The 68,969-nt window shown below is 52.9% G+C and overlaps 3 protein-coding genes across 3 annotated transcripts; 1 reads left to right on the top strand and 2 right to left on the bottom strand.

Moving 5' to 3' along the window:
- The first annotated feature begins 8,690 nt into the window (after nucleotides 1–8,690).
- On the top strand, nucleotides 8,691–39,661 carry SLC4A8 (solute carrier family 4 member 8). Its single transcript, XM_058042032.1, has 25 exons — nucleotides 8,691–8,824; nucleotides 16,656–16,737; nucleotides 18,320–18,454; nucleotides 18,980–19,115; nucleotides 19,803–19,963; nucleotides 21,267–21,452; nucleotides 21,977–22,065; nucleotides 22,176–22,333; nucleotides 22,665–22,752; nucleotides 24,203–24,349; nucleotides 24,510–24,601; nucleotides 25,156–25,330; nucleotides 25,593–25,726; nucleotides 27,588–27,833; nucleotides 27,925–28,030; nucleotides 29,345–29,506; nucleotides 30,114–30,227; nucleotides 30,673–30,834; nucleotides 31,373–31,624; nucleotides 33,193–33,261; nucleotides 35,462–35,635; nucleotides 36,464–36,601; nucleotides 37,607–37,704; nucleotides 38,126–38,229; nucleotides 39,363–39,661. Exons 1-24 carry the CDS (start codon nucleotides 8,780–8,782, stop codon nucleotides 38,211–38,213), a joined length of 3,237 nt encoding a protein of 1,078 aa, XP_057898015.1. The 5' UTR covers nucleotides 8,691–8,779; the 3' UTR covers nucleotides 38,214–38,229; nucleotides 39,363–39,661.
- A 4,224-nt stretch (nucleotides 39,662–43,885) lies between these two features.
- Nucleotides 43,886–46,174, bottom strand: LOC131094403 (pro-glucagon-like). The gene is made up of 3 exons (XM_058041996.1): nucleotides 46,080–46,174; nucleotides 44,483–44,652; nucleotides 43,886–43,908 (listed from the first exon to the last, which is right to left on the bottom strand). The coding sequence occupies exons 1-3, from the start codon at nucleotides 46,172–46,174 to the stop codon at nucleotides 43,886–43,888; spliced, it is 288 nt and encodes a 95-aa protein (XP_057897979.1).
- Nucleotides 46,175–62,109: 15,935 nt separating this feature from the next.
- On the bottom strand, nucleotides 62,110–65,854 carry AQP5 (aquaporin 5). The gene is made up of 4 exons (XM_058042068.1): nucleotides 65,492–65,854; nucleotides 64,082–64,243; nucleotides 63,275–63,358; nucleotides 62,110–62,295 (listed from the first exon to the last, which is right to left on the bottom strand). Exons 1-4 carry the CDS (start codon nucleotides 65,852–65,854, stop codon nucleotides 62,110–62,112), a joined length of 795 nt encoding a protein of 264 aa, XP_057898051.1.
- Between the last annotated feature and the right edge of the window lie 3,115 nt (nucleotides 65,855–68,969).

Raw genomic sequence — 68,969 nt, forward strand, 5'->3', positions numbered from 1 at the left:
AGCTGCTCCTGCCCTGGGATAACCCCAGGGATCAGAGGATGGTGATTAATCTGATCATTATTGCTGCTCCAGGTGCTCGTGGCCTCTCCTCCCGCTGCCCGGGTGCGATGGAGATGCAGGAGGTGTTCCTGCAGCTCTGGGGGGAGCTGGCCAGGCTGCAGGAGCTGTGCTCGGAGCAGGGGCGGCTCCTCCGGAGGCTGAGGGCCAGGAAGGGACCGGTCCTGGGTGAGTGGGACCTGCGGGGTGCCCGGACTGCACATTGGGGTCATTCCAATCTTTATCCTGGCAGGGTTATGGCTCCTGGCCGGGTCATTCTCACATTTATCCTGGCTGGGTCAGGGTCATTCCCACGTTTATCCTGTAGGGTCATTCCCATTTTTATCCTGGCAGGATTATTGGTCCTGGCGGGATCATTCCCAGCTTTATCCAGGTAGGGTCATTGGTCCTGGCAGGGTAATTCCTACTCTTATCCCCACCTTTATCCCAGCAGGGTCATTCCCACCTTTATCCTGGCAGGGTCATTCCCAGCTTTATCCTGGCAGGGTCATTCCCTGGCAGGGTTATTGGTCCTGGCAGGATCATTCCCAGCTTTATCCAGGTAGGGTCATTGGTCCTGGCAGGGTAATTCCTACTCTCATCCCCACCTTTATCCCAGCAGGGTCATCCCCACCTTTATCCCGGCAGGGTCATTCCCAGCTTTATCCAGGCAGGGTTATTGGTCCTGGCAGGGTCATTCCCACCTTGGTCCTGGCAGGGTAATTCCTACTCTCATCCCCACCTTTATCCCAGCAGGGTCATTCCCACCTTGGTCCTGGCAGGGTCCTTCCCAGCTTTATCTCGGTGCCCTCAGAAGTTCCTCTGGTGGGGTGAAGGCTCTCGGAGCAGGAACGTGCCCTGAGCCCCTCGTGGCTTTGGGTGCGGCTGCTCAGGGACGCTCCCGGTCCTGGAAGCATCACCTGGAGAGGATGGGGCAGGGTTGGGGAGGATCTACAGCCCAGAAAACACCCAGGAACCCTCTGGTTTTCCAAGATTTCCCCTGTCTGTACTCTCCTATCCCCCCCAAACACTCGCAGCACCCCCACGGGGTCTGGCACCATTTTCCCAACCCTAAAAGGGGCATTTTGTGGTTGGGAGGGATTGGTTTGGACAAAGCTGTGCTGGGAAACTGCAACCTCCTCACCCTGGGGCTCCCTCCTCTCCACCCATGTCCTGCCAGGATTTAAACCAAAGCATTTCTGGGATCAGCCTGGAGTTTGGGAGCATGGGGATGTTCTGGTTTCCTGAGGAAGATGATGGTCCCCCATCCCTCAGCCTTCCCTGGCTGTCCTCAGCGTCCTTTCTCAGGTGGCCCAGGCTCCAGACAGGATAGACAACCTCTGCCAGCCCAGGGGTTCCCTGAGCCCAATGGGAAAATGGAATAGAAAGAGAAAAAACCCCTCTGAATCCCCAGCAATGACCCCTCTGCCTCCCTCTCTCCCAAAGACATCCCGGTGTCGCTGCCCGTCCAGTGCACGGAGGATGTGGGCACAGGGGACGGCCAGAGATCACCTGAGAGCCACCAAAACCACCCAGGAGCTCCGACCTCCTCCACACCCCACCTGGAGGGCTCTGCCTGTCCCATGGGACAGCCCTGGGCCACCAAGAGGCTCCCCCTGAGCCCTGGGCACGGCGCAGGAGCTGCAGGTCCTGGCAGCACCGAGGGGGACGAGGGGGAAGCGCCCGCCCAGAGGAGAACCTGGATCCTCCCGGTGCCCTGGGAAGGAGGGAGAGCTCCCTGCAGCCCTCAGGAGCTGGAGACACCGAACCCAGGCCCTGGGGGCTCCTTCCCGAATCTCCTGGATCTCTACGAAGCCCCAGAAGCGCTTGAGAGGGAAGAGGCTGCCAGGGATGTGGCTCTGGTGGAGATCCGAGGGCCTGTGAAGGTAACAGGGGAGGCTGGGGGGAGTTTGAGCACCAGGGACCCTTCATCCTCCTCTCCATCAGCCCTGGGCACATGGGAAGTGTGGCCGAGTGGGGTTAGTTCCTGAAAAACTCTCTGGGCACCCCATTTTCTGGTTCCCAGGGGATTTGGGCATGGAAAAGCCCCCGAGGTCCGGCTGTCCAGCCAGGACATCCCACCTGTGACCCTCAGGGAGGCTTTGGGGATCCCTTGGAGGAGTCAGTTGGGGGAAAGTTCTCTCAACCTCCTTTGAATCTTCCAATTAAACAGCTCTAAAGTATTTCCTTCATTCTCTCTAATCTCCACACCTCAAAACACATTTCTAAGTAATTCCAAACAATTCCTGTCATTCTGAAAGGATTTCTCCAGACCTCCCTGAGCTCTGGCCCCTCCTGGTGAACCTCCACCCCAGTCCTGGCCTTCCCGCCCAGGGTCCCTGGATGCCAAATCCATTTGCTTTCATTCCTTTTCCCAAATGAAGCCCTAAAATATCCCTTAATGGCTGCAGGGGCTGGGTATTCCCGGGGATAACTCTGATTTTGGGCTGGATTTGGGAGGGGGTTTTGAAGGAGAAGGGGGAAGTGAGGCTGTGTCTGCTGGGGCCCCATCAGTGTCAGATGACAATGGCACAGGGACAGGCGACAGATGTCCTCTAGTTTGCTGCTCAAAGCCCATTTTCCTGCTGTTTTGGCCCATGGGAAGCGCTGGGGGAGGTTCAGGAGCCACACGGACCCGGGATTGTCCAGTGGGATTTATGAAATGGGGCGAGCTCGAGCTCCCCAAGCTCCAGCCCAGCCCTTTTTGGGTGGGATCAGGCTCTGGGGGCTGGCCCAGGGTGCTCCTGGGGGTTTCTCTGTCCCCAAATCTCCCATTTCCTCACAGACCTGCTGGACTCCGGGCTGGGTGCTGGAGGAGGGGATGCTGAGCCCCAGCGCTGGGGCTGCCCCGGGCTGTGAGCTGTGCCAGGAGATTCTGCCCTCGGAGGCAGCGGGACACACGGAATATCTGAGCCACCTTCTGCTCCACCTCGAGTAGGACTCATCCTCCCAGTGGGAAATCCGTGGATCTGCACCCTGAGCCACGGGACAGACTCTGGACATGTCCCATTTGCATGGGGGACGGACTCTGGACATCTCCACGGGACGGACTCTGGACATCTCCATGGGACAGACTCTGGACATTTCCATGGGACAGACCCTGGACATCTCCACGGGACAGACTCTGGACATCTTCACGGGACAGACTCTGGACATCTCCACGGGACAGACTCTGGACATTTCCATGGGACAGACCCTGGACATCTCCACGGGACAGACTCTGGACATCTCCACGGGACGGACTCTGGACATTTCCATGGGACAGACTCTGGACATCTTCACGGGACAGACTCTGGACATTTCCATAGGACAGACTCTGGACATCTCCACGGGACGGACTCTGGACATTTCCATAGGACAGACTTTGGACGTTTCCACAGGACAGACTCTGGACATTTCCATGGGACAGACTCTGGACATCTCCACGGGACAGACTCTGGACATCTCCACGGGACGGACTCTGGACATTTCTACAGGACAGACTCTGGACATTTCTACAGGACAGACTCTGGACATCTCCACGGGACAGACTCTGGACATCTCCATGGGACAGACTCTGGACATCTCCACGGGACAGACTCTGGACATTTCCATAGGACAGACTTTGGACGTTTCCCATTTCCACAGGACAAACTCTGGATGTTTCCATGGGACAGACTTTGGACATTTCTACAGGACAGAATCTGGCCATTTCCCATCTCCATGGGACAGACTCTGGACATTTCCCATTTCCACAGGACAGACTCTGAACATTTCCCATCTCCATGGGACAGACTCTGGACGTTTCCCATTTCCACGGGACAGACTCTGAACATTTCCATGGAAAGACTCTGGACATTTCCACAGGACAGACCCTGGACATTCTAGACATTTCCCATCTCCATGGAACAGACTCTGTATATTTCCCATTTCCATGGGACAGACTCTGGACATTTCCTATTTCCATGGGACAGACTCTGGACATTTCCTATTTCCATGGGACAGACTTTGGATGTTTCCCATTTCCACGGGACAGACTCTGGATGTTTCCCATGTCCATGGGACAGACTCTGGATGTTTCCCATTTCCATGGGACAGACTCTGGATGTTTCCCATTTCCATGGGACGCACTCTGGATGTTTCCCATTTCCATGGGACAGACTCTGGATGTTTCCCATTTCCATGGGACAGACTCTAGACATTTCCCATTTCCATGGGACAGACTCTGGACATTTCCAAGTTGGACTCAATGGCCTCGGGGGCTTCTCCTCCTCCAGCCCTTGGGCTGATGAGGGTTCTGGGGTGCTGCTGCTGGTTTGGCCTGGGAGCAGTTTCCACATTCCCTGTCCTTCTCCATTCTCCTGGGAATGTGGTCCCAGCTTTGGATCACCCCGGGTGTGTTCTGTTATTGATCCCTGAGGATGTTGAAGCTGATCCCATCCTGGGTCTGAAGGTGTGAGGAGAAGCTGCAACTGCTGGGAAAAGGGAATTCCTCAAAATTTACCTTTGACTGAGTGGAAATGAATCTTCCATAAACACCTAGGGATGCTTGGGAAGGCATGTCGGCCTTTTTCTGGGAGTTTGGAAGGTTGGGTGGGAGAATCTCAAGGTTTTTGGGATCACTAAGAATTATTTCAATTCATTAGGAGGAATTTGAGTGTTTTATAGCATTGCCATCAGTGGCATCCAATTCCCAAAGGAATTCACTGCAACACTGATGAAATTGAAGCACAAAGCATCAGCTCCCAATCCCTCTTTTCCTTTGGAAAAAACTCATCTCAGGCTTTTCTATTCTTTGCAAGTTTCTCCCAAAGTGGATTTGGCATCTCCTCTTTGAGGAAACTTGTGTTGAAATGAAGAGCCAGGTTTTCCTCTAAGTCCAGGGACTGGGAAGATTTGGAATCTCCAGCTCAAACATCTCCTCTTTGGCAGCCAGAAAAGCCAGGAGTGAAGTTTCTTCCCCAAAACAGAGCCACATTAATGGATTTGTTAATGACAAACTCCTGTGTGTCCCCAGGGTCCCTGGAACCATTTCCCAAGAGAAATCCCACAACTTTCCTTTGCATCAGCATCTTTGACCTTGGATTCTCCATCCATGCGGGTGTTGGAGCTGCTTCCAGCCCTGGGTAGAACCAGGGCCTTTATTTCACTGAAAATGGGTTTTCTCAGGATTTTCTCAATGTTTTCTTGGGATTTTCTCAAGGTTTTCTCAAGGTTTTCTCCACACCACAATGAACTTTCCGACTGCCATCTCCTGCTCCTGTTTCCTCCTGTGGCTTCTCAAATTAATTTGGATTATTTAAAGATTATTTCAGTGTTTAATGCTCTTTTTAGGGGACAAACCCTCATTTCCCAGGCGAATCCCTGGAAGCTGCAGCCCCAAAGCTGGAGCAAGGACCCCACCAATTCATTCCCATGGATTGGAGCTGGCCAGGAGAAGGGATCCATCCTCACCCAGGAAATGGAATTCCCAAAGCAGGAGCACAGATGGTTTTTATCAAAACCTTAAAGCTCCTGGTGTGGGCCTGCTGCAGCTCCAAAATGCCCAAAATGTGGTGGAAAATGCCCTGGGAGCCTTTGGGCTGAGAAATGAGGGAATTTTTGAGTTTTTCCGTCTCTGGGAGGGACAGCAGTGGAAGCTCCACCAGCCCAGCCTCCCTCAAGGACATTTTTAGTGTGGGGGTAACTAATGCCCCCCTCCAGATGTTCCCCGGGGATCTGGAGCTTCCCTTTTGGATCTGCAGGGCAGGAAGGTGCTGTGGCTCCAAAACAACTTTAATTGCAGGGTGCTGCGGGGCCGTGGGTGGGCTGTGGCTCCAGCCTGGCCTCCAGGTGGGTGGGAGCTGTTTTGGAGCTGGGTCAGGGCTGGAAAATCAGGAATGGGTGAAATTGTGCCAGGAGAACGCAGGGAAGGGAGCCCCACTCTTGTTCTCAGGGATGGAGATGGTGCTGGTGCTCCTGGGGAAAGCACAGCAGCGAAAACGCAGCTGGAAATGGGATTTTGGGTGGAAAATGTTCATTTTTGGGCGTTTCTAATTCAGGGTTTGGGCTGTGGGAGGGGGAAGGGGCTGCCCAGGTGCTGACACCGGGCCCTGGGTACAAATCTGTGCCCAAACAGCTCCAAATTCCCACATCCAACTCCTTTGGGGCCACATTTTCAGAGGAGAAAACAGAAATGAGGGTGGGGTTTCATCCCTCTGGTGGGAGAGTGAGGAAAAAGGGAAATTTGCTGCCCAGGAATAGAATTTCTCTAAGGAAAAACTCTCTGGCTGCCGTGGCTGCCCCAAATCTTCTGGGAGCTGCTGGAAATGAGGGATGGGAGGGAGGAATCATCTGCAGCAGGAGCCCATCTGTGCCACCAGCGAGGACGGGGAGTCATTAACGCCTCTGTTAATTAATAACCGCCCCTCGATTTCATCCCTCGTTAGGGGAAGGGAAATGTTCCGTGATCCTGCTGTGTTTGGACACGAACTCAGGAGGCAGAGGCTGGAAATGGGATAAAGAAAATGAATTTCCAAGGAAGTCAGAGACTTCCAGGTGGTGTTTGGGGAAGAGCTGGAGGTGACAGCTCAACCCTCCCCAGTTTCTGAACCTTCCCGGCTGGGACAAGGGGATTTTTGGGGAGCAAAAAAGGGCCAAGGGGATTTTGGGGGAGAAAAAAGGGCCAAGGGGATTTTGGGGAGGAAAAAAGGGACAGGGGGATTTTGAGGGAGAAAAAAGGGCCAAGGGGATTTTTGGGGAGGAAAAAAAGGGGCAAGGGGTAAAAAAAGGGCCAAGGGGATTTTGGGGGAGAAAAAAGGGTCAAGGAGACTTTTGGGGAGGAAAAAAGGGACAGGGGGATTTTTAGGGAGCAAAAAAGAGACAAGGGGATTTTGGGGAACAAAAAAGGGCCAAGGGGATTTTTGGGGTAAAAAAAGGGCCAATGGAATTTTTGGGGTAAAAAAAGGGACAAGGAGTAAAAAAAGTGCCAAGGGGTTTTTTGGGGAGCAAAAAGGGGACAGGGGGACTTTTGGGGAGTAAAGGGCGGGGTTCGGCCTCAGCTGGGGGAAAAGGGGGGTGGAAGGTGGTGAAGGGGGCCAGGAGGGGATGAGGGGGGCTGAGGAGGAGGTTGTTGGGGTTTGGGAGATTCCTGAGGGGATGAGCTGGGAGTGTCAGGATGGTGTTGGGAGGAACAGGATGGGTCTGGGGGGTCAGGATGGATCTGGAGAGTCAGAATGACCTTGGGTGGGGGTCAGGATGGTGCTGGGGGTCAGGATGGTGTTTGGGGGGTACCAGGATGATTTTGGGGAAGGTCGGGACAGTGCTGGGGGTGGGGTCAGGATGGTTCTGGGGGTGCCAGGATGGTGCTGGGAAAGTCAGGATGGTTTTAAGGGGGTCAGGATGGTGCTAGGGATACCAAGATGGTTCTGGGGGGTCAGGATGGCGTTTGGGGGGTCAGAATGATGCTGGGGGGAAGGTCAGGATGACCCTGAGGGGATCAGGATGGTGTTGAAGGTGATGCTGGGGAGGGATGGTGGAGGGGAGCTGGGGGTGAAGCTGGAGAGGGCTGGGGGGTCTGAGGGGATTTGGGGGTGACATTGGAGAAGATCTGAGGGGGGAGGCTCGAGGGATCAAGAGATGGTGAGAAGCAGAGTCGGGGTGATGCTGAGGGGGGGTCAGGAGTCAGGATGGTCCTGGAGGGGTCAGGATGACCCTGGGGGGAAGGTCAGGATGACCCTGGGGAGGGTCAGGATGCTGTTGAAGGTGGTGCTGGGGAGGGGTGGTGGAGGGGAGTTGGGGGTGAAGCTGGAGGGGGCTGGGGGGTCTGAGGGGATTTGGGGAGAGGGGATCAAGGGATGGGGCTGAAGCACAGTTGGGGTGATGCTGGGGCGGTGGTCAGGATGGTGTTGGAGGGTACCACGATGGTGTCGGGGGGGGACAGGATGGTGTTGGAGGGTACCACGATGGTGTTGGGGGGGGACAGGATGGTTTTGGGGGGTGGCAGGATGGCGCTGGAGGGGTCAGGATGACCCTGGGGGATCAGGATGGTGTTGAAGGTGATGCTGGGGAGGGATGCTGGAGGGGATTCGGGGGTGAAGCTGGAGAGGATCTGAGGGGGGAGGCTCGAGGGGATCGAGGGATGGTGAGAAGCAGAGTCGGGGTGGTGCTGAGGGGGGTCAGGGGTCAGGATGGTGCTGGGCAGGTACCAGGATGGTGCTGGGCGGGTCAGGATGGTGCTGGGCAGGTACCAGGATGGTGCTGGGGGGCACCGAGGGTGGGCGATGGCTCTGGGAGGGGGCCCTGAACTGCCGGAGGGGCCGGGGGTGATGCTGGGGGGACCGGGATGAGAGGGGAATCGGGGTGAGGATCCCGGGGGCGATCAGGGCGATCCGGGGGCGCTGCTGCAGGCGCGGGAGGGAGGGGGCAATGCCGGGGTTGGGTGGGGGCGCTGAGTGCCGAGGGGAGTTGGGGTGAACTGGGGGGCGGGCTGGGGGTCAGCCGAGGGCAGGTGCTGCAGGGGGGATGGGGGCGATGCCGGGGGGCACCGGGAGGGTCCTGGGCACCGTTCAGAGGGGTCGGGGAGGGAATCGGGGCGGGGGGCGCAGGGAAATCGCCCCTCCCGGCCCTGCCTCCTCCCCCTCCTCCTCCTCCTCCTCCTCCTCCTCCTCCTGCCGCTGCCGCCGGCCTGGGCGGGGTTTGGCCCCGGCCCCGGCGATGCTGGAGCCGCTGTGAGCGGCACCGGCCCCCCCTGGCCCCCGCCCCGGGGGGGTGCCCGGGCCCAGCCATGCCCGCCGGCAGCACCGAGCCCGATGGCATCCTCAGCTACCAGGTGGGGCCGCGGGCGGGGGGCGCGCGGTGCCCCCGGGCCGGCCGGAGGATGCTCCGCGCCCGCTCCACTGCGGCATTTCCGAGCGGGGCGGGCGAGGGGAGGGTTCCGCAGGGGGGGCGAGGGGAGCGCGGAGCGGTGAAGGGCATCGGGGTGGGGGGTGTCCGTGAATTGGGTGTCGGGGATGGGGGGTCCGGCTGTGCAAAGGGGGGGGCGAGGGGCGCTCGAGGTGGGCGCGGGAAGGGGGGGAAGGGCACCTGAGTGGGGCTGCTGGGGGGGCCTCAGCGAGCCCCCCCCGGCTCCTCCTGTGCATCTGCATCTGCCTGCGCCTCCCCTCCCCCGGGCGGCTTTGGGAGAGGAGACAAAGGCCACTGTCCCCGCAGAGCCCCGCGTCACCCCGGCACTGTCCCCCCGTTATGGTCCCCCCGTCACTGCCACCTTGCACTGTCCCCTGTCACTGTCCCCCTGTCCCCCCCTCATTGTACCCCCGTCATTGTCCTCCCGTCATTGTGCCCCCGTCATTGTCCCCCCCTCACTGCCACCCTGCACTGTCCCCTGTCACTGTCCCCCTGTCCCCCCCTCATTGTCCCCCTGTCATTGTACTCCCGTCACTGTCCCCCAGTCACTGTCCCCCTATCATTGCCACCTTGCGCTGTCCCCCCGTCACTGTGCCCCCCATCCCCCGTCATTGTCCCCCCGTCACTGCCACCCTGCACTGTCCCCCTCACCACTGTCTGCCCCGGTCACTGTCCCCCCCATCACTGTTCCACCGTCATTGCCACCCCATCACTGTCCCCTCTCACTGGCCCCGTGTCCCCCTTGTCACTGTCCCTCCATCAGTGTCCCTCCATTACTGTCCCCCGGTCACTGCCACCCTGCACTGTCCCCCCATCACTGCTCCCCCTGTCACTGTCCCCTCTGTCACTGCCATCCCATCACTGCCACCCCACACTATCCCCCCTGTCACTGTCCCCTGTCACAGCCCCACATTCTGGGGGTCTCAGGGGTTGTGCCCGGGCAGGAGGGGGCAGGGGACCCCTGGGTTGTCCCCCCTTGGGCTGTCCCTCCCCCTTTCAGTGTCTCCTTGTCCCTGTCCCCCCCGCCCCACACCCCAGGACTGTTGGGAGCTGCTCTGGGTGGGAATTAATTAATGAGAGGTTGGGAATTAACGATTCTGCCTGGAAATGACAGCGTGAATGGAGTTGATATCCTCCCTGCCCTGTGACCATGGTGTCCTGGGGATGTCCTGGCTGTGACCATCGTGTCCTGGTCATGTCCTGGCTGTGACCAGAGGGTCCCAGGGATGTCCTGGCTGTGACCATCGTGTCCCGGGGATATCCTGGCTGTGACCAGAGGGTCCCTCCCCAGCCCCATTTTGGGGGTACAGAGACCCCTCCTCTCCCCCAGCCCCAGCCAGGGGGTCCCTGGGGGTGACACTGCCCAGGGGACCCCATGGCTTTGTCCCAGGGGGATGGATTTGGGTCTGGGGGGGTCTCTCTGCCACCTCAGCAGCCCCCAGGTCCCCCCTGTTACCCTCATCCCATCAGAACAGTGGGTCAGTTATTAATGAATTATTAATTACACCTCGGGCTGGGTGAGTGACATCAATCCTGCCAGCGCTGCTGGTGGCCACTCCTGGTGTGTCTTGGGCTGGGGCCAGGGCTGAGCCTCTGTTTGGGGCTTTTCCTCGTCCTCAATTACCCCAAAACATCCCCAGAGCAGGAGATTTCCATTCCTAACCTGAGGAGTTGCAGGGAGCCAGGGAAACTGAGGCAGAACTGGATCCCTCTGGGGTACACAAAATCCCAACAAAATATGGATTTAGACAGGGGGACAGGACACACATGAGGAGGCAGAGACTGGAAATTGGGATAAAATAATGAATTTCCAAGGAAGTCAGAGACTTCCAAGTGGTGTTTTGGGAAGAGCTGGAGGTGACAGCTCAACCTTCCCCAATTTCTGGGACAAGGGGATTTTTAGGGAGCAAAAAAGGGCCAAGGGGATTTTTGGGGAGCAAAGGGCCGGGTTTGGCCTCAGCTGGGGGAAAAGGGGGTGGGAGGTGGTGGAGGGGGCCAGGAGGGGACTTGGGGTGGGAGGTTGTGGGGTTTGGGAGTTTCTTGAGGGGATGTGACATGGAGTGGCACCAAAATGGGTTTTCCTGCCTTGCTCCAGCCATTCCTGATTTCATTCCTAGTAGCAACAATTCCTTTCAGTCTCCCCAGAAAACAACTCCCAGGCAGCCAAATTGATATTTTTTTTCCTTAGAAAACAGCAAATTGAAACAACTCTGGCTGCTCTGAGACTCCAGGGTGAGCGATGCCAAGCTCAGCATCTCCCTTGCAGCCCAGTTTGGATGATCTGGTGCTTGCCAGGCTGTTGGCAGTGGAGGAGGATGGAGAGGCAAGGCTGGTGCCCATCCAGGCATCCTGGGATAACCCCTGCTTTGGGGCCATCCCCTTTTCTGCTCAATCCCACCCCAAACGCACGGCTCCATGGCCATAAATCCTCAAATCCTTCCAAATGTCCTCAGGGAAACAGCCTCTCCATCACACCCCAAACCCACGGCTCCATGGCCATAAATCCTCAAATCCTTCCAAATGTCCTTGGGGGAACAGCCTCTCCATCACACCCCAAACCCATGGCTCCATGGCCATAAATCCTCAAATCCCCCCAAATGTCCTAGGGGGAACAGCCCCTCCATCCCACCCCAAACCCATGGTTCCATGGCCATAAATCCTCAACTCCCCCCAAATGTCCTTGGGGGAACAGCCCCTCCCAGTCTGTCGCTCCAGGACACAAAATAAAACTGGAAGCTCCAAGGTAAAAGAGAGAGAAGTTTAATTTCTGACTCCCAACATTTATAGATTTCCAAAAGTGACCGCGGATTGGAGGGTGGCAGTGCCACCTCTCCAATGACACTGGACAAAACCAACAGCCCATCAAATTTCTCCTCCTCCATAAAAGAATGCAAATTCAATATTTACATAAAGTCCACAAGAAAGTTCATTACAAAAATATAAACATCAGAAGGCTTAAAAGAACTTAAAAAACCAGAACAACGCTGAGTGGCCTGACTGGGACCGGGGCAGTTTGAGGGGCAGCATTTCACAGAATCATAGAAATTCAAGGCTGGAAGAGACCTATAAGATCATCAAGTCCAACCCATGTTCTAACTATTCAACTAGATCATGGCAGCAAGTGCCACATCCAGTCTTTTTTTGAACTCCTCGAGGGATGATGACTCCACCACCTCACTGGGTAGATGATTCCAGTATCTGACCAGTATATTTCCCTTGCTGTGATTTCGGGGATATGTCCAGGGAAGGGCCATGGGATGTCAGAGCATCCCACCGGTGCCACCTGCCCCTCCTAAAGCTCCTGGAGCCTCAATCCTGGTTAATCACCCTCAGTGGGGCTCCGGGCTTGGTCCCGGCGGGATTTTCCCTGCCCAGCCCTCGGTGTCACCTTCCCGGCCGGGTCATTCGACACCCGGGTCACCTTTCCGGGCAGGTGAGCTCTGCAGGGAGCTCATGAAGCAAACGAGTCTGGAGGATGGAGATGCCAGATTCGCTCAGCTCGGGTGGGCAGCAGAGCTGGAGAGGGAGGGGAGGAGGAATGGGGCTTGTCCGGTGTGAACAACGCCAATCACTTGTTTTTTAAAGTTTTTAGAAGTTTAATAGTAATAAAATAGTTAAAAAGAATAGTGACACAATTAGAGTAATAACAATTTGGACAAATTGAATTAGGGAAATAAGAGACAATAAAAAACAAAGAGTTATGGACGACCGGGTACCTTTTTCTGGGCATCACGAGCCTGAAAAAGGACCCCCGTTAACAGAGGATTAACCCTTAAGAACAATAGCTTGTTGCATATTCATACACTTCATACGTGATGCATAAATTCCATTCAAACACAGGATTATGTTTGCTCATTCCTAACAGCGCCTCCAAGGCGGGAAGAAGTTCCTTTCTTCTGATAAGAAGGCAATAAATTCCCTTTCTCTGAAAGATTTAGGTGTCCTGTGGCTGCTATCTCGCTGCGAGCCCTTTCTGTTAAACAAAGCATCTTACATAGCATAGTTTCTGTTTTAACAATTTTTATAACCTAAAACTATATTTAACACAGTACTTAAGAAAATTAATACAGCATTATTTTCGAACACAACACATATAGTATTAATTTTAATATTTGCGAAAAGCCAATCATAAAATACATGCATTTTTCACATCCGGAGCCCCTGTCCCGTGGCAGGACGGGCTCTGGATGATGAGGATCCCCCAAGGGATGGGGCTGGTGCCCAAGTGAGATCTTCCAGGAATTCCCTGATTTTCTGCAGGAAATTTGGATGGAAACAGCCCTGCCCATGATGTTTCTTTTCCTGACAGTTTGTGCCTCACTTTTTTGATCCTAACATTTTTTTTTGGTCAAATTATTAAACCCTATATGCCTACATTATCCAAATCACTTATCATCAATACTTTCAATTAACCTTTCTCTACATCACCATCATCACTCCACAACCACCCCCAAAGACATAGAATTAACCCCAGAACTAACCCCCTCCCCCAAAAAACCCAAACAAAAATACAAACCATGATGATAAATCATCAACCAATCACCCACCAAATTTTACGTCCTTGTAACTTATAGAAAGCTTGTGCCAAAGCGAGACCTTCCAGGAATTCCCTGATTTTCTGCAGGAAGTTTGGATGGAACCCAGCCCTGCCCATGATGTTTATTTTCCTGACAGTTTGTGCCTCACTTTTATCTTGACATTTTTTTTCTTTCATCAAATAATTAAACCATATATCCCTACATTATCCAAATCACTTATCATCAATACTTTCAATTAACCTTCCTCTACATTTCCTATTATTAGAAAAAACAACCACCATCATCACTCCACAACCACCACCAAAGACACAGAATTAACCCCAGAACTAACCCCCTCCCCCAAAAAACCCAAACAAAAATACAAACCATGATGATAAATCATCAACCAATCACCCACCAAATTTTACATCCTTGTAGTTCATAGAAAGCTTGTGCCAAAGTGAGACCTTCCAGGAATTCCTGATTTTCTGCAGGAAACTGGGATGGAAACCAGCCCTGCCCATGATGTTTCTTTTCCTGACAGTTTGGACCTCACTTGCTCTTTGGGAATTTGGGTTTAAAATCCACCTCAATGCTGATTGTTCTTCCCCTAGCAGGATGTGGTGTTTTCACCTCATTCTGGAGAATTTTCCATAAACCAGAGCTGGGTTCTTCCCCTCCTCAGTGTTTTCTGAGTGTGGAGAATTTTGGGGAGTGTAAATAATCCTGGGTTTGGAACTCTGGACTCTGATCCTATCCATTTTTGCCTCTGGAGTTGAGGGGCACACGGTGCCACCTTGTCCTGAGGGATTCTGACCCCTGATCCAACCGGAGTTCCCCAAAACCGGGGATGGACACGAGGATGAAGGAATGGCCTGGATGGAAAGGGACCCACGAGGTCACAGCAGTGGCAATGTGACCCTTTCTGGGAGAGTCCCAGGGGCTCTGCTGGGGCTGTTCATCCCCTGAGGGAGGGAAAACTCCCCCAAATCCTGCTGGAGCTTCCCTGGAGTGCAGGAGGGGAGGTTTGACAAAATGTCCTCTTGGGGAGAAAGAGCCTTGAATATTGGGAGGATTGAATCTGCCCCTCTCAAATCCCTGTTTACTCCCACTGCCACAGCTGTGCTCAAATTTGCCATTTTATTAAAATTCCCATTTAAAATTGCGATCTATCAAACCCTTTCACCCTGTGCCTTTTCCAGGGTTGGGTTTAGTCCCTTTTGGTGTCTCTGGAGGGAGCTGGGAAGGGCAGGAGGGTGGTGATGGATGTCACTGGAGTGAGGACGGAAGAGCCACTGGCGCAGGAAAATCCGGCTGCTGGGCAACGTGGGGAGGGCAGGTCCAGAGCAGGCAGAGGAAGCGACACTGGAACTCTGGAATTGGTGCTCAGGCACCAGCAATCATTCCCAGCAGGAATATTTGCTCCTCTTCCTTATCAAACTCACCCATGCCTGGAGGGACCTGAAGGTTTTCATCCTTTGGTTAAAGCAGGAATTTGGGGGGAACAGATTCCCTGATATCCACCTGAAATCATAGTCCATTATTTATTCTCCATTTTCCAATCACCTCATGGCATCATTGTCAATACAAGGGCAGTGTCTGCCTGGTGGGGTTGGAAACTTTCCTTACAGATTCCAGCTGTGGTTGATCTGAGCTGGTTCCCCAAGCATGGGGGAGCTCTTGTTCCTGGAATTTCATCCAGCAGCTCCTCCAGTTCCCCCAGTTGCCTCAGGATTTTGCTCCTTTTCCACCTTCAGTTTCAGGAATTGAAATCTTGGTGTGATTTTTGTTGTTTGAATCATTTTTGGTCGCTGTGATGGCATCAAGGTGAGGTTGGACCTCATGCACCCAATCATCCCAAACCTTCCCTTTGAGCCTTTAGATGAGGAATTATTGGGGTGCTAATGGAAAATATGGGTTGTTGGGCATTGCAGGGTGTTTGTTTGCATAGATTTTTATGGGATTTTGGTTTTCTTGGGTTGTCTGGGGGCACAATGAAGGGGCAGGTGAGCAGTGGTGATTCTTTCCTTCAGTATTTGAAGCATAAAAGAATCATGGAATGGTTTGGGTTGGAAAACCATCGGACCATCCTACTCCAACCCTCTGTCATGGACAGGGATACCTGCCATGAGCCCAGGTTGCTCAGAAATCTCAGTTAAAAAATGGGAAATGCTGTTTTTCATGGGGAGATCCTTCTAAGGGGAGCCTGAGCCTCTGCAGGACCTTGAAAGATTTGGAGGTCATTGGTGACCACGACTTGTGGCCAAGAGCCACCCAGGGAGTCCTGCAGGAGCCACAATGAGACCAAAAGTGGCTCTTTTCCCCCACTTCCCCCAGGATTTTGCTCCTTTTCCACCTTCAGTTTCAGGAATTGAAATCTGGGTGTGGTTTTTTTGTCGTTTGAATCATTTTCGGTTGCCACAACGGCATCAAGGCGAGGTTGGACCTCATCCACCCAATCGTCCCAAACCTTCCCTCTGAGCCTCTAAATGAGGAATAATTGGGAAATTGACAGAAAATATGGGTTGTTGGGCATTGTAGGGTGTTTGTTTGCACAGATGATGGGATTTTGGTTTTCTTGGGTTATCTGGGGGCACAAGGAAGGGGCAGGTGAGCAGTGGTGATTCCTTCCTTTAGTATTTGCAGCATGAAAGAATCATGGAATGTTTTGGGTTGGAAAACCATCCGACCATCCTGCTCAACCCCTCTGCCATGGACAGGGGTATTTCCCATGAGCCCAGGTTGCTCAGAAATCTCAATTAAAAGATGGGAAATGCTGTTTTCTATGGGGAACTCGCACCAAGGGGAGCCTGAGCCTCTGCAGAACCTTGAAAGATTTGGAGGTCATTGGTGACCACGTCCTGTGGCCAAGAGCCACCCAGGGAGTTCAGCAGGAGCCACAATGAGACCAAAAGTGGCTCTTTGCCCCCAGCTTGGAAATCCCTGTGTATTTTTTCCTTTTTTAAGAAATCAACTACAAAAACAAAGAAAAGAGTTGAGTACTTTTAGGTCTGAAATGCCCAAATTTGGGTCTGAGGTCCCTCTCCCCCCACAGTAACCATTCCAGACTCCCATCATGTACAACACGGATGGGTTTATTTGGGATTGGGAAAAGAACCTTCCACAAATTCTTGTGTGTTGGGCTGTGCCTGGAGGAGAAGCCGTGATCCTCATGGAATCGTGGATGGACAGGGAGCTCCACAGACCCATCACCAAATTTTCCCTTCTTGTCCTCTTTAGAGACACGATGAGGAGGCCGTGATTGACCAGGGCAGGACGAGCAATGTGGTCAACATCCACTATGAGAAGGAGGAGCTGGAAGGTGAGATCTTGCTGAGAGCTTGCTGGGATTCTGCTGAGATCCTGCTGAGAACTTGTTGAGATCCTCCTGGGATTCTGCTGAGATCCTGTTGGGATCCTGCTGAGATCCTGATGAGAACTTACTGGAATCCTGCTGAGGTCCCACTGGGATCCCACTGAAATCCTGCTGAGATCCTGCTGAAATCCTGCTGGGATCCTGCTGAGATCCTGCTGGAGGAGCCACCAAGCCCTGGGAAAAAGTCCCTGAAATGTCCCTTGCCTGGTGTCGCATCAAGAGCAGCAAAATCTGTTGAGGTTCTTGGTTAAACAACAAATTATTGATTTATTTTTTATTGCAACGGCTTTTAAAGCCCTGATGGAGGCCCAGTGTGAAATGTGTCCATGGGGTTGGATAATTCCCATCTGCTTTTCCCACAGCAGCTGCTCCTGGCTTGGAGAGGGCAGGAGAATAATTTGATGTGGTGCAGATTCCCTGTTTCCCCCCTAGAGTTCATTGTCATGGAGCTCCTTTGATATTTCCTTCTCGCCTTCTGCCGTAAAAAGATTTCAAAACTCTAATTATTGTGTTATCTCCTGCTTAATGAGCAAATCTGAGGCGTGGTGGTGGTGGTGTCGTCCAGTCCAGGCTGGAATTTGAGAAGGGTTTTGGTGCTTTCAGGGCACATTTAGGTGACCCCAAACTATCCCTTGGTGTGAAGCTTAAGTAAAATGGGCTTGGAAAAAAGGACAAGTCTGTCAAAGTCAGGGATCCACTGAAATTTGCATTGAGGGAAGTTGCTGTGGGAGTTTTGGGTGTCTTGGTTTGGAAAGACAGGAGTCTGCTCAGGAAGGCAGGAGCCTCCCCTGAAATGGAGATGTAAACCCTCCCCACCCCTTCGAATTGCTATAAATTTTAAATTAAGGAGCTCTCAAAAATATGGGAGCAGGAAATAACAGTTCTTTAACAGGGAAAAGAAAAAAATTAAAATGATAAAATAAACAATGCAGTACACTAGAACCCAACCTGACACCCTGTGGGTTGGGGTGTTGGTGGCAATCCAATTGGAATTGTGGCTGCAGCCCTCCTGCAGTGTCAGGTGTGGTTCTGTTGGAGCAAGGGGGTTCTGAAGAGAAGGATGTATTCTCCCTCTGAAGATCCAGTGGAAGAAGAGAAAGCTGCTGTTCCTCTGGGGAATCCAGTGGAGAAAACTGTGCTGGTGTCTCAAAACCCTCTGGATTATATCTGGGTAGCAATGCTTGGCTCCTCCCTCTGGGCTCATATCTCACAATGGGATGTTATAGTTCTTATCAGTCATGCAGTGACATTCAATAGTCTGTTATCAGCAGATGTCCCCTCCCAAGGGAGGAGTGATTGTGGTCACTCACAGAGAGAGATAAGGCAAACTGCCCACTTGACAAAGGTCATCTGCCATACAGATGGCAATGGAAAACATCTTGCACTGCAATCTTCGGCATTGGGGTGTCCTGTGTGGGTCCTGGCTGAACCTTGCGGGTCCCCGAGGAGCTGCCCTGACTCTGTGACCTCCTCCTGTGGTGGCTGTGCTGGCTGAGCCACCAACATTGCCACCATCCTGTTTTCCCAGGCCACCGGACCTTGTATGTGGGCGTGCGGATGCCGCTGGTGCGCCAGAGCCACCGGCACCACCGCGCCCACAGCCAGAAGCACCGGAAACGGGAGCGCGAGAAGGACGCGGTGCCCGCCGAGCAGGGATACCACTGTAAGTCATGCTGGGGTGCCCACCACGCCACTGCCAAGCCAGGTCCCTGGGGACACTTTGTGGGGCTGTTTTACCAAGGAAAAGTGGCTTTGTTTTTTTAGCAAGGCTCTCCTTTTTCCAATTTTCTTTCTGATTTTGCAATAAAATAAAATAAAATAAAAAAAATAAAATAAATAAAATAAAATAAAATAAAATAAAATAAAATAAAATAAAATAAAATAAAATAAAATAAAATAAAATAAAATAAAATAAAATAAAATAAAATAAAATAAAATAAAATAAAATAAAATATCTATAATGGATTTAGGGATTCTGGTGTAAAACTGGAGGTGTGGGGAAGGAAAGCAGTCCATCCTTATGGGATGGAGGCTCCACCTTCCCCTGTGAGAGCCCAGAGGGAGCCGTGGGAGAGAGGCCAGGCCAGCGTTTATGGCTGGACTGATCCCAGTGATGCCACTGGAATGTGAGTGTGCTGGGATGGATCCAGGCTCAGAAATGGGATGGGGAATCTCCTCCTGTCCCCAGACACCCCATCCCAGCGGGTCCAGTTCATTCTGGGCACTGAGGAGGATGAGCAGCACGTTCCTCATGACTTGTTCACGGAGCTGGATGAGATCTGCGTGAAGGAGGGGGAGGATGCCGAGTGGAAGGAGACGGCCAGGTAAATAAATCCCTGAGATTTGGGAATGACAGGAAGCTGTGCCAGGAGGGGTTTAGGTTGGACATTGGGAAAAGGTTCTTCCCCTGCTGGAACAGCTCCCTAGGGAATGGTCACAGCCTCAAGGCTGACAGAGATCCAGGAGTGTTTGGACAAAGCTCTCTGGGACACGGACTCAAATCTCTGGGTGGGATTTTGGGGTGTCTGGGCAGGGCCAGGGATAGGACTTGATGATCTTTGCGTGTCTCTTCCCACTTAGGAGATTCCATGGTTCTAGAGGTCAGAGAATGCTTGGTTTGGGGATCAGTGGGATTTTCGGGGTTATCCTGAGCCAGAAGTTGGACTTGATAGTCCTCATAAGTCCCTTCCAATTCCAGAGTTTCCATGATCCTGTGATCCTCATAGGTCCCTTCCACCTCTGGAATTGATTCCATGTTTCCAGAGGCCAGGGACAGCTCTAAGTGGGATTGTTGGGGTGTCCTGCACAGGGGTTGCACTCTGTGATCCTCATGGGCCCTTTCCAGCTGAGGATATTCCAGGATTCTGTGATCCCTGCTGCCAGCTGTGGTGGCAGAGGAGTTCTCTGGGACATGGAACTTTCCCAGCTGCAGGAACTTCCTCCAGCCACTCCACGCTTTTATCCGAGGGGCTGCAGGGCTGGAGCCCTTTTCTCTCTGGTCAAATCCACAGGTGGCTGAAGTTCGAGGAGGACGTGGAGGATGGGGGCGAGCGCTGGAGCAAACCCTACGTGGCCACGCTGTCCCTGCACAGCCTCTTCGAGCTGCGCAGCTGCATCATCAACGGCACCGTGCTGCTGGACGTGCGCGCCACCAGCGTCGAGGACATCGCCGGTACCGGGGGGAAATCCTGACCGGGGCTTGGGGCTCCCAGCTGGCCTGGTGGGGCTCTCTCTTGGTTTGGAAAGACAGGAGTCTGATAAGGAAGGCAGGAGCCTCTCTGAAATGGAAAATATAAACCCCCTCCCTCTGAATTGCTATAAAATTTGAAATTAAGGGGCTCTCAGGCAACAAATAAGGGAGCAGGAAATAACAGTTTTTAATAGCAAAGAAGATAAAAGGATAAAATAATGCAGTAAACCAAAACAACACTGACAGAGTCAGAACCCAACCTGACACCCTGTGGGTCAGGGTGTTGGCAGCAGCCCCATTGGAATTGTGGCTCAGCCCTCCTGCAGTGTCAGGTGTGGTTCTGCTGGAGCAGGGATCCTGTAGGAAAGGATGGAGTCTTCCTCTGGGGAATCCAGTGGAGAACCTGTGCTGGTGTTCCAGAACCTCCAGATTATATCTGGGTGGGAATGTTTGGCTCCTCCCTCTGGGCTCACATCTCCCAATGGGATGCTGTAGTTCTTATCAGCCAGGCAGTGACATTCAATAGCTGTTATCAGCAGGTGTCCCCTCCTGAGAGAGGAGTGGATGTGGAAGAGATGAGGAAAAACTGCCCACTGACAAAAGACAACTGCCATACAGATGGTGATAGAACACATCTTGCCTTGCAATCTGGGACGAGTTCCTAGAATGGGAGTGGGCTCCAGGTGTGCACCTCTTGCTGGCAGTGTGGGGTCCTTTGGAAAGTGATTTTTGGGTTAGAGAGAGGCTGGATCAAAGTTCTACAGCAAAAAAAGAGAATATTTTGCAGTAAAAGGGAGAATATTCTGTAGTAAAAAAAAGAGATTATTCTGCAGGAAAAGGAGAATATTCTCCCTTTTACTGCAGTACTTTACTTTACTTTACTTTACTTTACTTTTTCCTCTACTTTTCTCAGTAAAAAGGAGAAGTGTTCTGCAGCAAAAAGGAGACTATTCTGCAGTAAAAGGAGAATATTCTGGAGCAAAAAAGAGAATATTCTGCAGTAAATGAGAGTATTCTGCAGCAAAAAGGAGAATATTCTGCAGTAAAAGGGAGAATGTTCTGCAGCAAAAAAGGAGGACATCCTGCACATTTTGAGTATTTCAGAACCTGGCTGTTTGGCTCTCCCTAGGAGCTGACCCTTGTTCAATAATTACTCACTCCAAGCCATTTCCTCGCATTACTCTGACTCCATTTTCCCTCCACACACCAGGGTTCAGGGCTTTAGGGGCAGAGTGGCTCAGGCCGGGCAGGTCCATGCTCTGACCTGGTGTCCCTGTCCCCCCAGACCTGATCCTGGCCCAGCAGGAGCCGTCGCCGGAGTTCGACGAGCGCACGCGGGCCAAGGTCCGGGAGGTGCTGCTGAAGAAGCACCACCACCAGAACGAGAGGAAGAGGAACAACCTCCTGCCCATTGTGCGCTCCTTCGCCGATGTCAGCAAGAAACAGGACTTGCACCTGCTGGAGAAGCCAGGTGAGGTTCTGCGGGGTTTGGGGCTGGCTGAGGTTCTGCATGGTTTGAACCAGGTGAGGTTCTGCATGGTTTAGAGCCAGGTGAGGTTCTGTGTGGTTTGGGGCCAGGTGAGGTTCTGTGGGGTTTGGAGACAGGTGAGGTCCTGCAGGTATGGAACCAAGTGAGGTTCTGTGGGGCTTGGAACTAGGTCAGGTTCTGCATGGTTTGGAGGAAGCTGATGTTCTGTGAGGCTTGGAGCCAGGTGAGGTTCTGTGGGGTTTGGAACCACCAGGTGAAGTCCTCCAGGACTTGAGGTCAGATGAGGTTTTTGCCAGGTTTTAGCACCAGCTGGAGGTTTCTGCCAAGCTTTACCACAAGGTGAAGGTTTCTCCAGGGATTTGACACCAGGTGAGGTGTTCTCCAGGCTTTGGCACCACATGGGGGTTTCTGGGTGACTTTGCCCCCATTAGACTTGTTCTGGCAAATAACAAACACCCCAACTCCTCCTTTTCCTCCCTTTCTGAGTGTTTTCTCTTCCCTCACAGCCCAAACCCTCACCCCTCACCCTTCTCCCACCACTGCAGAAGCTAAAAATGGGGTGACCCCTGAGACCAGTGCCATGGACCTGAGCAAGGTGAGACCCCTGCACCTCTCCCACTCCTCCAGGGGGGTGAGAGGGACCTTGGGGGACCCCTGAGGGTTTCGTTTTTGGGGGATTCCCTGAGAACGGCTGGTCCTGCCCAGGCGGAGCTGCACTTCATGAAGAAGATCCCCAGCGGAGCAGAGGCGTCCAACGTGCTGGTGGGAGAGCTGGATTTCCTCCACCAGCCCCTCGTGGCCTTTGTCCGCCTGACCCCGGCCGTGCTCCTGTCGGGAATGACAGAAGTTCCCATCCCAACAAGGTCAGAAGGAGAAGCACAAATTTTTATTTAAAAAAAACCCCAAACCCACCTGAAATCACCCCACGATTTGGGGCCCAAGGGAACAAGTGGGAGCTGCATGTTTCTCCCATGCCGCTCCTCACCTTCCCTCCATGCTGGATTTTTTGAAACCTATGAACTAATTTCAATGAAATTTGCCCCAAAATGAGATTTGTGATTGGTTTTGGTGAGCAATTCAATCCATCGAGGAGGTGGGGAACCAATGTGTTTCCTCTGAGGGCCCAGGGGTTTCCCTGGGTGCTCTTGGAGTGAAGCCACATGCCCTTCTCTCAGTTTGGTTTACCTTGTCCAGGTTCCTGTTTGTTCTGCTGGGGCCAGGAGGAAAAGCCCATCAGTACCATGAGATCGGCAGGTCCATGGCCACCACCATGACGGATGAGGTGGGATCAGATAAGGGGGATCTCGGGGTCACTTCTGGGGTTCTTCACTATTGTCTGTCCCTGGAGCAGTGAGGAAGAGGATTTGCTGTCCCAGCCCTTCCTTCACACCCCAAACCAGAGAGATTTACATCACCCCGAATCCCGGGGGCTGAAATCCCCTCTGGGTGCATCCCACATCCCATCCTTCCCTAGGGGGTGCCCAGGACATTGTCCCCAGTGGTGGCATTGCCCAGGCCAGAACTTCACAGAATCACAGAATCAATCACACAATCACAGAATAATGAGGTTGGAAGAGACCTCTAAGATCATCAAGTCCAACCTATGCCCAAACACCTCAACTAGACCAGAGCACCAAGTGCCATGTCCAGTCTTTCTTTAAACACGTGTCAGCACAGAAAGTCTAAAATCCTCAGCACCCAGAGCTCCAACATCTGCTCTTTGTGCCAACCCAATCTCAGCCCCCACTTCTCCCTCTAGCTCCATCCCAAGCCCCATCCCTGCCTTTCTGCCTGCTGGATTTTGGCAGGAAGGTGATTTTACACACTCTAATCAACCGCCCACCCGTAATCTCAGGGCCACCAACCGATTTTGGAAGCCTTCTCCACGGCCTCAGGTCAAAATGCAGCACTCTCCTGGCACTCAGGGTGTCACAGAATCACAGAATCAATCACGGATTCACAGAATCACAGAATTATGAGGTTGGAAGAGACCTCTAAGACCATCAAGTCCAACCTATGCCCTGACACCTCAACCAGACCATAGCACCAAGTGCCATGTCCAGTCTTTTTTTAAACACATCCAGAGATGGTGATTCTACCACCTCCCTGGGAATAGCATTCGAGTGCTTTATTATTCTTTTGGAGAAAAAAAATTTCCTAATATCCAACCTGTACCTTTCCTGATGTAGCTTGAGACTGTGTCCTCTGGTTCTGTCAGTGCTGCCTGGTGGAAGAGACCGACCCTACCTGGCTCCAACCTCCCTTCAGGAAGGTGTAGAGAGCAATAAGTTCACCTCTAAGAGAGCCATAAGGTCACCTCTAAGAGAGCAATAAGGTCACTGCTAAGAGGGCAATAAGGTCACCTCTAAGTCACCCCTAACTTCTCCCCTCTGAGCCAACACCTGAAGTGTGGCCATGAGGAGCTGGGCTGAAATCCCACCCAGGATTCATCCTGCACCTCATCCTCCCCACACCCAGGGCTGGCACCATCCCAGGGGCGGCACTGCCAGGGTGGGAGAACTTCTCCTCAAAGCCATGAGGGACGGTGACCTCATGGAGGAGATGATTACAAGCACCACAATGCTCAGATTCTTCCTGCTGGGGGAACATTTCCAGCTGCCATTTCCAGCTGGAGATTTGGGGAAGATGATCCTGCCATAGCCAAAGGGGAGCTGCCCAGGTGAGGACACCTGGGGTGGGTTGTGCTCTCACTGGGGGTCTCCTCTGGGCAGGTTTTCCACGATGTTGCCTACAAAGCCAAGGACCGGGCTGACCTCGTGGCTGGCATTGATGAGTTCCTGGATCAGGTCACGGTGTTGCCTCCGGGAGAGTGGGACCCATCCATTCGGATCGAGCCCCCCAAAAACGTCCCCTCCCAGGTGGGTGCTGCAAGGGGGACAGGCAGCGCAACACCCCAAATTCTGCTAAACTTGGGATTCCCAGTTTGGCACAGCCACACCCAGGCCAGGAGCACAACAAGCTGGTGGTTAATGAAATACCTGAAAAATGCCAGTTTAGAGCTGAATTCCGTGCTCACAGGAAAAGAGGAAGATGCCGGGAGCTCTGGATGAGAGTTCTTCCCACAGCAAACCAGAGAAACACAGCGGTCCTGAACTGGAGCGGACTGGGAGGTGGGAGCTCTCCTGGTTTGGGCCCTTCTTCTGTTTTTCCCCCAAAATCTGAGCAGGCACCTCCCCTTCCAGCAGCTTCTGGGGTCACCTGGTTCAGTGAAAGGGCCCCACGTTGTCACCTTGGGCTGGGCAGGGGGGACATCTGGGAAGGTGGGAGATCTGGGCAGGGGGCACACCTGGACAGGTGGGAGGAGGTCTGGGAAGATGGGAGATCTGGGCAGGGGGGAGATTTGAACAGTGAGGAGGTCTGGGCAGGTGGGAGATCTGGGTAGGGGGGGACACCTGGGCAGGGAGGAGGAGGTTTGGGAAGGTGGGAGAGCTGGACAGGGAGGAGAGCTGGCAGGAGGGAGATCTGGGAAGGTGGGACATCTGGGCAGGGAGGAGACCTGGGCAGGGGGGACACCTAGGCAGGTGGCCCAGCCCCAGCATCAGCACACCAGGGTTTCCTGGCTTTGGGGCAGGGGCAAACACCTCCAGGTGAGGGCATTTTCTGCCCAAAGGAAACGAAAGGTGCTCTCCAAGAGAACAGCCTGGTGTTCCCTCCCTCCCTGCAGGCTCTTTGGGGGTCTGGTCCTGGACGTGAAGCGCAAGGCGCCGTGGTTCTGGAGCGACTTCAGGGACGGTCTGAGCCTGCAGTGCCTGGCGTCCTTCCTGTTCCTTTACTGTGCCTGCATGTCCCCCGTCATCACCTTCGGGGGCCTGCTGGGGGAGGCCACCCACGGCCACATTGTGAGCTCCTCTCTCTGTAGGGAGCGTGGGGAGGGGGAGACGCCCCAAAAGGACCCCCCTGGACTGGTGGGGAGTGTCCCTGCTCGCGGGGAGCGTTTGGAGCCCAAACCAGCCCCTGCCAACCCAACCCGCTGGTCCCTTCCAACCCAACCCGCTTCATAACCTTGGAAATCTCTTCGCTGCTGTGAATTTCCTTTGGATTTTTGGGGTTTTTTTATCCCTAATGATTGATTTGCTCCCTGCTCCCTCTCTTCCCTGCCAGAGTGCCATGGAGTCACTGCTGGGAGCATCCATGACGGGCGTGGTTTATTCTCTCTTTGCTGGCCAACCCCTCACCATCCTCGGCAGCACTGGACCCGTCCTGGTCTTTGAGAAGATTCTCTACAAATTCTGCAAGTGAGATGTTTGTCTTCAGTTCTGGGGGAAAGATTTTTTTTTTGGGGGGGCAGGGAGGAGATGTTTTTCTAATTTTCTCAGTGGGAATTGTCAGATTTAAGTTGTCTGCTGGGTCACAGAGGTCTCCTGCTGCTGCTGTTGCACAGGAAGGGTGAAAATCCTTGAGCTTGGGGGCCATTTGGGGTTTTTGGCTTGGGGTAATTTGGGATTTTAGGGTTGTAAAGAAGCAGTTGGAGGAGGAGGAACCAGAGGCTCTGGATGGATGCCCAAGGAAGGTGAAACAGATCACTCTGGTTTGGGAATAATGGAGGGTTTGTTTTCCACTGAGTACAAAATTCTAAACCTGGTTTTTGCTGGAAGAAGAAATAGATTTTGTGCAAATCTCCATGTAGTTTAGTTCAAACTGAATACTTTGAGTTTTGCTGATTTTATTGAGCAAGTGGGAGCTTTTCCTAGGAAATAGCTCTTTTCTATGATGGTCCTTTCATCTTGGTGACTTTGGTGTGGGATGAACCCCCCTCACCAGAATTAAACTTCTCGTTCACCCTCAAGCTGACTGTGGGTGACCAGGGCAAACCCAACTGGTTTTGGTGTCGTGGCTCTGGGGAAAATGGGAGAACCTTCCACAACCTCAATCAGCCTTCAAGACATTAAGAACACATCAATTCATGCTAATTAAACACTTGGCTTCTCCACCCACTGTGACGGTGTTCACAGGGGTTTTCGGATGAGGGAAGAGACGAGAATGTTCACTCCATGTTTCAGAAGGCTAGATTTATTATTTTATGATATATATTACATTAAAACTATACTAAAGGGATAGAAGAAAAAGTTTCATCAGAAGGCTTAGCTAAGAATAGAATCAGAAAGAATGATAACAAAGGTTTGTGGCTCAGGCCCTGTGTCTGAGCCAGCTGGGCTGTGATTGGCCATTAATTACAAACAACCACATGAGACCAATCACAGATCCACCCGTTGCATTCCACATCAGCAGATAACAATTGTTTACATTTTGTTCCTGAGGCCTCTCAGCTTCTCAGGAGGAAAAAATCCTAAGGAAAGGGTTTTCCATAAAAGATGTCTGCGACAACCCACACCCTGCAACCTCAAGGACATGGAAACCTCACTTACCACCTGCAACCTCCACACCCTCTCCTGTGGGATCTCAGCACCTCAGGACTGATGTGCAGAGTGACCGAGATCACCCTTGGGGGGCTCGGGAGTCCTGGAATGTTGCCAGAAGTGTCTGGTGGCTGGACTTTGATCCTACACAGGAGACGACACCTGTATGAGAATAGGAGGATTTCACTGAGTAAATGGTGAAGGGATAAGTTAATTAGAGTGAAACACAGGGTTTAAGATTTCTGTACAGGGGGGGTCTAAAGAAGTAAGATGGAGGAATTGGGGCGTGTCCTGTCCTTCTTCTTCTTCTTCTTGGCCTCCATCTTCTGTGGTGATGTTGGCACTTTGGGATTGGTTATTACTAAAAGTGCACTGGTTAATAAGGGTAAAAGGTACTGGGGAAAAATGATAAATATTGTATAAGTAATTTCAAGTATAAAGATAAGTGACCGCCCTGGGGGCTCTCAGTGTGCCCATGGCTGGCTGCTGAGCAGACCTCTGTCGGGCCAAAAGAAAATCTTTTAGATAAACAATTAATAAACACCGAGACCGAGAAAAGATCTGAAGCCTCTTCTCGTCCTTTGAAGCGCGGGCTGTCCAAGGCCACCCCGGGCCTTTCCAGGTCACCTAAACAGCCGGGAAACTGACACTCTCCCATTGCTCCTAACTTTCTCTGGAGGAAGGCTCAGCTCTGAGACCCGTGCTGGCCTTTCCCCCAGGAGGTTTTGTGCTTTTCCAGGGACTACACGCTCTCCTACCTGTCCCTGCGGACGTGCATCGGGCTCTGGACCGCGTTCTTCTGCGTGGTGCTGGTGGCCACGGACGCCAGCTCCCTGGTGTGCTACATCACCCGCTTCACCGAGGAGGCCTTCGCCTCCCTCATCTGCATCATCTTCATCTACGAGGCCCTGGAGAAGCTGAGCCACCTGCGGGAGACCTTCCCCGTGCACATGCACAGCAAGCTGGACCTCCTCACCATCTATTAGTGGGTGTTCTCCTCCTCACCCTCCCTCAGGTGCCTCTGGGTCTGTCCCAGTGCCGTTCCCTCAGCCCTGTCCTGGTTTTCCCCCCTCCAGCTGTAAGTGTGAGCCTCCAGCTCATCCCAGCAACGAGACCCTGCGGATCTGGCGTAGCAACGGGGTCAACGTGTCGGGAATCACCTGGGGAAACCTCACAGTGACCGTAAGTGCCCTGGGCCACCACTCTCTCAGGGAGGCCAGGTGCCAGAGTCACCTTCTTCAGGGCTGCGCTCTGAGAAGTCCCTGCTTAAATATCATGGGTACTTTTAGCCTGCTTGGTCCTGGGAAGGAGAGTCCAGGGGTGCCGAGCCTACCTGGTCCAACTCACCTGGTCCAGCCCCTCTGGTCCAGCCCACCTGATCCAGCCCCCCTGATCCACTCCACCTGATCCAGCCCACCTGGTCCAGCTCACTTTGTCCCCAACAAGAACTGTCCCCCTCAGCTTTGTGGGATCTGGATCAAGGTTAAGGGGGTGCTTTGATTTCTGGAACATTTGAAGGACTGAAGTTCCTGCCTGGAGGCAGTGATTGGCTCCCTTAATTGGTTCCTAATGACTCCAGGCCCTGCTATCTGTAGGGTCTCGCATAAATTTGCATGTCTGAGCAGCCCTACAGGGATTGTTCCTGCAAGCAGAGCCCAGGTGTGGGATGGGGGCTCTCTGAGACATCTGCAGCCCCTTTTGGCCTTGTTCTGATAGCCCCGACTGCAAAGGGACAATTTGTCTCTTTTTCCATCCCATGGTTGTCCCAGCCCTCCTTCCCTGGTCCCTCTTTATCCACAAATTTCCATCTTTTCCTCCTCCCCCAGTGTTTTCCTCAGCCATGGTGGAGCAGAGGATGTGCCATGGGTCTATGGTGTCCCACCACATCCTGCCTCTGCTCCCCTCTGTGTAATTCCAGCTCCACGTGTCACTTGTTCAGCTGCTGCTGCCCATATTTGCATTATATAAATATAGAAATATTTAAATATTTAAATACATAAACATCTACATGTTTATATAACACGTTATGTTTAATACTATTTATATATTTTATATATCTCTAGTTATTTCTCTTTGAAATATTTATATTTATAAATACATATATATATGTAGTATAATATATGTAGTATAATATATGTAGTATAATATATAATACATAATGTATAATATATAATATAATATAGTATATAGTATATAGTATATAGTATATAGTATATAGTATATAGTATATAATATTTATAAATATTTATATTTATATGTAAATAGTAACACATTTATATTATTATATTCTAATATAAAAATATTTTTATAGTATATTGCTATTTATTTATATATAAATATGTACATATTTACATCATGCTGATATATTTATAATATATTCATATATTCATATTTATAACTCCTATGGCAGCTGCAGGATCACAGATCTTGCACCAAGACCCTCCACCCCCCTGTTATCCCGGTTTTCCTCTGTGTCCTGATGCTCTGTTTCTCCAGGAATGTCGCTCCTTGCATGGGGAGTTCCACGGACCTGCCTGCGGACACAACGGCCCCTACGCGCCCAACGTCCTCTTCTGGTGCTGCATCCTCTTCTTCTCCACCTTTGTCCTGTCAAGTTTGTTGAAGAAGTTTAAAACCAGCCGTTACTTCCCAACCAGAGTAGGTAGAAGGTGGTGGCTGGGGGCAGATTCCATGCTCCTTTCCCAAAATGCCATTCCTGGAGCACTGAAGGATTGGCCACCGCTCAGCCAGGCAGGGAAACGCTGACCTTGGGTGTCCCTGCCTTGTTTCCATGAGTGCGGAGAGGTTGTGGCATTCCCCACCTGCCTCACAACCTGTTCCAGAGTGATGGTCTTTGGCTCAGGCAGTGGGAAATCTGCTCTTCCAAAGTTATTTATTTCTCTTCCCCTTCTGAGCATCATTTTCTGGAGTGGCATTCGAATGAGGAGTTGCCATGGAAAAACAGGAATGAATGATGCCTCAGTGCCTTATCCCCATTTTACCCACAAGCGTGGCACCTTCCTCATTTTTGGTATTTTTGTTAACGTCTGAATTAAAATTTGAATTTTCCCCCTAATTTAACTCTTTCTACTGTCCCACACCAGATCCCCAGATCTCCAATGTGGCAGCACCATCCACCCAGGGGAGCTGGCTGCATGTCCTTGGAATGGAGGGATTTTAGGGATTAACAATCCCAGCTCTGTGGGTGTCCCCAGGTTTCCCACCTCGTGTCCTGGCCCCTCTCAGCCCCGGTTTCTCGCCCCAGGTCCGAGCCACAGTGAGTGACTTTGCTGTGTTCCTCACCATTGTCATCATGGTGCTCATCGACCTCGGGATCGGGATCCCGTCCCCCAAGCTCCACGTCCCCCACGTGTTCAAGGTAACGGGGTTGGGGATTGGTGGAGAAGGCTTTCGGCACCTCAGGTGCCACCAGGTGATGTCAGGGCAGGGCTGGAGGAGATGCTAGTGGTGGAACCATCTCCTCTTCGACATCCAAGAGCATCGATCTCCCTGGAAATCAGGATACAGCCCCAAAACCAGACACTGGACAGGAGAACCAGTAGAGCAGGACTGGGCTGGAGGAGCTGCTGGTGGTCTAAGCATCTCCTCTGCCACATCCAAGTCATCAATTCCTTCCTGTCTTTTGGGAAGCCAGCCCCAAATCCAGGGGAGAGGGGACTCTGGGACAGATGACACTGGCACTGAGAAGCCCCCTGGGAGAGGGTGACATGAAGGGAAATGGGAAATGCTTGGACACAGGGATGGAGGGGAACAGAGGCCAGGGAAGGGTTTTGGCTGGGAGCTGATCTCACCCTCTGTTGCAGCCCACCAGGGATGACCGTGGGTGGCTCATCAACCCCATTGGGCCCAACCCGTGGTGGACGGTGTTGGCCGCGCTCATCCCGGCCCTGCTCTGCACCATCCTCATCTTCATGGACCAGCAGATCACGGCCGTCATCGTCAACAGGAAGGAGCACAGGCTCAAGGTGAGGGGCTGCAGGGGGTCACCCCCTGCCCACCCTGCTCAGGCTGTGGGGCTGGGACAAGCTCCTGTCCCAGACGCTTTGGGAAGGTTTGGGATAACACCAGGCTGTGTGCCAGGAGCTCTCCTGGACACAGGGAGGGGATGGCAACTTTTGGGAACAGCAAGGGAATATTGGAGTGTAGAAGGGTGGTGTTTTTTCAAATGTTAGTGGCAGCTGGGGAAGGGATCTCAATTAGCTCCAGGGATCACTCAGAGCCATGTCCTGCCTGCAAGTGGTGGGAATTTCTTTATGAATGAAAAAATAATCAATTTTAAAATTATTTCTGAGAAGCAGAGATGGTACAAACCCTCCAGACCCACTTTATCTGATCCTGCCAGACTTTTATGCAAGACATCAAATCCACGTTTTTTTCCAGTTCTTATTTCAAACCTTATTTAAATTTTCCAGAAGTTGACTTGTGCTTGAGCAGGCTTTGAGCCCCACCCATGGTGTTGCCCTTGCCCCTGAGGGATGCTCCTGTTCCACTTTTGCTCCCCAGAAAGGCTGCGGGTACCACCTGGACCTGTTCATGGTGGCCGTGATGCTGGGGGTGTGCTCGGTGATGGGGCTGCCCTGGTTCGTGGCCGCCACTGTCCTGTCCATCACCCACGTCAACAGCCTCAAGGTGGAGTCCGACTGCTCCGCGCCGGGCGAGCAGCCCAAGTTCCTGGGCATCCGGGAGCAGAGGGTCACTGGCCTGATGATCTTCGTGCTCATGGGCTGCTCCGTTTTCTTCACATCTGTGCTCAAGGTGAGAGCGGGATGGAAACCCCCTGGCGACCCACAGGAGTTTGGGGGGACATGTGAAATTAGGGCCTCCCTCCCCCAGGTGATGCCAAGGGCAGGATGGGAACCAGCCTTGGTGACTTCCCAGCCCTTCAGACCCGGCTTGGGGCGCTCAAGCCAAGCGAACAGGACGAATCCCTTAATTTGGGATTGTCCTCCACACCCTCTGTAGTGAGAGGGATCCTGGCTGGTTCCCACCAAAGCTGGTCCATCCCTGCCCTTCCCAGCTGGACTGGAGAGAAAATAGACCAAAAGTTCATGGCTTGAGATAAGGACAGGGACAGATCCCTCATCAGTCATGATCATGGGAAAAACCATTGGAATTAGGGATATTAATTGAGTTTATTACTGACAAAGTCACAGCAGGATAATGAGAATTAAAACCAAACCTTAAAAACTTCCTTCCTTCCCCATTGGTCCCTCCCAGGGGACACAGCTCTCCAGGAACTTCTCCAGGTTCTCCTCCAACCCGAGTCCATCCCATGGCAGACAGCTCTCCCCAAACTGCTCCAACAGGTCCCTCCTGGAGCCAGCTGGAGCTGGCTCTGCCAGACATGAAAGAAACTTGCAGCAGCTTCTCACGGAATCCATCCCTGCTCCCCAAACATGGCCATGCAAATTCTACCCATCCACCCCAGCTTTGGGTTAGAATTTAGCACTTTCAGTTCACTCCCCCAAGAGCCTTGAGAGAGCCATTCCCAGGAACTGAACCCTCAGAGTTCCCCCCACAGGCTTCCCTGCCCCTTCTTCTCACCAAACAATCCCAGCTCCAGGCTCAAAGGAGACACAACCCAGGCTTAAAGCAGACACAATCCCAACTCCATGCTCAAAGCAAACACACAATCCCATCTCCAGGCTCAAAGCAGACACAGTCCCACTTCCAGGCTCAAAGGAGACCCATTTCCACCTCCAGGCTCAAAGGAGACACAATCCCAGCTCCAGGCTCAAAGGAGACTCAGTCACAAAAATAATAAATTTTAAAATTATTTCTGAGTATTATTTCCCAGATCCAGGCTCAAAGGGGACACAACCCAGGCTCAAAGGAGACCCATTCCCAACTCCAGGTTGAAACCAGCCCCATTTCTACCTCCAGGCTCAAAATAGACACTGTCCTACTTCCAGGCTCAGAGGAGACCCAATCCCATCTCCAGGCCTCAAACCAGACCCAGTCCCACCTTCAGGCTCAAAGCAGACACAATCCTACCTCTAGGCTCAAAGGAGATGTCACTTCCATGCATTCCCACAAGAGTTTTTTCGAGATCATTTTTACCCCCCACAGGAGGTCTCAGATAGATGAAATGTGTTCCTGATGGGTGAAATCCCCTCTTTGTCTCCAGCCTCTCTGGAAAAGAGGATTATTCTGATGGAATGAGTCAAAAGATCGGTCTGACCCAGAGAACAAAACCTGTGCTGGATAAAATTCAGCATGGGAAAGTTGGGAATCTCCAGGCAGCACCTGAGAAAGGAGTGATGGGAGAGAGTGGCAATGCTGCAAATGAAATTGGAGGCATTAATTGTTGCATTTTTCCCCAGTTTATCCCGATGCCAGTCCTTTATGGGGTCTTTCTGTACATGGGGGTCTCGTCACTCCGAGGAATCCAGGTACGGCTGCTCCAGGGAATTTCCTCTCCTGAAGGCCTTGGGGTGGGAAAAACGTCTCTGAGCACAGGAAATTCACATGGTTTTTGTCAGGGATGGTGGGTACAGGCTCAGGAAGTTTTTACGGCTGGGAGGGCCAGTTCAGTACTGGGAGGACCCAGTTCAGCACTGGGAGAAGCCAGTTCAGCGCTGAGAGAGGCCCAGTTCAGCACTGAGACAAGCCAGTTCAGCACTGGGAGAGTCCAGTTCAGTACTGGGAGGATCCAGTTCAGCACTGGGAGGAACCATTTTGGCACTGGGAGGGGCAATTCAGTACTGGGAAGACCGAGTTCAGCATTGGGAGGGCCCAGTTCAGTGCTAGGAGAACCCAGTTTAGTGCTAGGAGAACCCAGTTCAGTACTGGGAGAGCCCAGTTCAGTGCTGAGAGAGTCCAGTTCAGCCCTGGGGGAGGCAGTTCAGCATTAGGATTGCCCAGTTGAGTACGGGGAGAGCCCAGTTCAGTACTGGGAGGGCCCAATTCAGTGCTGGAAAGGCCCAGTTCAGCACTGGGACAAACCAGTTCATCACTGGGAGAGTCCAGTTCAGAACTGGGAGGATCCAGTTCAGCACTGGAAGGAACCAGTTCAGCACTGGGAGGAACCAATTCGGCACTGGGAGGGACAGTTCAGTGCTGGGAGGACCCAGTACAGCACTGGAGGGGCAATTCAGTACTGGGAGGACCGAGTTCAGCATTGGGAGGGCCCAGTTCGACACTGGGAGGACCCAGTTCAGTGCTGACAGAGTCCAGTTCAGCACTGGGAGGATTCAGTTTGGCACTGGGAGGAACCAGTTCAGCCCTCTCTGTTTCAGGTGTTAGGACAGGTTGGTGTTTTGTGATGGGAAAATAGCAGAATTCATGTGAAGAGAAGGAAATTCTACTGGTGGGAATCCTTGCTGGGGATTCCCTGGGCCAAGAGATGCTGACCAGAGAAAACCCTGGAATAACTCGGAATTTGGTGGACAAAGCCAGGTGGATTTTGGATGGAGCGAAGGGACAGAAGGTGCTGGTCCCAGGAGGAACAGAAGGGGATCCCAGATTTCTCCTTGCTCCCAAAATCTCCACATCCCAGCAGCTGCAGGAGCTGTGGCAGTGTGTTAGTATAACTTATTTGAGCTAGGTCTAATGAGCTCTAGGGGGCTTAAAACACACTTAAGATAGCTTAGCTACTTTTGAAGGCATAAAAATCAGCAGGATGGCTTCTGTTGCAGTGCTGGAAACAAAAAAGTTTAATAAAAGGCAAAATAACAAACAGAAAAACTGAGCAAAGTGTTAGACATTCTTGCTCTTAGTAAAAACCCTTTACAAAAGCAGTTAGTTTCTTTGTTCATGTCTTTTTCTAGTTAATTGTTTAGGTGAGACTTTTTAGCTCTTGTCTAATTAGCTATCCTTGAGTTTGAAGTGAAGTGTCTTAAGTCTTATGAAGTGTCTTTTCACTTAATTAAAGAGAGAAACTTCTAAGCTTCTGTCTTAGTTTGGAAAGCCAGGTGCCTTCTAAGGAAGGCAGGAGCCTCCCCACCACTCTGAATTGCTATAAATTTTAAATTAAGGGGCTCTAAGACAACACATATGGGAGCAGGAAATAACAGTTTTTTAATAGGGAAGAAAATTAAAGGATAAAATAAACAATGCAGTAACCTAAAACAACACTGACAGAGTCAGAACTCAACCTGACACCCTGTGGGTCAGGCTGTTGGCAGCAGTCCCATTGGAATTGTGGCTCAGCCCTCCTGCAGTGTCAGGGGTGGTTTTGCTGGAGCAAGGATCCTGTGGAAAGGTGCAGTCTTCCTCTGAAGATCCAGGGGAAGAAGAGGCAGCTGCTGCTCCTCTGGGAAATCCAGTGGAGAAGCTGTGCCAGAACCTCCAGATTATATCTGGGTAAGAATGCTTGGCTCCTCCCTCTGGGCTCACATCTCCCAATGGGATGCTGTAGTTCTTATCAGCCAGGCAGTGACATTCAATAGCTGTTATCAGCAGGTGTCCCCTCCTGAGGGAGGAGGGATTGCGGAAGAGATTAGGAAAAACTGCCCACTTGACAAAAGACAACTGCCATACAGATGGCAAATAGAATACATCTTGCCTTGCAATCTGGGACAATTTGTTTCTTTTTCAAGAGACAAAAGACAGTTTTATCACTCCTCCAGCAGTGCTCTCTTTTCCCTGCAGTTCTTTGACCGCCTGAAGCTGTTCTGGATGCCGGCCAAGCACCAGCCCGACTTCATCTACCTGCGCCATGTGCCCCTGCGCAAGGTGCACCTGTTCACGCTCATCCAGCTGCTCTGCCTCGTGCTGCTCTGGGCCATCAAAGCTTCCCGCGCTGCCATCATCTTCCCCATGATGGTGAGGGACGGCGTTTGCGGTGTTCCAGTTTCCTCAGTGTTCCCAGTCTTCCCAGTATCCCAGTGTTCCTGGTGTTCCTGGTTTTCCCAGTGGTCCTGGTGTTCCCAGTGTTATCAGTGCTCCCAGTGTTCAAAGTGTTCCCAGTATCCCTGGTGTTTCCGCTATCCCAGTGTTCCCAGTGTTCCCGGTGTTCCCAGTATGCCTGGTGTTCCCTGTATCCCAGTGTTCCTGGTGTTCCTGTATTCCCAGTGCTCCCGGTGTTCCCAGTGTTCCCAGTGCTCCCCGTGTTCCCAGTATCCCAGTATTCCTGGTGTTCCCAGTGTTCCCGGTATTCCCAGTATTCCCATAATTCCCAGTGTTCCCAGTATTCCCATAATTCCCAGTGTTCCCAGTATTCCCATTATTCCCGGTGCTCCCAGTGTTCCCAATGTCCCCAATGTTCCCAGTATTCCCAGTATCCCAGCGTTCCTGATGTTCCTGGTCTTCCCAGTGTTCCCAATGCTCCCAGTGTTCCCAGTGTTCCCGGTGTCCCCAGTATTCCCATTATTCCCGGTGCTCCCAGTGTTCCTGATGTTCCCAGTTTTCCCAGTATTCCTGGCGTTCCCAGTATTCGAGGTATCCCCGGTCTTCCCAGTGGTCACATATTCCCAGTGTTCCCGGTGTTCCTAGTATTCCCAGTATTCCCAGTGTTCCCAGTGCTCCCAGTATCCCTGGTGTTCCCAGTATTCCTGGTGCTGCCGGCGTCCCTCACTACCCCTGGTGCTCACTGCTCTGGAAGGATGGAAGCACCATCCCTGGCCTCACCCATCTCCCCTTTCCTTCCTGAAGGTTTTGGCTCTTGTTTTTGTCCGGAAAGTGATGGATTTGTGCTTCTCCAAGCGGGAGCTCAGCTTCCTGGATGACCTCATGCCAGAAAGCAAGAAGAAGAAGTTGGACGATGCCAAAAATAAAGCCAAAGAAGAGGAGGTAATGCCAGGAGCTGTGAATCTCCTTGTGGTATTTTCAGGGTCCCCTGTAACTGGGAGGAATTAATGAATCTGACTCCATGCTCTTAGAAAGCTAATTTATTGTTTTATGATCTATATTATATAAAAGAATGCTATAGTAAGACTACACTAAAGAATAGAGAAAGGATACAGACAGAAGGCTAAAAGATACTAAAGAAAAACTCATGACTCTTTCCAGAGTCCCGACACAGCTGGCTGTGATTGGCCAATAAGTCAAAACCATTCACATGAAATCAACAAAACAGTCACCTGTTGGTAAACAATGTCCAAAACCACATTCCAAAGCAGCAAAACACAGGAGAAGCAAATGAGATAATATTGTCTTCCTCTTTCTCTGAGTCTTCTCAGCTTCCCAGGAGAAGAATCCCGGGCAAGGGGATTTTTCTAGAAAATATGATGGCGACATTTCCTCTGGGCTGTGAGATTCCCTGTTCCTGTCGCAGCTCATCCTTAGATCATGGAATTGTAGGGCCATGGAATGGGTTGGGTGGGAACGGACATTAAAGCCCAGCCAGTGCCACCCCTGCCCTGGTCAGGGACATCTCCCACTATCCCGGGGTGCTTCAGGCTCGTCCAGCCTGGCCTTGGGCCCTGCCAGGCTGGGGAAGGGGTGGGGAACCCACAGCTCCTCTGGGCAGCAGCTGTTGGGAACATCAGAACCGAGTAAAACGGATCTCACAGCCTGGATCCCACATCCTGAACATTTTCCCTAAATTCTGAGAGTTTCACACTGGAACAGAGACATTGTTATAATTTTAAAATGAGCCTTAAAATAAAAATAATTATATATTTCTGTGGAGGTTTGCTCCCAGCAGTGTCACTAACCCCAAACACACACACAGGTCTTTACCTGCTGCTAAAGGTGCTGTGGGTCAGAGGAGAGGGCAGCCTGCCAGGTTTTTACTGGAATTTCATTTTTTCTGTCTTGGATCAAGGAGAGAGAACTTGACTTGTCTCTTTTCAGGAGTCCCAGAAAATGATGGAAGCAGCTGCTGCGAATTCTGTTCAGCTGAAGCTGGGCAAGACCAGCAGGGTGGACACCCCAAAGCCCAGCAATGACAGGTAAAGACCCCCCAGGTCAGGACCCCTGGCAGGATCAGTGGGAAGTGTCTGGCTCAGGTTTCTCCACTTGCAGATTTATCCCAAATCATCTTTGTGGGAAAATCCCAAATTACTGGAAATTTAGGAGGTCACAGAGCTCTGACCCCACAATGGCTGCATAATTCCTGTTTTATCCCAAAACTACATCACCAGTGGTTTCCTGGGATCTGCTCCCATCTGAGAGGTCACAGGGGGAAACACAAAACACCAGCTGTGGGTCTGCAGCTCCGGGCCTTGATTCCCAAAATTCCTTATCTAGCCAAACCATCCCCACCAGCTGAGCTCTGGTTGTCCAGGCCCTCCTGTTCCTCTGGCCACTCCCAGTGCTCCTGGTGGGATCAGACCCATCCTCTTGGAAAACCATCTGGAACATTCCTTGCAGGGCTGATCCTTCCGAGATCAACATTTCGGATGAAATGTCCAAGACCACGGTGTGGAAGGCTCTGACCATGAACACAGAAACGCTCTGAAGCCAGGAGGAAGGAGGTAAAGGCTCAGCTGTGAACTTGTGGGGACAGCACAGGCCCACGGCCCCTCTGGGCTCTGGCCAGTGCTGCTGGGCAAGGGGAACGCTCCTGGGGACAGGCAGCAGGACCATGGCCACCAGCAGCAGGACCATGGCCACCAGCTCCTCTCTGCAGGGAAGTGTGGGAGCTGCACCTGGAATCCTGGGATCAGACTGGGATCCTACACCCTGAGAGGCTTTGAGGGGCTGGGGGCATCTCCAGAGCTGGGAGTGGAGCTGGAGAAGGGCTGGAGCAGCAGGAGGAGGGTCTGGAGAGCTCCTGAGGGAGCTGGGAAAGAACCTCAACCTGGAGAAAAGGGCTCAGGGGGGACCTTGTGGCTCTGCACAACTCCCTGAGAGGAGGGGACAGCCGGGGGGATTCAGGATCTGCTCCCAGGGAACAGGGACAGAAGGAGAGGGAACCGCCTCAGGTTGACCAGGGAAGGTTCAGATTGGATAATGGGGAAAATTCCTTTGTGGAAAGGTTGTCCAAGCCCTGACACAGCTGCCTTGGGCAGGGTAGAGCCATCATCCCTGGAAGAGTTCCATAAACTTGGATGTGGCACCTGGGGACATGGCTGGTGATGAACATGGCTCCCAGGGGACAGGGACAGGAGGAGAGGGAACGGCCCCAGGTTGACCAGGGAAGGTTCAGGTTGGATACTGGGGAAGATTCCTTCATGGAAAGGTTGTCCATGACACAGCTGCATGGGGCAGGGGTGGAGCCATCATCCCTGGAAGAGTTCCAAAAATGTGGATGTGGCACCTGGGGACATGGCCAGGGGTGAACATGGCTCCCAACAGAAGGAGAGGGAATGGCCTCAGATTAACCAGGGAAGGTTCCGGTTGGATACTGGGGAAAATTCCTTTGTGGAAAGGTTGTCCATGACACAGCTGCATGGGGCAGGGGTGGAGCCATCATCCCTGGAAGAGTTCCAAAAACTTGGATGTGGCACTTGGGAACATGGCCAGGGGTGAACATGGTGGTCAATGGTTGGATTTGATGATCTCAAACACCTTTTCCAACCTGAACAATTCCCTGGATCTCTGATTCTGTGTCTCCCACTGATGACACCCTCCCTCTTTCCCCTTTTTCCCCCATGCCCACGTCCAGGCGCCTCGACGCCGCCATCGAGGAGCAGGAGTGTGACTCAGGGATGTGCCAAGGCAGACACGGAGGAGCGGCTCGTTTCCCAGCCGAGGGGTCCCACAAAGCCATGCAGAGTTTTCCGTTCCCCCCGGGCTGCTGCGTCCCGGGGGTCCGTGTTGTCCAGCCTCGTGTGTCCTCGTGTGCGTGTGTTGTGCAGTGGTGGAGGCTCCGCTACCGCTTCCCATCAGTTCTATTTTTTTAATCTCGAATTCTTCGTCTCCTTTTTCTTTTTTTTCCAAATATAAACACTGAATGTACAAAACCATTCCCTGCTCGATCTGGCGCCTTCTCCTCCTTTCGGGCTGGTTTGGGATCCTCCTTTGGATAACTTCTGTCTCTTACTGGTACAAGAGGGGATGCTCTCCATGGTGGGACAGTGTTGGGAGCGTCTCAGAAATTGGAATGAACCACTCCTGAGCACTCAGGATAGCACAAAGGAAAAGCTCCCTGTGCTCCATTTTTCCGTCTCTTTTGAGGGTTCTTTTTGGGCTCTGCCACCAGCCTGAGAGCGGTAAAATCCAGAAATGTCCCTTTTTAGTCAGCTTCAAAATGACCATAAGGGAAGCTTAAAAATAAAATCCCTGGTGGTGTTGAGTTTGTGAGGGTCCCCAGGACGAGGTGAGAGATGAGAATCTGACTCCATGTTCTCAGATGGCTAATTTATTATTTTATGTACTTATATTCTATTAAAGAATGCTATGCTAAAGCTATACTAAAGAAAGAGAACATACAGACAGAAGTTTTAACAAGAATGATCATGAAAGCTCCTGACTGACTCCTCAGAGTCTGACACAGCTGATGGTGATTGGTCATTAAATAAAAACAATTCACATGGAACCAATCAAACATTCACCTGTTGGTAAACAATGTCCAAACCACATTCCAAAGCAGCCAGACACAGGAGAAGCAATCAGATAATTATTATTTACATTTTTCTCTGAGGCTTCTCATCTTCCCAAGAGAAGAAATCCTGGCAAAGGGATTTTTCAGAAAATATGGCAGTGACACTGGTGGTGGGAGGAGCCAGGTGAGATGTGGAGTTCTGCACCCCCAGCATCCTCACCCTTGTTCCTCCCCTTCTGTCACCTCCTGGACTCTTGGTTTTTCCTTCACCCCCATCCTTGCAAAGCCTCTTTGGAGCTGGCAGGGAAGTGGGAAGTGCCTTTTCCTCCTCCTTTTTCCTGCTGTTTCACAGGGAGAGGCTGGGAATTGGTGAAGGTCCTGAAGATCTCCCCACACTTTGGGGGTTTGGGGGGGCTCTGGGGTGCCCCTGGGATGTGTGGCTGAGTCTGGGGTCTGTGGAGCTGGGAAGGGAGGAGGTTCCAGAGGAAAAGGTGCTCCCACAGCCCTTGGGAGGTTTGGAACACGCTTCAGCCTCTTGGAATACACAGCTGGGACAGGGGCACCACTACTGCTCATCCCACCCATCTGGGAGCCTTCTCCTGCATGGAACCACCCCAAAAGGACAATGGGGAAAAGAAGGTGGGGAATTGCTCTGTGAGGATGGAGGTGCCACCTCCCCAGGCAGGGCAGAACTCCATCAGGTTTGATGGATGGGGATTTGGGAAGTGGAGTTTCACTGCTTCCGGGCTGGGGTGGGCAGTGGCCGAGCAGGAAAAGCTGCCTTGGGCCTTCAGGAAGGAGAGGGGGCTGAAAAATGAAGTAAATTCTGGAGAAACGGAAAGTTGGGATCAGTTGGGATTAGTGGGATCCTCTCCTCGGACAAGTTTGATTTTTCTGTTTTCTATTTCTCTCTGGAAGCAGAGAGGTGGGGCTGGGAGGAAGGAAGGAAGGAAGGAAGGAAGGAAGGAAGGAAGGAAGGAAGGAAGGAAGGAAGGAAGGAAGGAAGGAAGGAAGGAAGGAAGGAAGGAAGGAAGGAAGGAAGGAAGGAAGGAAGGAAGGAAGGAAGGAAGGAAGGAAGGAAGGAAGGAAGGAAGGAAGGAAGGAAGGAAGGAAGGAAGGAAGGAAGGAAGGAAGGAAGGAAGGAAGGAAGGAAGGAAGGAAGGAAGGAAGGAAGGAAGGAAGGAAGGAAGTGGCGGAAGGAAGTGGCGGAAGGAAGTGGCGGAAGGAAGTGGCGGAAGGAAGGAAGGAAGGAAGGAAGGAAGGAAGGAAGGAAGGAAGGAAGGAAGGAAGGAAGGAAGGAAGGAAGGAAGGAAGGAAGGAAGGAAGGATCAATTTTGGAGGATTTGATATTTCTTTGTGCAGGGGAAAACAACACAGAGGGAAAACCTTCCAGAAATGGTTCCTGAAGCTGCTTTAGGGATAAACCCAAAATATCTTTGGAATGACCCAGAAAGTGAAATCTGACATCAATCCCCTCCCACTTCCCCCTGGGCCCTTCCAGATAATTCCCAAAAGGAAATCCATGGGAATGGAGATGACAAAGGCTGTAACTAGGGAATAAATCAAACAGGGAATAAACGAGGTGCTGACACTTTCTTTGTGTTGTTTTTGTGCTCTCTGTGAAATTTCTGGAGTTGTTTCTATTTCTGAGAGGTGGAAATAATTTTATTTATTTTATCCCAAGGGAGTTTGGGAACACTGTAGGCTGGAAATAAAACCAAGGGGGAATTTTTAATTAAAAAAAATGATTTAAATTTTTTTATTTTAAATTTTATTTTATTTTAATTTAATTTATTTAATTTTTAGAATTTTATTATTCTAAAATTAATATATTTTTAATATCAAAACGATGTAATTTAGAATTTTTTCATTTTTTTCCAAATTATTTAATTTTTAAACTACTCTGTTTTAAAAGTATTTTCTAATTATTATACTTTTTTCTGAATTATGTTATCTTAAAATGATTCTATTTTAAAAATTATTCTGTTTTTTTAATTATATATTTAAAACTTTAATTTAATTTATTTCTCAGTGGGAGTAGCTGTGTCACACGTGCCCCTTGTGCCAACCCTGGTTGTGTTGGGACTCCAGGAATGCCCTGGAGAGGTGAAATTCCCCATCCAGAACTGTTGCCTCTGCTGCATTTCTGGGGTTTTTTTGGGCCCACTTGCCCTGTAATTAATTAGAACTAAATTAACTCCAAAGAGGTTCTTTGGATCCAGGTTAAATTGCAATAATTTAACACCACAAAGGGAATTACTGGAGGGTTTTTCCTAAGTTTCTCTCCAATTTTTGGCCCTGGTCTGTGGGGTCAGGTGGGCCCACCCTGGTTATCTCTTTTATCCCAAACTTGAGGAATTGAGGGAAAACGAGGCACTGAGATGGGAGTGAGAGGCTCAGAATCCCCTGGGACTGTGTGGGATCCCAGTGGGACACTTGAAAAGGCTGGAGAAAACCCAAAACTTGAGGAATTGAGGGAAAACGAGGCACTGAGATGGGAGTGAGAGGCTCAGAATCCCTGGGGACTGTGTGGGATCCCAGTGAGACGCTTGGAGACACCAGGAACTGCAGGAGTGAGCAAAGGTTTTATTGGCATTGAGGGAAAAGCACGGGGAGAAGAAGCCAGAGGGAAATCCAGGCTGGAGGAACAGCTGATCCATGGGGGCAGAGTTCAGGAGGAGCTCACAGGGACCTTGGGCTGTGTCTGGGAGCTGGGGATCCTTCCCCTGGAGCTCCCAGGAACCATGGGCTGTGTTCAGAAGCTGTGAATCCTTCTGTGGAGCTCCCAGGGACCATGGGCTGGGTCTGGGAGCTGCAGGGGAAGGATTCACCCATCACCTGCAGCTCCCAGGAACAACAGGCTGGGTCTGGGATCTATGGGTTATGGGGGAATCCTTCTGTGGATCTCCTAGGGACCATGGGCTGGATCCAGGAGCTGCAGGTGATGGGTGAATCCTTCTGTGGAGCTCTGGGACCATGGACTGGGTCTGGGGGCTGGGAATTCTTCTGTGGAGCTCCCAGGGACCATGGACTGGGCTTGGGAGCGGCAGGGGAAGGATTCACCCATCACCTGGAACTCCCAGGGAGCACAGGCTGGGTCTGGGATCTATGGGTGATGGGTGAACCCTTCCGTGGAGCTCACAGGGGCCATGGGCTGGATCCAGGAGCTGCAGGTGATGGGTGAATCCTTCCATGGAGCTCCTAAGCACCATGGGCTGGACCTGTGAGCAGGAGAAGGATTCACCCATCACCTGCAGCTTCCAGGAATGATGGGCTGGGTCCAGGATCTGGGAATCCTTCCATGGAGCTCCCAGGGACCATGGGCTGGATTCAGGAGCTGTAGGTGATGGGTGAATCCTTCTGTGGAGCTCCCACGGGCCATGGGCTGGGTCCAGGAGCTGCAGGTGATGGGTGAATCCTTCCAGGGAGCTCCTGATCCCGGCGGATGAGGAGAGGCCCAACCTTCCCGCGTGGATGTGGCTGGAGAGCTGCTGCCTGGATTTGCTGTTAATTGTACCTTAAAAACAAACCCCAAAGAGCTTCAGGGGATGGAAACTCTGCTAAAATCAGGAGCTGGGAAAGGGAGGGGAGGGTTCCCTCGCTCAGGGAGGAGCTGCCCCTTGGGAATGGCTGGAACAGAAATGTCAGTGGTCCCAGGAGGGTAAGGCTGCAATGAGGAGGAAAATGTGAGGACAAATCATGGGGAGGACGAAACAGCCCTTTCCCATCCCAGAGTTCCAATCCCAGCACAAATGCCTCCATTTTCCTGACCTTATTACAAGAGACTGGAGGATCCTCAGGCGCTGCTGGGCAGTAGGAAAAGGGAGTCCAACCCTGCCTTGGCACCAGATCCATGGATTTCATGGAATCATGGAATGGTTTGGGTTGGGAGGCGCCTCAAAGCTCATCCCACCCCACCCACTGCCTGGGAGGACAACTTCCTCTATCCCAGGGTGCTCTAAACTGACCCGGGAAACTTTCAGGGATCCAGGGGCAGCCACAGCTGCTCTGGGAAATCCATTCCAGCCCTCCCCACCTTCACAGGGAGGAATTCCTTCCAATATCCCACCCATCCCAGCCCTCTGGCAGTGGGAACCATTCCCTGTGTCCTGGCACTGCTCCAGCTCCCTCTCCAGCTCTCCATGAGGATCAGGACTGGGGTGGTGGGGGTTGTTTCCCAGCACAATCCCACCCCTCTCCCTGATCCCACATTGGGGTGGTGGGTGGTTGTTTCCCAGCACAATCCTCTCCCTGCTCCCAGCACCTCTTTGTGTTGATGAGCCAATGCACGAAGTCCTTGGCCTTCATCCTGTCCAGGTACCGCGTGAAGTCGCTGGTGAAGGTCCCCTCCGAGTGTCGCTTGATGAGGGACAGGAAGCTCTGGGAGTTCTGGGCTCCCAACAGCTTCCATCTGCTCAGGGTGGGGAGGGGAAGGGAGGAAAATGGGGTTTAATGGACAGCCCAGCAGGATCCTCCCTCAGGGGATGCCCAGGGCAGGGCTGTGCCCTCCAAATCCTGTCCCTATGAGGATCATCCCCAAAAAGATGGAATAGGGCAGGAAGGAGAAGGGAGGAAAATGGGGTTTAATGGACAGCCCAGCAGGATTGTCCCTCAGGGTTTGCCCAGGGCAGGGCTGTGCCCTCCAAACCTTGTCCCTGTGAGGATCATCCCCCAGAAAGGATGGAATAGGGCAGAGGAATAAATCTGGAATATTTAAAATTATTCCTACAAATCAAATGCACAATTTTTGTTTCAGTTTCTGGAGGTTTGCCAAGCCTGGCCTGGATTCCCTGGCATCCAATAAACAGATCCAGTGTCCTGTCCCAGATCATCCCCCTCTTTCCTGCTGCTGGATCCCAACCTCCACCCTGGCCCCTGCTTCCCCCATCAGAGCAGGAATGTGGGGCTCTCGAAGGTTTGCACCATCCCCAGCAGCTCCAGGGTGACTCTGGGATTCACCACAGAGGGTTCCCACAGGACATGCACCATGGGAGCTGTGGGGCTGCTCCGGGGTTTGCACCATCCCCTGCAGCTCCAGGGTGATTTTGGGTTTCACCACAGAGGCTTCCCACAGGACAGGTGCCATGGAAGCACCAGCCCAGATGGGGCTCAGCCCAGCCTGGCTGGCCTGGGGCAGGGTGTCTCTGCTCTGGGTGTCTCTGCTCTGATCCAGGCAGGAAATCCTGGGATTCCCTACGGGGAATGTCCCTGCCAGGAATTGCCCTGTGAAATTCCTGCTGCAGCTCCTCAGCCAGGCAGATCCCACTCGTGATCCCAGCCTGGTGTGGCTCCCCCAGTCCAGACCTGAAACTGGGGATGTTCCCTGTGATTTATGGGATGTTCCCTGTGATTTATGGGATTTGGGGGTGAAATATTGGCCCCATGAGGGGCTGCAGTTCTGGATCCCCGTGAGACATCCAGGCTCAGCCCAAGAGCTCTGGGAGCCGGGAGGGAATTTGTTTGGATCCATACAAAATAAACAGGAACACACAAAACGGATACATAAACAGGATCCATACAAAATAAACTGGAACATACAAGATGGATACATAAACGGGATCCATACAAAATAAACAGGAACATACAAAAGGGATACATAAATGGGATCCATACAAAATAAATGGGAACATACAAAACGGATACATAAATGGGATCCATACAAAATAAACGGGAACATACAAAAGGGATACATAAATGGGCTCCATACAAAATAAATGGGAACATAAAAAATGGATACATAAATGGGATCCATACAAAATAAACTGGAATAGGGAGAGCTGGGACCAGAGTGGAGAGGGATAAGCTGCTCCCACAGCCCTGCTCCACCCAGCCCCGTACCTGGACAGCTCCTCCAGGTCCTTGGGAGCCACCTTCCCTCCGGCTGGGATGAGCACGGCGAGCACCAGCCCGGACAGGTACAGCCACCGCACCATCGGGGCTCCTGGGGAGGCAGAGACCCTGCAGGGAATCTCCTGGCTGCAATTCCCACCGAGCCCCAAAACCCTGCAGGAATCCTTGGCAGCACAGCCCTGATCCCCATGGGACAGTCCCTGCCCAGAGTGGAGGCAGGATTGGGGTGACAAACCCACCCTCACCCTCCCCGTGGGCACATGGCATGCAGAACAGCACCCAAAGATAAAATTGCAATGAGCTTTATCCCAAACCTCCCTTTTCTGTCTGGGGGTGACATTTCTATCCTGGAATTACCACCACAGCGCTGGAGAACTTTCCCACTGCTCGGAAAAGCACCTTCCACATGGGCAGGTTTATTCATATTTCACATTCCTTATTTTTGTTGGGCACCTCAGAAATTCTGCAGGAATAAAATGCCACCTCCTACCCTTTATTTGCCAAAAACCAGACTTCTGCTGCCCATCACCAAATGCTTTCTTCACCTGGTTAGATTCCTTTGGAGATTGGGAGAACAGAGGGAGGAAGAGGCACCTACCTTGGGGATTGAGCTGCTCCCTCCACACCAGATCTGATTTTCCTCCTTCGAGCTGGTTCTGGCTGAATTCTTCTCCTCCCTGGTGCTTTTAAACTCGTCTGGAGGATGCCCAGAGCTGACAGGTGGGTCACAGGTATCCTGCTTTTCCTCAGATGGGTCACTGTGAATCATTACAGCTTTTCTGGAGTGGGGCTGCTGCAGACAATGTTCTCACTGGTGGATTTTCCAACTGACGCCTTCAATGAAGTTTTTTTAAATTATTGTTGCTGTTTTTCTTATATTTTCTTTTTTTTTTCTCCCTACTTTTTGGACCAAAGCAGTGACCTGTGGGTTTCCTCCTCTCAGGTGAGGTGGCCTCTTGCTGGCACAGTGTGTCCTGCACAGAATCCTCTACCCACGGGCTTCCCTTTCCAGCACCTTCACTGGAGAAAACAAACAAGGAGGGAAAAAGAGCAAAGGCACAAACCAATGATTTGTGTCTCCAAACACTTCCTGCCCTGTGAAATTCCTGCTGCAGCTCCTCAGCCAGGCAGATCCCCCTTGTGATCCCAGCCTGGTGTGGCTGCCCCAGTCCAGACCGGGAACTGGGGATGTTCCCTGTGATTTACGGGATGTTCCCTGTGATTTATGGGATGTTCCCTGTGATTTACGGGATGTTCCCTGTGGTTTTGGGGATGTTCCCTGTGACTTATGGGATTTGGGGGTGAAAGGAGGCCCCATGGGGTCTGCAGTTCTGGATCTCCGTGAGACATCCAGGCTTAGCCCAGGAGATCTGGGAACACGTGGAACTCATTGGTTCAGTTTTCCAGGGTGTCCCATAGGAACTGGGCTTGTTTGTTTCAAATCCTTGAATCCAGTGAAGGAAAAAGGAGAAGAGGAAAACTCAGGGCAAGCCTAAAGAGCTGGGTCTGGGCCTGGAGGAGGGTGGGGGCTCCCAGATGGGCCCAGAGCTGAGCCCTCAGCTCCCTCAAGAGCTTCTCTCCACCTGGGGGCCGGGTGGGCCCCTGGGGGCACTGCATTCCCAGTGTGGATGGCAGGAGGGGCTTCCAGGGCAGGTTCGGGATCTCTGGGGCATTTCCAGCCAAGGAAGAATGTCCAGGGTTTGGTGTTTGTGGGTCTGAATGTGCCTTTTCCCCGAGGCAGCGGGAGACAAGAGCCAGTCCTGGGGAGCTGGGCCTTGTCTCTCCCACCAGGAGAGATGGGGGTGCAGGTGCCGATTTCTCTTTTTTTTCCTCTTTCTCCAGAGCTTTCTGTGCTCTCCCCCCACCGGGACCTTTCTGCTCGTGCCTGGGTAATTATTGTCATTCCAGCACGGAGAGTTCTGTAATTACTGCCACTGTCAAAATAAGGTCGGTGTTTGGGGGACGCTCATCCTGATGAGCCTTTAATGAGGGCCGCTCGCGGCCTTTGGAGGGAGCCTGACATCCCCCGAGGGAGGAAGGGGGACATTAATTAGCGGGATCTCGGGAGGACAGGGCCACCTCTGCTGCCCGTCACTCGGGTGGGATGTTTGTTATTAACGCCACCGAATTAGCTCACGGTGTCGCCGTTTGCAATGTCCCCCGGCCCGGGAGGCCGCGGTGCTGTCTGTGGAGGTGGCAGCTCGGGGAGGGCAGATTCAGCTCAGCCCATGCTCCTCGTGTGGTTTTCTCCCCGTGGATCCCAGTGCTGGAGTGAACTCGGGAAATGTCCCATGGGGCCCTCTCCCCACAGCCCTTTGGGGATTTTCTGCAGCCCTTTGGGACGCGGTGCTTCCCCATGCCGAGCAAACTCAGTCACGCTCCCTTTCCCAGCTGCATGGAGCTGCTGGTGGCTCTCCCGGGCTGGAGGAGCCCAGCAGGCAGGACCCTGAGCTCTGGGATCCTGCGGAGCTGAATCCATCCCGGTTCAGGACTTTGAGAGGTTTTTATGGACACCAGGTGGCAGCGTTTGTCTGTCTGTCCTTCCCCTGCCCATCCTTCCTCCCCTGCCCTCCTCCTCCCTTCGAGGCTCCCAGAACTCCCGTCCTGCCCCTCCAAGGACCGCGGCGATTCCTCTTTTTGAGGAGGAGAGGCCCCAAGGGGGCTGCTTGGACATCCTGATGACATCACAGTGGCATCATGGTGACATCACAGCAAAATTGGGACGGTTTGGGTTCAAACTCTGGCTCTGGGAGCATCCCTGGAGCAGCAGCTTTGAGGCTACCAGAGCATCATGTTCTGATGGAGCAGGAACAAAAAGCTGATGAGGGAAAAGTCCTGGAATGTTTCCAGATACCACATCCATCAACTCTCATCCAGTCCCCATCCAGCCCTTTTCCCATTTTTCCCCAGGAGCTCTCATGAGGGTGAGCTGATCTCCAGGAGTGGGGAAGAGGCAGGAGGAGGCAGGGCTGCTCCCGTGGGGATGGTGGGACATGGTCCTGCTGGGACTGTCCAAAATCAAGCTGGGAACACGATGAGTTTGTCATGGAAGCATAGATGATTTGGGTTGGAAAGGACCTTAAATCCAATTCCACGTCCCTGCCCAAGTGTATGTTTAAACCTGCTCTTAAATTTAACCCAGATTGCTGGGGTGGGGTCACCCAGGGGATGCTTCATTTTGAGGGGATTTATGGCTAACAGGGAAGAATGAAGGCTTTGGCTTCCCCTTGGCTCCTCTGAGAGGCCTTTGCTGCCCACAGAGCCCAGCCCAGGCTCAAACCCAGGGCAGGGACTGGAGAACGTCCCCATCTGTCCCCCAGCTGTGGATCCAAGCCCGGGGCCCTGAGAATCAGCACTTTTCACCCCCATTTTCCCCTTGAAGGAGTTTGTGGCCTCCTTCTCCCCACTACAGCTGGAGATGCCACAGTGGCCAAGGCAAATCTGGCAAAGAAAAACCTCCCTGGGTCACTGGTTCCACCTGGAACCTCCCCTGTGACGCTGAGTGCCTGGGTTTGGTATCAGCATTTTTTTGGGCTGTTTTTTTTTCTGTTTTGCTTTGCAGGTATTGAAGAGCCAAGGGAGGGGCCACTGCAGAGCGAAACTCTGTGTTCTCACCGGGTATTTTTGGTGAAGCCCTTTCTCTGAAGGGCTGGGGATTATTTCTTCTCCCCTTTGTGCCTGGGTTTTGGCAGGAAACATCTCGGAGTTGATGTCCCACAGGCTTGGTGCTAGGGAGGAGCAGTGGGGTGGGATGGGAAGCTGAGCTGGTGCCAACAGTGGGACCTGATGGGTTGAGCTGTGAGAAGCCAAAACTTGGGCCCTCTCCAAAACCCAGCTCAGGCTGATCTCTGTGGTGGATCCCCATTTCTGATGGATTTATGACTCCTCTCACATTGCTGGTGACAAACTGGGTGAGGTCCCTCTTGTCCCCAGCTGCCAGCACTCTTCTGTCCCCAGGCACCTTTCCTAAGCTCTCAATGTCCATGATCCTGGACACTGGACAGGGGGCCAAGGACAGGCTTTGCCCATGGGAAACTTGGACATGAGCCTGGAGAGTTGGAAGTGGTTTCATCACTGGGGGTTGGAGCAGAAACCAGTTTGAGCCCGTTGCTGGGCTGGGAGATGGGTGAGAAAATGGGATTTGCAGGTGAAACTCTTTGGGGTTGAGCATGGGGCTCTCACTCCTGGGATCTGGACACTGATGGGTCCCCAGCCATGGTGACCCCTCTGCTGGTGTCCCTGCTCCTCCTCATCACTGGGAGCTGCTCTTTGGGGTCACCTGCAGGTCAGGCTGGAGGCTCAGTGCTCTCACCTGGCTGAACTGGTGCATTTCACCTCTTCTGCTGAACCTTGGTGGGTGGAGCAGGGCGTGGGACGCACCTGGCTGAGCCCACGGCGCCTGAAACACTTGGGGTCTCAGCCCTCCTTGGCTGCTCCTTCTGAGCCCTGGCCCTCCCTGCTGGTTTCTCCTGCTCTCTGTGTTGGGGAAGATGAAACAGGAAAGCCTTATCAATATGATTGTCTGGCAAAAGATTTTGAGAATATAGAAACTATAAGCGAGATTAAAATGAAAGCAAGCTTTGAGATCCCTCAGTTACTGAACAACAGGAAAACAATGGTGTGGCTGGCTGAAGGTGATCCCCTTTTGATGGAACAACACCCTCTGCTTGCAGACAGTCCAAGGGTCAGAGCAGACCCTGCCAGCTTGGCAGAAGGGGCCCAGAGAGGAGTTTTTAGGGTTTAAAATGTAACACAGTGTGGTAATGTAGTGATTCTTATAGGCTGTATGGAAATGCTGTAGGATTTGTATACTGTACTAGATTGGTTAGTGAGAATTATAATTTTCAACACAGAAGAAGATTTATTGTATTGGAACGGGAACTTTGCTCTCTTAACTCTTGCCTTTTACTCTCTTACCCCTTTTACACTCTTATGCTTTTACTCTCTCAGCCTCTCATCCTCTCTCCCTCTCTCTTCTCTCAGTCCTGCTCTGAGCTGTGCCTGGCAGCTCCCAGCAGGGCCCTGCACCCAGGCCCTTTGCAATAAACCCCAAATTCCACGACCTGGCTTCAGAGATCTCTTGTCTCCATCCATCCTGACCATGCAACCCCCTGATGCTCTTACACTCTGGAGCTCCTTAGTGACCCCTGTTTCTCCCTGGATGTTCTCTGGTCCTCCTGGGTGGCCCCTCCTGCTCCCTGACCCTCCTGGGTGCTCCCAGCACCATTCCCTGCAGTGAAAGGCGGTTTCCATTATGGAGGAAAGACTTTTTTGGGTACTATCAGCTGTTTTTGGGGAACCCTTGGGTGCTCTGAGCAGCCTCAGGCCCTCAGGGCCCAGCACCAGTGCTTGCTGGTTCATACTGGCACCCCACAGGAGCTGAACTGGGGCAGCTCCGGGCATCACCAGCTCTGAGCACAGGTTTTGGGGGGCTGTGGCATGGTTCAGGAGGCTCTGTTATGGTTTTGGATGGCTGAAGGAGGCTTTGGGAGGATGTGGAGTGGTTTTGGATGGCTGAGGGATGTTTTTATGTGGCTGTGGGATGAGTTGGGGAGGTTGTGGATGGTTTTGGGTGGCTGTGGGATGATTTGGATGATTGTGGGATTGTTTGGGTGACTGTAGATGGTTTGGGAAATGGAGGTTTTTGGGAGGTTATGGGATGATTTTGGGTGTCTGTGGGATGGTTTGGGAAATGGAGGTTTTTGGGAGGTTATGGGATGGTTTTGGGTGTCTGTGGGATGGTTTGGGAAATGGAGGTTTTTGGGAGGTTATGGGATGGTTTTGGGTGGCTGTGGGGTGGTTTTGGGTGGCTGTGGATGGTTTGGGAAGCTGTGGGATGGTTTTGGGTGGCTGAGGGATGGTTTGGGGAGGCTGTGGATGTTTTTGGGAGGTTATGGGATGGATTCGGGTGGCTGTGGGATGGTTTTGACCCTGCACCTCTGTGGTTACACAGCTGCAGCCTCACAATGGCTGATCTTGGGGCAGGGTGGGGTTAATTCCCCCTCTTTATCTGAGACAGAGGCAGACGGTAGTTAATGGTTTTTCCTGGTTAAAAATTTGTTTCTGCTAAATGTCTCTCTGGCTTTGAATGTGGAAAAGCATCAGGGTTTTGTTTCCCTGACTCTTCTTCCTGCCCATAATTCTGTGGAAATCTTAGACAGCCTCCCGAGGCAACTTCCCCTCGTGCACGAGCCAAAAACCTTCAGTGGAGTCTGCAGCAAATGTGGCCAAGGTTTTAATTCCCCTCTCTTGCAGGCTTGGGGATGATTAAACAACCCAAACACTCCTAACTCTGAAAAAAACCCCGTATTTGGGCCAAAATTCTTCAATGCAATCTGGAGCAAATGTGGCCAAGGCTTTAATTCCCTTCTCTTGCAGGTTTGGGGATGATCAAACAACCCAAATACTCCTAACTTTGGTAAAAAAAGACCTTATTAGGGCCCTTTTTTGTCTGTTTGCAGTGCTTTTAGCTGGGCATCAATCACCAGTAACGGCTGATGAAACCTGATGGGGCCGTAAATCTGCCCTGCTTTGAATTCAAATGCAGCAATTAATCCCGGGGGGTGTGGCTGCAATTAGATGACAAATTGTGCCTCCGGATTCACTTGCCTGCTTGGACAGCAGCCGCCCGTGTTTGCTCAGCCGCCGAGGCTTGGCTGCAGCTCCTGCTCTCCCCGGGGATGGGAATGAGCCCCGGAGCTGCAGCTGCACCGTGAGGACCCTTCAGCCTCGGCTCCTTTACATGGAGATGGGACGTTCGGCTTTTTGGCTGCCTTGGATTGTCTGAGCCCTCCTGCTCCCAAGGTGCAGAAATCATCCAGGCTGGGAGAAAACCTCCGAGAGCATCAGCAGCATTAACCAGGCCCCCAAGGGCCACATTCCTGCGGGTTTTGGACACTTCCAGGGGTGATGACTCCAGCACTGCCCCAGTGCCAGGGCTGGACAAACTTACAGTGAGGAAATTTCCCAACCTAAACTTCCCCAGGCACTTTATTCTTGTTCCTGTTTCCTGGGAGCAGAGCCTGAGCTGCCCTGGCTGTCCCCTCCTGTCAGGAGCTGTGCAGAGCCACAAGGTCCCCCCGAGCCTCATTTTCTCCAGGCTCAGCCTTGCCAAGGTCCCTCAGGAGCTCTCCAGACCCTTCCCTGGTGCTCCAGCCTTTCCCCAGCCCCAATCCCGGCTCTCTACTCACTCCAGCCCCTCGGGGTCTTTCTTATGGCCCCAGCCTGAGCCCAGGGTTCAGATCTAGCTGCAGGATTTATCCTGAACATCCTCAGACGTGGGGCAGGAGGATTTGTGATCCCCCAGCTGGGGCAGGAGCAGCCTCCACCTGAGACATCTCTGGCAGAGCCTGGTTTGGCCCCTTTGGGCTGGGTTTGAGACCAGAACTGGTCCTAAACAGCATCGGCCACAGCTGAAGGAGCCCAGTGCTGGATTTGCTGCTGGATCTCGTTCCTGCCTATCCCAGGATGGCTCATCCAGGGGTGGTCTGGGGTCCTGCCCGGGGTGGGGGGTGTTCCCTGCCCTGGGGGGGCTCTCGTTAACTCTTGGGTTGCTGGTTGTTAATTGCTGCCCTGAGATTGTGATTGTGACCGTGTTCACAGGGGTTTTTGGGTTTGGGAAGAGACGAGGATCTGATGCCATGCTTCAGAAGGTTTGATTTATTATTTTAGCATATATATTACATTAAAACTATACTAAAAGAATAGAAGAAAAGGTTCTCATCGGAAGGCTGGTTGAGATTAGAAAAGAATGATAACAAAGGCTCTGTCTCCGACTCTCTGTCTGATCCAACTGGGCTGTGATTTGCCATTAATTATAAACATCCAACATGGGCCAATCACAGATCCACCTGTTGCATTCCACAGCAGCAGATAATCAATGTTTACGTTTTGTTTCTGAGGCCTCTCAGCTTCTCAGGAGGGAAAATCCTAAGAAAATGATTTTTTCATGAAAAGATTTCTGCGACATAGGATATCTCTGTTTCGGCCCACGCGGCTGAATAACGAGTCTGGACTCTTCACTTTTTGGTCTTGAGGTTGTTTATTAATTCTTATCTATAAAATTTTCTTTCTGCCCAGCCGAGGTCTGCTCTGCACCCTGAGGCGGTGTTGTCCTTTTATACTACAAACTATGTAAAACATATTTACACTTAATTCCCAATATCTATCACCTATGTTAGACAGTGAGCTTCTACTCTAAACCAATCCCAAAGTGCCACCATCACTGCAGAAAATGTAGAACAAGAAGGAGAAGGAGAAGAAGGACAGGACATGCCCACATTCCTCCATCTCGCCTCCTGAACCCCCAAAATTCTACATTTTCACCCTGTGATTAATTCACTATCATTCTTCTCAAACTCTTGTGGCTTGTAACTCCTCACACAAAGCTGGTGATTGTTTCCAGCCCTTGGGGTGGTGTTAGTTTTTTATACTAAAAGCTACGTGTACAATATTTACACTTAATGCCCAATACCTATCACCTGTGTTAGACAGTGCACTTCTACTCTAAACCAATCCCAAAGTGCCACCATCACAGCAGAAAATGGAGACCAAGAAGAAGAAAGGCTGGACACACTCAAATTCCTCCATCTTGTCCCCATAACCTCCATACCAAAAAATCCTAAAATCTCCATTTTCACCCTGTGATAATTTTATTATCATGCTATTCAAACTTCTGCGACTTCCAGGTCCTCATTCAAAGCTGGTAACTTACTCCAGGGGTCATAATCAAATCCCCAGATGTTCTGGGCTGTGTGCCAGGGTCTCTGAGCCCTCCAGCTCTGGACACGCAGAGGGATGCACTGAGTTCTGACAGTTAACCACACTGAGACCTTGTTCTGCTGCACCCGGGGCTCAGGGTGGCTGCTGCACGGAGGGGAGCTCTCAGTTTCACCCCTGTTTCCATGGAAAGGAGCACCTGGGGGTTGGATGGTGCAGGAGGGATGAGCAAAGCCCAGCACAGCCCAGCACAGCTCTGCTGCTGCAGAGAGAGAGAGAGCCCAGCTCTGCAGCTCAGCTCAAAATCCAAACACAATGTGGCAAAAATCCAGGGCAAAGCCGTGGAGATGCAAGCCCTGATGTCAGCAGAGGGATAAGGTTGTGTTTGCACACCCAACACGCTTTTATCCACTGATTAACTGTTCCTACAGGGCTCCTTTGCGAAACACACGGGGGGTTTCTGTTCCAAGAGATAAGAAAACAAGCTCAGTTTTATATCCCTTCCCCATGAGGGTGATAACAGAATTTCAGAATTCCTGTGGACTCTGATCTCCAAATGGGGGGCTCCTGGTGAGGAAACAATTGGCAGTTGGGATAAGTAGCTTAAAAAATAAGGAATTAAAGTAAAAAGAATGGAGAAAGGGCTCCTTTTCTTTGGTTGCATGGCAGGGAACCAGCTGCCCTGTCCCCAGAGAAACCAGCTCCTGGGCAGGAGGGAAAAATCCCCACTGGTAAAAGCTGAAAGATTTTCTGGGGAAGAGGAATCGATTTATTTTTTTCTTTCTGACTCTTTAGAAAAGGCCGATTGTGCTGGACATTTAAGTTTGTTTTCATCCCCATTTTTAATCCTGGCTGCACAAGAGGGCTTTATCCCAACCTGCAGCTGCACCTTGCTTTGGGCACAGGAGCTCCTGTGGCCTTTGCCAAGCAGGATTAATGTCAAGTGGCAGAGCCGGGCCTGGATCCTGGAGGCCTCGTGCCAGGGGATTTATTTGGTTTATTTTGCGGGTTCCTGGTGATTTTTCAGGGGTTGTTTGGCCATGGATCAGGTCCCAGTTCTCCCGAGTGGTTCTGTGCATGGAGAGGACCCTCGAGGTCTTGTCCTCCTTTTCCTGCCCATCCTGGGACTGGATGGAAGCACCGAGCTTGGAGAGCTCCTGTTGTGGAGGAACCCAGCCCAAAGCCTGGCTGCAGCAGCTGGGGCAGCTCCAACACCTCACCCCAGGGCTGCAGTTTAACAAAGCTGAGTTCAATCCCCTCCTTGCCTGCTGGGTTCTTGCTTTCTCCAGCCTGGGAAACCCTCTCAGCTCCAGAGCTGACCTTTCCCAACAAAGCCCCTTTGTTAGGCCAAGCTGAGGCCTGCAGGGCGCCTTTATCTTCCCTTCTTATTACCCTTGATTTTTATTGATGCCATCACCAGCAGCCCTCAGAGGAGCCGCCTGGACTTTGTTTGGAGGGTGATTAAGAACAAACAGATCCTGGAAAGCCGAGGCAAAACCTTGAGCAAGAGGAAACTTGGCAGCGGGAAGAGCTGGCAGCGCCAACGAACGGAGTCCCCAGGGAGGAACTTCCATTTCCATGGGGTGCTGAGGCTCAGCTCTGGGAAGGGTGGGTGGAAACCGCAGAGGAGTTTTCCCCCAGCTGGGGCTGTTTTGGGAGGGTTTTCCTGGCCTCCTCTCCTGTCCCCACGGCAATCCCAGCAGAGGGCAGCAGGAGATGCCCTCGGCACCCTTGGCTCTCCCAGAGCACCCAGGGCGGGGGGACACCTGTCCCCTCCTGGTCCCCACCTTGGGACACCTGCTAAAAACTCCCAACTGCTCTGGCTTGAAGGCTGAAGGGGCTGAAGGAGTTGGAACTTATTAGAGTTGAGTTGGGACTTATTAAAGGCTAAGTTGGGACTCATTAAACTTATTGGGATGTATTAAAGAGGCGTTTTTTGGGCTGTAGGAGTTGGGACTTGTTAAAGTTGGGACTTATTAAAGTTGGGAGTTATTAAAGAGGTTATTTTTGGGGGGCTGTGGGAGGTATTTAGTGGGAACAGAAGCACCTTTGGATTCCTCTTGCCCTCCCTGCTCTCTGGACATCTCCAGCCCTTCACCTCCTCAATGTCCTGGGTGTGTTTTGGGCAACTCTCACATTTGCATGAATTTTGAGCACACTGGGGTCTCAGTGCACTGTGGGGACCAGGCAGGGCACTGGTGGCACTGGCAGCACCGGGGGGTGCCCAGCCTGACCCCCAAATCCCCGTGAACTGAGCCAGGGAGCCAAACACAAATTGCAGGAGGTGCTGCTCAGGCGGAGGCCGCGTTCCTGGCCGGGGTGACAACAGGAAGGGTGGCTGCTGTCCCTCGGTGGCCTGGGAGCTGTTTCCTGGCTCCTAACGAGGGATGCTATGGCACAACAGGCTGGGTAGAGGCTGAGTAGGAGGAGGAAGGCTCTGGAGGAGGTGGGTGCTGGCACAGCGTGTGCCATGACTAATGCCACCACCCAGGCTGGGCTCTGCTCCTGGGGCACAGCTCGCTCCTGTCCAGGGCCATTTCAGCCCTGGGAATGCTCTGGAAATGCTCTGGAAATGTCAGTGTTTGCAGGAATAAAGTTTCCTGGTGTGGAGCCTCGAGCTCTGTTCTGGGTTTGTTGTTCTGGGTTCTTTATTCTGAGTTCTGGGTTCTGTTCTGTATTCTGGGTTTTTTGTTCTGTGTTCTTTATTCTGACTTCTGGGTTTTTTGTTCTGTATTCTTTATTCTGAGTTCTGGGTTCTGTTCTGTATTCTGGGTTCTGTTCTGTGTTCTTTTTTCTGAGTTCTGGGTTCTGTTCTGTATTCTGGGTTCTTTGTTCTGTGTTCTTTTTTCTGAGTTCTGGGTTCTGTTCTCTATTCTGGGTTCTGTTCTGTGTTCTTTTTTCTGAGTTCTGGGTTCTGTTCTCTATTCTGGGTTCTGTTCTGTGTTCTCAGTTCTCTCCCTGGCTCAGCTCCTTTGTGGTGCTCCTGGGCTCCTCTCTGCTTGCTTGGGGCTCTCCAGAGCAGCCCTGGAGTTCCTCCTGCAGCAGGGAGGTGCTCCCTGGGCTTTCCCAGCTGGGATTCAAGCCCCTCTGTGATGCTTTTCTCCCTCTCTGGGATTTCCTGGGGTGTTTTCTCCTCATCTTCCCAGCGAGCTGGGCTGAGCTTCCAGGTGAAACCAGGACCTGAGGATTCAAGGGAAACATTCAGGGATGCACAATAATTGGAGCTGGGAGCAGGTGGAAGGGATGTGCCCCAGATGTGGAGCTCTGTCCCTTCTGGGCCTCACCCTCTGCAAGGAGCAAAACCAAAGAAGCTCCTGCATCCCACAAAAAATCCTTAACTGGGCCATTTCCACTGAATTTTGCTTCTTCTCATGGCCCTGGTTCCTTGCCCTGTCCAGAAAACTGAGGTTCAGGGAATTTAAATTATCTGGTGGAGATCTCTCTAAATTAGACTTAAATAGATCTGAAATCCCTTTGATGTATTAAAAATGTGAAGTTTCCAGACTGCTGCAACCTGTGAAAATCCTGGGCTTGTCCTCCCTCCAGGAAAAAAAAAAATTTTAAAGCTGAGCAGTGATTACCTGAGGATGGAAAAGGTACTCAGGAGTGAGGAATTATCTGTGAAATCTTCTTAGAGCAGAGCAGCTGCTTGTGGGCACGTTCAGGGAATAACCCTTAATTAGAGCAGAACCACCCAGGAATGGTAATGAGGTGCCTTTGGAGTGGTTTCACCTGGTGAGAAACGTTTAAATTAGGGTAAGAAAAGCTGGTAATAAAGTGTAATTCAGCTTTTAATACCCCAAACGATGGCGGAGAGGTGTGGAGTGGAATGGAATGGAATGGAATGGAATGGAATGGAATGGAATGGAATGGAATGGAATGGAAACTCCTGTTTTAGGGGGAAGCAGGAGAACCAGCACAGCACTGCAGGTTAGTCAGTGTGAACACACAGGTTTGTGTCTGGCCTTGCTGTTTCTGCTGAAATAAAGGTGAATTTTTCCATGAAAAGCCAATTTCTGCTCAGGGAGTGAGTGGGGCACTGCTGCCTACCAGCCTTCCAATCTAATTAAAAATGAGTCTGAAGAAACTGGAATGTTAGAGAAGCAGCAATAATAAATTCTCCATTGGTTTCCAAGTGCTGCTGTTGCCATTCCTGGACAGGTGAGGATGGGTGGGAGGCCCTCAGTCCTTTCCCAGCCCTGCCCTGGGCCCTGCCCTGGCCAGGTGAGGTCACGGGGTTTGCTGGATGCCAAAATTGAGTCTGGATTGAATTCACCTCCCTGCCTGGATCAAACCCTCAGGGCCCAGGGGAGCTGGGGGGGAAGGAGCGCTGGGCTCTGTTCTGAGGGGTCCTGCTGGGTTCAGCTGCACCTGCCCTGCTCTGGGGCGCCCCTGACCCCAAACCCCCCCGGCAGTGCCCGAGCTGGGCTCAGGGCTGGGCCCTGTTTGGTTTTAGTGCTGACACAGAGCCGGAGGTGCAGGAGCCTCTGATTCATCTCGGGAGGGCTCACGCCCAGCCCGCGCTCCTTCCCCTGCTGCTGATCACCTGGAGGGACTGGGGGGGCTGGGCACACCTGGGGGGGGAGCTGTGGTGGTCCCCAGTTCCCACTGGAGCTCCCCCATCCCTGCTCTGGATGGGGCTCAGAGCTCCAGAACCAGGGGATGGCCAAGATTCCCAGTCTGGGGGGGCTGAGTGCACCCACTGGGTCCATCCCCAGGGTCCTGGGGTGCAGGGGAAGCACACTGGGGGGGTGCAGGTTTTGGGTGGGGCTGAATGCATCCTTTGGGAGCATCCTCAGGGTCCTGGGGTGCAGGGGAAGCACACTGGGGGGGTGCAGGTTTTGGGGGGGGCTGCCCTGCCCCAGCCCCTGAGAGGGGTCTCTGGGATCTGCTTTAATCTCCCCAGGGCCGGTGTTCTTCTCATCCCCCATGGGAAGGTGGCAGAATATCCCTCAAAAGGGGAAGCTGAGGTGTGTGGGGGAGTCCTCAGCCCATCCTGAGGACACCTGGGGGGGTTGCAGGGTTTAATTTCCTGACCCAAATGGTTCTTCTACCTCCCTTCCTCCTCCTGCTTGTCCCCAACCCTTTCTGGGGACAGCAGGGGGGGTGACAGTGCTGTCCCCAGGCTCAGCAGGGACTGTAGGTCCAGGGGTGCCAAAATCCAGGTGGGGCTGCCCTGGCCAGGGCTGCAGGACCCTCCTGGTGGGATGGAGCTGAACTGGGATGGGGGAGTGCCCAGGGCAGAGCCTCTGCTTTGGGATGGAGCTGAACCTGGGATGGAGCTGAACCTGGGATGGGGGAGTGCCCAGGGCAGAGCCTCCGCTTTGGGATGGAGCTGAACCTGGGATGGAGCTGAACCTGGGATGGGGGAGCTCTCGGGGCAGAGCCTCCCCCTCCCTGTGGCTCTGTGGGGGGAACCTCCCTGGGCAGCAGGAGGAGGGGCTGGGGTGGGTGTCCCTGTGCTGGTGTGCCTGTGCTGGTGTGCCTGTGCCAGTGTCCCTGTGCCTGTGCTGATGTCCCTGTGTCAGTGTCCCTCTCCCAGTGTCCCTCTCCCAGTGACCCTGTGCCTGTCCCCATGTCCCTGTGCCGGTGTCCCTGTCCCAGTGTCCCTGTCCTGGTGTCCCTGTGCCTGTCCCTATGTCCCTGGTGCGTGTTCCAGTGTCCTGTGTTGGTGTCCCTGTGCCTGTCCTGATGTCCCTGTCCTGGTCCTGGTGTCCCTGTGCTGATGTCCCTGTGTCAGCGTCCCTGTCCCAGTGTCCCTCTCCCCATGTCCCTGTGCCTGTTTCAGTGTCTCATGCTAGTGTCCCTGTGCTGGTGTCCCTGTCCCTGTGCTGGTGTCCCTGTCCCTCTCCCCATGTCCCTGTGCCTGTTCCAGTGTCCCATGCTGGTGTCCCTGTGCCAGTGTCCCTGTGCCTGTGCTGGTGTCTCCCTGTCCCTGTGCCAGTGTCCCTGTGCCTGTGCTGGTGTCTCCCTGTGCCGGTGTCCCTGTGCCAGGAGCTGCTCTGGCAGAGGGTTGTGGTAGAACTGGAAGAGCAGGGCCAGAGCAGAAGGGCAGGTGAAGGTGTGGGTTTGGCACAGGTGAGGGGCTGGGGAGTTGTGGGTCACTTTTTGAGGGCACCCACGGAACTGTCTGGGAGAACTGGTACAGCTGGAGTCAAACCGGCCGTGTGGGAAGGGCTGGAAGCACTGAGGATGGAAAAGGTGAGGATTGCCCCTGCTCCTTCCAGCTCTGGATGGATCCCAGCTGCCCTGCACTGCAGAGATCATTCCTGCTCCTTCCAGCTCTGGATGGATCCCAGCTGCCCTGCACTGCAAGGATTGCTCTGTCCAGCCCCAGGATGGACTCCCAGGGGCCCTGAACTGCAAGGATCATTCCTGCTCCTTCCAGCCCTGGATGGATTCCCAGCTGCCCTGCACTGCAAGGATTGTTCCTGCTCCTTCCAGCTCTGGATGGATTCCAGCTGCCCCGCACTGCAGAGATCATTCCTGCTCCTTCCAGCCCTGGATGGATCCCAGCTGCCCTGCACTGCAGAGATCATTCCTGCTCCTTCCAGCCCTGGATGGATTCCCAGCTGCCCTGCATCTCCTGCTCTTCCCCACTCCAGCACAGGCACCCACTCATCCTTCCCAGGATTCAGGTTTTCCCCTCCCAACCCAGCAGCTCCCACAGGATCCAGGGTCTGAGTCCTTGCTATTTCCGTGACCCTCTGGGATGAGTTTGTGTCCAGCTCAATCCGTTCTTCCCCCTAAACTTTGAGACTTGAGCTGATTTGCACCCAGGAATTTTATTTTTTTTTAAACTTTCCTTTATTTGCAATAAATAATAAACTATAATACAAAGATCTCAACACAGAATCCAAAAAGTCTCGTTCTTTTGGGAATAAAAAGGACTCCCAGCACCAGGAAAGGTGAAAGCATCTACGAGCAGCCCCTGGGCTGGGGGTAGCTGTGGCCCCCTGCCCTAAGCAGTTGTTCCCCTTCCCCCAGGTGTTCCCATCCCTGGGCCAGGTGAGGTCCTGCAGGTTCCCCGGTGTGGGGTGTGCCAGGGTGCAGGGCTGGAGCCGAGGGTGCCAGGGCCTGGCTGAGGGGAAGCTGGAGAGGTTCTAGAGCTCATGCAGGGGTTCTTTACACACACAGAGAGCCCCCGGCACCCTTCCGGCACCCGCGGGGGCCGGGATGGGAAGGTTTGGATGAAGAGTCAGCAGCTGCAGCTGGGTGTGGTGGTGGCCTGGCTTGGGGCACACACGAGCCCACGGGTGGGCCTTCCTCCCCTCCCTCAGCCTCGCTTTGCCAGCTGCTCCTATGGCGGGGTCAGCTCCATGGACTTCTTCCTCTCCTCCCGCTGCTCCTCCCACTCCTCCTCGGACTCGTAGGTGCCCTTGATGATGGCCACCCTGTCAGACATGTTCATGCAGTAGGGAACCAGGATGTAGAAGTAGAGCAGGGAGGCCAAGCAAGCCCCAAGGATGGGCCCAACCCAGAACACCTGGAAAGCAACAGGGACGTGGTAAGAGCAGCTCTTGGGGCTGCTGCTCCAGCTCTGCTCATGGCACCATCATGCATCCATCCATGATTCCATCCATGATTCCATCCATCCATCCATCCATCCATCCATCCATCCATCCATCCATCCATCCATCCATCCCTCTCCATCCATCCCTATCCATCCCCATCCATCATCCATCCATCATCCATCCGTCCATCCATCCATCCATCCATCCATGATTCCATCCATGATTCCATCCATCCATCCATCCATCCATCCATCCATCCATCCATCCATCCATCCATCCATCCATCCATCCATCTGTCCATCCATCGTCTGTCCATCCATCCATCCATCCATCCATCCATGATTCCATCCATGATTCCATCCATCCATCCATCCATCCATCCATCCATCCATCCATCCATCCATCCCTCCCTCCCTGCCATGCAAAGAGGAAAATACCCGTTCCAGACACTTCCTGGGCTGAACCCCCCCAGCCTATGCTCACTGAGGGCCAAACCTGCTCTGTAAGTGTGGGGCTGAGCTTGCAGGAAGTGCTGGGTGAGAGGAAAGGCCAAGCTGGGTTCCTCCGTGGGCTTTCTTCCCCTCTGATGATGCACCACTGGTGCTCACAGGGCACCACGGCTGATTTTTGTGCCTGGAAGTGTCCAAGGCTGGGCTGGATGGGGCTTGGAGCACCCTGGGCTGGTGAAAGGTGTCCCTGCCCATGGCATGGGGTGGGACTGGATGAGGTTTTAGGTTGTCCCCACCCAGCCTACCCTGGCATGGGTTCATTTCTGGCTGGCGCTGTGCCCGGGGATTCACTGTTCCCGATGCATCAGGGGGCAAAACCTCCCTCCTTCTCCAGCCCCTTTTTAGCCTTCCTGCCTGGGGTGGGCTCTGAAACCATTCCCACAGCAGTCCCTGCCCTGTCCCCACATGGCCCCCACCTGTCCCCAGTGCCACCAACACCCACCCAGTGCGCGGGGCTGAACCTCCTGGTGACGACGGCAGGCCCGAAGGAGCGCGCAGGGTTCATGGAGCAGCCGGTGAAGTAAATCTGGAGGTGTGGAAAGAGCCCTGGGTTAAGGAGCAGATCAGAGCCACCCTTTGGGAGCAGGGACTGAGGTGGCCCCCAATGGTGTCTCTGCTCCAGAGAGCCCAAGAAAGACACCAAGATCTCCTGTGTTTGCTCCTCCGGAGCAAATCCCTCAGGATCAACTGCTCGAGGGCATTTTGGGGAGCTCTGTGCTCCTCGAGGACATTTTGGGGAGCTCTGTTCTCCTCGAGGACATTTGGGGGAGTTCTGTGCTCCTTGAAGGCATTTTGGGGAGCTCTGTGCTCCTCGAGGACATTTTGGGGAGCTCTGCGCTCCTCGAGGACATTTTGGGGAGCTCTGTGCTCCTTGAAGGCATTTTGGGGAGCTCTGTGCTCCTCGAGGACATTTTGGGGAGCTCTGTTCTCCTCGAGGACATTTGGGGGAGCTCTGTGCTCCTTGAGGGTATTTTGGGGAGCTCTGTGCTCCTCGAGGACATTTTGGGGAGCTCTGCGCTCCTCGAGGACATTTTGGGGAGCTCTGTGCTCCTTGAAGGCATTTTGGGGAGCTCTGTGCTCCTCGAGGACATTTTGGGGAGCTCTGTGCTCCTCGAGGACATTTTGGGGAGCTCTGTGCTCCTTGAAGGCATTTTGGGGAGCTCTGTGCTCCTCGAGGACATTTTGGGGAGCTCTGTGCTCCTCGAGGACATTTTGGGGAGCGCTGTGCTCGCAGGACCCCCTGACTCACCCCCACCAGGTGGCCCACGGTGACGGAGAGGCCGATGGACAGCGCGGGGGAGCCGACGCCGCTGCGCCGGTTGTCCGTGGATGCGAAGATGCAGGCGGCCAGCTGGAAGGTGAGGATGATCTCCACCACCAGGGCCTGGCCTGGGGTTATGTTGTTGTTGAGCTGGAACCATGAGAGCGACAATAATTAACCCTCACAGGGCTTAGCACCACCGGGAGGGCTCCCGGGTGCTTTGCTGGGAGGTTTGGGAGGGTGAAGTTGGAGAAAACCCCAGGGCCCCTGCCCAGTCCCTGCTTGAGCTCCCTGCTCCTTCTCTGAAAGGAAAGAAATGATCTTTCTTTCTTTGCAATTCTCCAAGATCTGTCTCTCCCCCGAGCCTGTCCCTTCCCTGGGCTCTCCACATCTCTCTCCACTTCCCTGTCTCCACAGCACTGGGTGCTTTCCCAACAAATTCCTTTTTTCCTGCATTTCTTTGATCCTTGCAGCCTGTTGTACCCTGCAGTTCCTGGAGCACCTGCCCAGGAGGACGAGCAGCAGCGGGGATGGGATGGAGGATGAAGGTTGGGATGAAGGTCGTGGCCTGGGATGGGCTGTTCTGTCCCAGTGACTCTGCACAAAACCCTGGGGACTCTCAGGGGAACTCGACCCCACTGGACACAGAAAGGACAAAGTGACCCAACCCACCAGAGCCCATTTTTTATCTAAATCTGGCTCGTTTGGGATGTGGAACCTGTGGAATGAGAGGCATTGGAGCTCCTCATCCCAGTGAACGTCTGTGCTGCCCCCAGGCCTGTCCGTGGTTGGAGCAGCAGCCCCACCACTCTCACTGCAGATGTTCTCCAGCACTGCCCTGAGGGTTTCAGGCCGTGCTTCATTCCTGCTTATCTCAGAGGGTTCTGCTGTCCCCCCTCCTCCCCTGGGAGCAGCCCCCACCACTCGGGGCCCCTCGACACCATCCTGCCCTCGCTCCTTCTCCAGCTCTTGCCCACCACTCTCCCCACCCATCTCCGTTCCCAGCTCCCCCAGGGCTCTGGCTCCAGTGGGCTCCTGCTCCCCCTGCCCGTACTGGTCTGACTGGGCTCTGCTCCCTCCCTTCCCCCTGCTGCTGGCACGGCTCCTGTCCCGCGCTAATCTCCAGGTGGAGAGGCGGCACTCAGGAATATCTCAATGGTGCGAGTGACTCACGGGGCCCTCGGGACAGAGGAAGCCCTCATTACAGGAGGGAAAAACATCCCACTCATCACTCACACAATAAAGCCGTCATGTCAGAGCTCGGCTCCGCTCCCGTCCCATTGCCAGCCCGCCGTGCGTGCGGGACAGAGCGCTCAGGATCCATCCCCAGGATTCTCCTCTCTGTGCTGATGCCAAGGGGAAGGTGAGGGAAGAGGGGAGATCCCGGGCAGGACTCACCGCGTTGATGGCCAGGTTGCCGCGGGTGTTGGCGGGGGTGACGCCGTAGAGGATCCCAGCGCCGGCGATGGCCCCGACCAGCTGGGCCACCACGTAGAGCAGCGTGCGCAGCAGGGAGATCTGGTTGCCCACGAAGAAGGCGATGGTCACGGCCGGGTTGATGTGGGCGCCGCTGATGTGGCCGAAGGCCTGCACCAAGGTGCCGATGGCCAGCCCGAAGGCCAGCGCGATCTGCAGGATGCTGGGCAGCGCCGACGGCCACTTCAGCGCCGAGCCCAGCCCGATGAAGACGAAGATGAGCGTGCAGAGGAACTCCACAAAGACGGCTCGAGCAAAGGCCAGGGTTAGTATTTCCTTCTTCATGGTGGGAGCAGGTGGAGGGCAGCCAGGGAGGAAGAAAGTTTAGGATTGCTCTGTGGCCGGGCTCTGGTGTGTGCAGCCGGGTGTAGGGCCATACCTATCTATATATGCAAGAGCAGCAGGAGCTGTGTTACAGGGTGGTGGGTGGAGCCAGGGGATTAGCCAGTCCTCCCAAATTACCATGTGAACCTGCAAAAGTTTCCACCTGAAAATGTCTTTGGAGCCTCTTGGTGAACCTGTGACTCAGATATTGGTGGTATTTCTCTCCTTTCCCTCTGCAAACAAAGAGCCCCTATAGGGTGTCTCTGTGGTCGTTGAATAACGAGGTTGCATAACGAGGCTGAGCTCCCTCCTCTGCTTTTGGCTTTTACTGCCTCTCGCCAGGCCCTGGGTGTTTCACTAGCACAGGTGTAGTTAATATTTGCTCCCTCCCTCCCTTCCCTGTGCTTGCACACTCCTCCTGTTGGAAAACCCTTGCTGGGCCGGAGCAGCTCTGCTGGGGCCAAGCAAGGGTGCGTTCGATTTCCATGGAACCTTGAAATGGAAAATCAAACACCTGGAGCTTCTCCCAGGCTGCCAAGAGAGCTCAGCTCCAGCAAACAAGTGGTTTGCGGTTGTCCAGGGAGCAGGGGAGGGTTTGGGGGAAGCTTTGTCCGTCTGGGGAGCTGTAGATGAGCCGGAGCTTCCTTGAGGTGCGTGGATGGAGAAATGGCGTGGAAAGAGCTCCTGCTGCAGAGCCTGGCTGGGAACCTCTGCTCCCTGCCCTTTCTGCTGCTCCTTCCAGAGCACTGGAACAAGTGCTGGAATTGGGGCGTGCAGCTGGGAATGGTGTCTCCTCCTCCCCTGTCACCCTGTGCCCTTTCCTTTTCTTTCTGCCTCTCCAGCTCTTGCTCAATGAGCAGTGATTTTGCTCCTGGGAATGCCAGCACCAAGCCACAGGCTCTGCATGGACACAGGCTGTGTTTACACGTCTCCTTTCATGTTCCTGGGGCGCTGCCCTCCATCCCAAACCCATCCATTGGCAGGTGCTTGGCTGGCAGGGAGGGGCAGGGGAGGCACTCGGGGCCGTGCCCATGGAGCTCGTGGGGACGGAGGTTTTGGGGCGGAAAAGGTCTCGGGTGACACTTAACAAAGAATCCTTGCTTCTCTCATAGCCCTCGCAGCCTTGTGCCAGGATATTTGTTTTTAGATGGGTTTGGGTGCCAGATCTGCTCTCCTTGCTCGGTTGATCCACTTTTCCTGTCCCCAGTGATGCCCAGGCTGGTTTTTCCCCTGGCTGCCAGGTCCCTCTGCAGGGGCAGCCACGCTGCAGCACTCAGGGAGCAAAGCTCTGCATTGGTAAAAATTTAAACCAACTGGACAGTGGTAAAATCCTCCCTAAATCCAAATAGTTGGATTCACTGCTGCCTTCTGAGGAGGCTGTCAGGCCTGGGGGGGTCAAACACCTGGAGAATTCTTGTCCAGACCAAGGAGAGGGAACTTCTTGCCCAGGACTGGAAATAAATGAGCTTTTCTCTTCCTTTGTACCCAAAATCCTGAGCAAAACAGACCTGGTGGGCCTCGAGGGACTGAGGATCTGTTACAGCCTTAATTCCTGATAATGGTTTTCTCCTGGATCTGCTGATCCGGGGGCTGATTGCAGAGTCAAAGCCCAGATCTGTTATCCTCGAAACACCTGGTCCGTTGGCATGTTTTGGTGAAAGTTTTGCAAGCTGGTATTTCAAGACACCCTGGCCGGATTCCAGGGTGGTAATTACTTGCCACTTCCCTTCAGCCCTGTCTGTGGCTCCAGCTGGATAAAATGCTCCCTGTTCCCATCCTTCAAACCCTTCCTCGATGTCCCCATCCCTTGGGGGCAGCTCCATTTTGCTGTCAGCTCCTCCAGCACTCCCATCGCTTTGGCTGAAAAGGCAAAAATGCTTTCCCAGCCTCCCAAGTGTGGATAATAACAGCAAAATCCTGCAGCTGACTAGGAGATCTAATCAAAGAGGGCTGGGAATGACAGGGAAAACTTCTGGAAAACACCATGCAAAGCTTCTGCTCCCGAGGCTCTTCAGGAACCTTTCCTCACCAGGAGGAAGATTATGAAGGATGTTAAAATTAGGGCTCATTTGTGTCCTTTTTTTGTCTAGAGGCATTATTAGTTGTTTTGTAACTAGGTTGATAAGCCATAGTTGGAGGGTTGAGAGTGGGTTAGTGATTCATCGATTGTCTAGGGATGGCAGTAGGAGAGTTGGGAATGTTATTGAGATGAGGATTAGTGGGATTCCTAGGAGGGATGGGCTTGAAAACCAGTCAAAGAAGGTTAAGTTCCTGGTCAGGTTCAGGGGGTAGTGCTTGGAGGTTTGTTAGAGGGGGGATTTATTGATACGAATGACAGAAGTTTGGGTTGGATAATTAAAGAGAAAGTGAGTCATGAAGTGAACATGATAAAAAATCAGGATCTGGGGTTTATTTGAGGCATATCATCAAGGAGGGGGGGAACCCCTCTTTCTTTAGCTTGAAAGACTAATGCTGGTTCATAGCTTCTTAATGATTAGGATGATATTAGAGAGGGTCAGCTTTCCAAGTTAGTGAGGGCATTCCTGCTGGGCTCCTCGGGTGCCAGCCCTGGCATTTGGAAGGCTCCCTGTCCTCTCCGTGGCTCCGTGCCACTCGAGGAGCTGGGCTGAGCTGGAGGTGCTTTGATGTGTCAGGTTTAATGGCATTGGGCAAGGTGCAGCAGGCCTGGGGCGGGCGGCGCTGACAGACGGACACCCACGAGCCGGGGGCACACGCGCCTCGCCCGCCCTGCAGGGACAGCGCGGGAGGCTTTGGGCAACAGGGGCGGGTTTGCCTGCCTCCTTCCTCCTCCTCCTCATCCTCCACATCCTCCTCATCCTCCTCTTCTTCCTCCTCACCCTCTTCTTCCTCCTCCTCCTCCTCCTCCTCATTCTCCTCCTCATCATCCTCCTCCTCATCTTCATCCTCCTCCTCCTCCTCGCTGTCACCAGCAGACAAACAACACAACCCAAACCTGCCCCAATCTCCCACTCAGGAGAGGGACCCCAAAGCAGGGAGGGGGTGGGAGGGAGGCAGCTGCTGCCTCATCCTCACCCAGGTCTACCTCACCCAGGGA

Source organism: Melospiza georgiana, chromosome 29 (assembly GCF_028018845.1).
Source record: "Melospiza georgiana isolate bMelGeo1 chromosome 29, bMelGeo1.pri, whole genome shotgun sequence".
In the NCBI taxonomy this organism is placed as follows: Eukaryota; Metazoa; Chordata; class Aves; order Passeriformes; family Passerellidae; genus Melospiza; species Melospiza georgiana.

Coding starts and splice junctions, on each gene's coding strand:
- SLC4A8 (XM_058042032.1), top strand. CDS start 8,780: ATGCCCGCCGGCAGCACCGAGCCCGATGGCATCCTCAGCTACCAG. Junction 22,066..22,175: donor GTGCCATGGACCTGAGCAAG/GTGAGACCCCTG, acceptor GGTCCTGCCCAG/GCGGAGCTGCACTTCATGAA. Junction 31,625..33,192: donor TCTTCACATCTGTGCTCAAG/GTGAGAGCGGGA, acceptor ATTTTTCCCCAG/TTTATCCCGATGCCAGTCCT.
- LOC131094403 (XM_058041996.1), bottom strand. CDS start 46,174: ATGGTGCGGTGGCTGTACCTGTCCGGGCTGGTGCTCGCCGTGCTCATC. Junction 44,653..46,079: donor GACCTGGAGGAGCTGTCCAG/GTACGGGGCTGG, acceptor CACCCTGAGCAG/ATGGAAGCTGTTGGGAGCCC. Junction 43,909..44,482: donor CTGGGAGCAGGGAGAGGATT/GTGCTGGGAAAC, acceptor TCCTCATTGCAG/CCTTACCCTCCTGGGACCAC.
- AQP5 (XM_058042068.1), bottom strand. CDS start 65,854: ATGAAGAAGGAAATACTAACCCTGGCCTTTGCTCGAGCCGTCTTTGTG. Junction 64,244..65,491: donor GCAACCTGGCCATCAACGCG/GTGAGTCCTGCC, acceptor TCATGGTTCCAG/CTCAACAACAACATAACCCC. Junction 63,359..64,081: donor CCGTGGGCCACCTGGTGGGG/GTGAGTCAGGGG, acceptor CCACACCTCCAG/ATTTACTTCACCGGCTGCTC.